The sequence below is a fragment of the Hydractinia symbiolongicarpus genome, chromosome 13 (assembly GCF_029227915.1).
Source record: "Hydractinia symbiolongicarpus strain clone_291-10 chromosome 13, HSymV2.1, whole genome shotgun sequence".
NCBI lineage: Eukaryota > Metazoa > Cnidaria > Hydrozoa > Anthoathecata > Hydractiniidae > Hydractinia > Hydractinia symbiolongicarpus.
This window is the reverse complement of record NC_079887.1, coordinates 23,815,544-23,876,217: the sequence shown is the minus strand read 5'-3', so window position 1 is coordinate 23,876,217 and position 60,674 is coordinate 23,815,544. Positions and strand designations below refer to the sequence as shown.

Here is a 60,674-nt window from a genome sequence, read left to right as displayed (position 1 = left end):
AGAGTTTTTTTTCTATTTGAAATTTCGTTGAACGCCAAATTGCATGTCATACTTTTACGTACACGGTTATTAAAACGCAAACTGTGAATCCCCAATTATTTTTAAAGCAAATATGTCAGGATTGGGTTATTTAAAAATCTTTTTTTCTTAAAACTCCCTCTCATATCAGTCGCAGCTGATGGCTTTTTAAGTGCATGGATGTTAGATCGGCCGCTCTGAAATAAATTTTGATGACTCCATGATTTATCATCAATATTTTGAAGATGGTTTGTTTATAAAATCAGAGTATTTTTGAATCTCAAGGCCAAACTTAAATAGAATAAAAAGGAATACGTTAAAAAAGGATTAAGGATTTTAGATGCAACGTTTTTGCCTTTGCTACTACTGTGAATTGATAAGGTACGAAAATCCTATCATTATTACACTTTTTCTATTTAAAGCCCGAAAACATTCAGAATGACACGAGAATGACTTTCAACTATTCACAGAGAATAATTTAACAAGGAAGTTTTTTACGAAGTGGGCGTGCCGTAGCGTCGCTTAATTGTGACGCATGAACAGATAAAATATGAATATTTATACGAGAGAAGAGTGGAAGCTCGCGTTAGGTAGAACATCTATCAAATTAAAGAGCTAAATCTAGAAAGATCTAGAAAGAGCTAGAAAGTTGTGTAAAATTAACGTTTAAGTAACCAGAAGAATTGTGATTTTAGATTTTTCTCCCTAGGTTTTAATAACTTGAACCTTGTTGTTACTTTGTTTTGTCATTGTTACTCTTCCTGACATTGTTGTTATAGTCATATAGTGGTTCAATGATTGTTTCCTTACGTCATCTATTGTTTTCTCAGCGTGTCTTAAATCTGGTAGACCCGGGTATTTCAATCCCCCTCCATAACCTTTGATACGCTTTTCTAAATGCGATCAAACTTACAACACGCAAGGAACAAAATGGCAGCAATAATTCTGTATGTTAGCACTTTTTCTGTGACGTCATTGGAAGGTTTACATTCTAGTCTAAAATAGATATCTGCTTAAAATCAATTACTTTACCTTTAGAACGATTTTTATCATTTCGTTAAAAGTTTATGATAGACAAATAAGGATAATTTGGCTTTCATTTGACTATGATAGTCAAATAAGGATTACTTGACACATTTTTTCACATAATTGGCATAGAAATTTACCAAAAATTGCTCGAAAAGTCTATTTTTCCTGATTTTCGCCTAAAATCTACAAAAATCATCAAATCGGGTTAATCATATGTCTAAAATTTACATAAAAAGTCTTCTTGATGAATTAAAGCCGTGTTGTGAGTTCTAAGGATATCACTAACGAAAGTTATATATTTTACCAACTATTAGGATGTTATAGAAAATTAAGGAGTAGTTTCGAAGAGTAGCAATGGTCAGTGTCTCAGGCTTTAAGAGGTATGTGACAAAAAATTTGTTACACAGGAGTTATTCATCAAGATTAACTCATGATAAACCATTATGGAAATCAAACTTACATAGGAGGATATTGTATCATTATTTCTGCTATACTGTAATAATTCTGAATAAGGCCCATGTAAACGCCTCAAATTCCAATAAGCAACAATGTTCTCTCATGCACCCTTATTCAATTAGACAACCCCTGCCTACAAGAGCCTAAGTGAAAGGTATATAACTTAAATGGCCGCTAATTTCAACTTAGGTTGTTATTTCTTTTAAAAAAACATTTAGGAACTTTCTATACTCAATCAATTAAGTGTGAAAAAACTTCCTTTTTTCGAATCAATTGTTCATCAAGAATATATGTTGTCTAAGAACGGTTGTTACATTTTGTATGGTCACGTTAAAAAATTAAAAACAGGCATCTTTATATCTTTGTTTTATCTAAATGTTTAAGAAAAGTTATTACCGCCCCTGTTGGTTAACCTTCCATGTCAAGAATCAATTCAAATCTTTCAAGTAGCATGTGTCTACAGTGAGAAAAAAGAACTGAAAAAGAAAAAGGTTAATATGTTATATTAATACTCAAGTTATATTTACATTATTAAAAATTAACAAATTATGTACAAAATCAGGGCCAGCAAACCCACGGTAAAACAATGCCCTTGAATAATATCGTCATCGAAGCTTTAGCTTAGATGGTCTCTCTAATATTTACAAAAACTTCAACGAAGCTTACAAAAGTTTAATGCTCTTCTTTAGCTCTTGTATTAAAGCCCTTTTTTCGGCATTTATTGTTTGTTCTTGCATGTTGAGAGCAGCTTTTAATTATTTCTTCATCGTAACGGTTTTCCTTAAACATGAGAATCTTCGTCGTAATATCTTTCAACACGTCTTGTTGTAATGTTTCGAGATTCTCTATTTTGCAGTTCACGCATCTCTTTAGATAGACTCTCTCGCAAAGCTCTGTTTGAGTGACCACTACTTCGGCTTCTCGAGTTAAACGCAGGACCTCGGCCCAAGGGACTTAAAGATCTTTCTCTTAAGAAAGTTTCATGGCGATCACTTGTACGTTTCGATTTCCCGCTGCTGATTAGGTTTTTTCGATAAAGTTTCGGGGAAAAGAATATCTAAAAAAGAAAACGGAACAATTAAATTGTTTCTCGATGACATAAATACGAAAAAAGCTTTTTAATGAAGTTATTCAAACTATCGATGAAGATCTAGTAAAAGTATTTGGTCACTGCTTCCGCAAGATGCTCAATAAAAAATTGATGTATAAATTTAAGAATCAATTTGGGTTGAATAAGTACTTTCTCGATATTAAACAGAGAGGTCATATGCAATACAATTTAATAAGCCATTTCAACTTTTTGCCTACCGCAGTATGAAATTCTAAATAAACTTTATTAATTTTTAAGGAGTATTGTTGAAAAAAATGTATATCTATATAATAATACGCCAGATCTGTGTGTCTGTAACAGGCAAAGTGGATATGTTCATTTTCCATTGATCTTACCGAAATTTTCTTTGAAGTAACCGAAAAATGCATGTCTAATAAGTTAAATTTTCTGACGTTACGGCGCGACGTTAATAACACTACTTTAACGTCAATATCCTATATTAAATTAACGAAGCCATTACAGTGCACTTAGAACTTTGAGGCCAAATAACTTGGAAACGAGGTGGTGACGTCAATGATTTTTCACTGCGTATGTAATTAGGGACCACCTGGAACCAATTTGGGTAAGTTTCCCAAAACCTAGGTCCCCAATTACGTCATCAAAAAACCTTCAAACCTTAATATCTCTGCAGCAGTTTATCAAAAAGATCCTATACATTTTCTTGATTAGTTTCAAGATCTATACGAGGAAGGCAACAGATATATAAATTTCTACCAAAAAATTTTTTTTAGGTTTTGACGGTCCATTGCTGACTTCAGCAAAATTTTTAAACCCTTATATCTCATTAACCGCTCATCAAAAGCACATGATCATATACATTTTCTTGATCAGCGCTTTAAGGTCTACACAATAGATGCAACGTGAAAACAAGCTTCTGAATTATTTTTTTCTGGATAGGTTGCTGACGTCATCAAAATTCAAATAAGGCTTCTTTTTCATTTTTATACTGCCTCAGTGGATTTTTTCACGGGCCTTATCGACTAGTTTCTAAGAATTAGCGATGAACATTGGCTTCTCTTTCTTTGGTTTGAGTATGGAGGTGAGAAAACAGATAGATAACAGATAACATTACCTCTTCAGAAACACCAGAGTCTGTCGTGCTCTCAGAATAACCAGCATTATTCTTTCCTCTTCCACTCTCTTTTGTCAATACTGTACGAACATCATTGTTACCGCTTAAAAATATACTCGAAGGGTCAAAGTCTTCTTTCGCTAATTTATAACTCGGTTCTCGATGACTTTTTAAATCATAAAAGCCCTTTTCAAAACGATCACGTGATCTTCCTCTTCTGTGTTTGTTCTCTGCCATGTCTTCAACTCTTAATACAACAGGCTTGGAAGCATGTCGCCTTACAGGAGATATTGAGATTCGACGGCGTACTGGCGATACAGAATACAGTCTTTGTTTACGTCGGGGCGATTTCGACTTTTTGCTCAGGGTTGAAATTCTTCTGCCATGCCGCGCGGATCTCCTAACATGAATTGCACCGTCCTCGCTTTTATTCCTGCTATGTTTTCTGGCACGATCGTCCATGTGGAAAACTATTGGCTCATCGATAAGAGCGTCAGTATATCGATAATGTTTCGATCTTTGTTTTATTGGCCTTAATGAAACACGCCTGACTGGTTCAGACCTTTTTCGTTCAATGTTTATTATATGAGATCTTTCCGGCGATCTTACGCGCTTGTAGTCTTCGATAATTTGTACGTTTCGAGGCCTTCTGTCGGCATACCTTTCAACATACATTTTGCGGTCGGTCGATAATCTATACGGTTGAGATGAATAATTTTGGCTTCTCTCGGTAACTTTCATATTAGTTTGCCGCGTATTAACATCTCGGCTGTCACGATAAGATTCAGTTTTTATCTGCTGTGGAATTTGTGGCAAAATCGCAGTGGAACTGTCCATTTCGGAAAAGTTAAAATCTGGTTCCTCTTCGACGACTCTTGTTGCTACAGGTTGGATGGAGGATTCCGCCACGCTGCGACGGGGTTCTTTCAGGAAATCCATTTCAGGTACTGACTCATCCTGTGACATTGGATAAAATAGAGAAAAAGGAATAAAAGGCATGGACTGAAGTTGAGAACAGGTAAACAAAAAAGCGAAAGAAAGATTTGCATGGAAAAGATAACAAATTACATCGTGCAAAAACACATGGTGCCTTACATGTGCCTTTTTGGTGAACATTCTCAGATTGCTAAACTGTTTGGTATCACAATTTATGGCTTTTAGTAAGAGGTGCAGCCAGCTTATAAAGTTTATTTATTTACTGAATATGTCTGCTAATTGCAGCTAGCCGCAAGAGGGCAACATGTTAAGTATAAGTTAATTTTTTGTAAATAAGTTACCTGTGCGACGGGTGCAGCTAACGGAATCTCCTCTTCAACTCCAGAATCTGGCGCAGGGCTTGCCACATCTCGTGGCAGGGCAGCAACGCCTAATGTGTGATGTCAGTTTATTGAAAATCAAGAAATGAAAAACGTTTTTCCCGATAAGGAATTTTGTTTGATTCCTTAGCATTACAACAACCTTAGCACGGAAAATGGGACACCTGCTTTAGTTAGAGTTAGTATTAAAAAGTATAAAATAAGAGAAGAAATAAGAACGAAATAAGAATAGTTAAGCTGAGTATTTGAGACAACTTAATTTCATCTCACAACTTCTGATTTGTTTGAAAGAGGAAACAGTATTTTTATGTCTTTTTAAAACACTATATAATCGTAGCTATTTTTTCTTTTTTATGGAAATTTACCTCCGTCAACTGAGTCGTCATCTCCTGGCACAGGCATCGTTTCTACAATAGAAAAGAAATATTCTAAAAATTGTATCGCATGCTGTTACTTGATGTCTGATAACATATGCATATGCACGTAAATGGGGTCAAAACAACTTAGAATAAATTGAACAAGTCACTCACGTGCTTGTGGATTTGGCGGATCTTCTTTATCTCTTGGCATTGCAGCAACACCTGAATAAAATAAAGATCAAGAAATGATGTCAAATGTTAAATGTTACAATTTTTAATCGATTCTGGATTTATCTTTGTCTTGTTCGACATAAGATTTTTTTATTGAAATTCCTGTAATGTTTTGTTGCTTAAAAATGAATCTGAAGTTGCCTCAGATGAATTTGTTGAAGTTTAAATGAGTATGGAAGCACAGGGACTACAAATAAAATAAGATGAAAAAAAATATTTCTGACCTCCAGTGACAGAATCGTCATCTTTTTCAACCGGCATGGCTTCTACAAAAAATAGGGCATTAAATTAGTGGTGTGCATTAAATGACCTGTGAAGTGACCATGGTGAACGGAATGTTATTTGAGGACTGGACACATAGAAATTGGTAACAAGAGTTCTCTTTTTAATTAATGCATTTTTAATAATAAATTAAGGCATCTTCCTTCGTGTATATCTGATAGCATATATCGAAGAAAAATTTAAAATATCGTGCAGACAAGAGTGTTACTTATTCATGTAATCCCGTATCAAGAAGATGGGCGCTTAACCACACGGGGGTGTATTTAAATACTGAGCGTCTAATGGGTCATTTTTTCCTTTTTTGCTATTACGTATAAATCATGAATGATTGAACTACTATATTACCAATGAAAGATTATAAAGGATAAAAAGATATAAAAACAATACATCCATGTACAATATGATATTGAGAACAAAATAGCGAGATACATGAGAAATTTTCTTACGTGCAGCTGGGCTGGGCGAGTCATCTCTAGGAAGAACTGCAACTCCTGAAAAGTAGGAAAAAGATTTGATAAACTTCTCTTTGTGTCTGTCAATGTTTCTTTATTGGCCGCTATAATTTTTAGGGTTAGATATTTTTATTTGTGCGTTTTCACTTTTCATTTTTCCATTTTTTTGTTTGTTTGTTTTTGTTTGTTCGTCCCATACTTTGAAGGAACCTAATTTTTTTTTCTATATCCTGTATCTCCTTATCTTTCAAAGACATATGAACGTATAGAATTACCAGTTTTTAATCTTTCGTGATATTCTGGTGTAAATGTAATTTTGTGCAAATGCATGTTTTATAGTTATTTTATAATTTTAGTACTATAAGTTTCCCATGAGACTTACTATAAACAAAGGGGTAATTTGTCAATATTATATATTTTTCAGTTAAAAATCGATATTTAGTAAACAAGTAACGGCCAGCAGTAAGTTATGATAGATTTTCATCAAAATCGTGTTTTTGAGTAAATAAACTGCTCCAAAGTGTCTTAACATGCTAGAACTCTTGGTACTCGGTATTATAACGGATTTCTTATCACAAAACAGGCGCAATAGCGAAAACGAGGTCCACTTTTCCCGCCATGTCGAGTCAGCGCATACGTGCATATAAAGTTACAGGTATTTCAAATTAAAAGATAAAATTATATCGAAAACAGAATTATTCGCCATAACGCTAGTAAAATTTAACTTTCATACAAATCTTAGCAAAAGCTACCTCCAGAGACATCGTTTGGATCATCTTCAGCGAAAGATGCGTATTTCCCAGATGGAATGCAACATTTTGTGCAAATGGAACAGCAATCACAAGGACCACAGCAAGTTGGGCAGAATGTTGGACAATATCGGCGACAACACAACCATATCAACCAGGCCAATAAAAACAACAACGCTAATGCCAACAGCAACCAAAGAAACCACCAATCAAAATCATTATCGCTTCCAAGTATAGCAAAAGCCGCTGGCCCTACTACACAAGCGCCACGTTTCTCATCCCGAACGCTAACTACCTCGTACTCCGGTTGCATATAGGAAATAAAATTAGGATTTGTTTGGTTGTTGTCGCGAACAAATCTTTCTTGTAGATTCTTCACAGTGCTGTTCGAGCAATTTCCGCCGCTCACATTGCGGTAACTCCATGCTATTTCTGTAAAGTTTGTAGCAGTGCTATTATAAACAGTGATGTACTCAACCATAATATCGGTTTTATTATATCCACCACTGTAATCGGCTATTTTGTAGATGAGTCGGTCGATGTCAGAACAGTTAGACATTAGATCTCCTTGCCTTTTGTACAGTACCATAAAAAATACGTATTGAAGATCAGCTGGATACGTTTCAATGTCTATTGTTGATACCACCTTTTTAGAAACTTCATTCAGACAGCTATCTCTAGCAAGAATATTATACTCATATGGATAATTTTTCTTCGTTCCAAGTCGAAGGTCTTTAAATGCTTGATTTGTTAATATCCCGCAAACCTTCTGCTTTTGCGAATCCATCTGAATCCAGAAGTTTCTTGCGAATTCTTGATTTTGCATGTTACGTAGATACAAAGTGAGGTTCCTTGTCCATCCATCTTCAGCATCGTAAAACGCGTTTTGTGGAACAACGTTACCATAGCATCGACCTACAGGTATAAGATTGTTTGGTATTGGAGTCATAGCAACGGGATTTCCATTTTCAAGGCAATTGCCTTTCTTTTCGTCTGTCCATGACTTGAAAACATAATTAGGCTGCATAATACTTCTAATGGTATTCGTTTCAAGCATTAATTGTTTATATTCTCGGGTTCTGTTGCAAGGACATGTGGCTTTAGGAAATTGACAAAACGTCCATTTGAATGTAAAATCTCTGGATGATGTTGAATCTCTTGTGAAAGAAACATCATTGATATTTTCCTTATTGAAGTAATTTCTCAATATTGCCATTAGACTAATTTCTTGGTCAATGCTCTTCTGGATACTGGCAACGCTAGTTGCAGATAAAGACAACAGGTAATTTAAAGCTGGAATTTCCCCTATGATTGTAATAACAACATTTGTAAAGGAATACGCGCCGGAACTATCTGTTGCCTTTAGTTTGTAAGTGTAACTGGTTTTTACGCTTTCAATAGATTCTCCTGTTCTTGCGTATCCATAGATCAGTTGATTTTCCTGATCAAATTGCACCCATTCTGAAGCTGGTAACGGATCTAGGCTAGTCATAAGCAACTCAAGTTTTAAATTTCTTGTATTTCCGTCCTTTGTGCTTGAAAAAACATCTATTGGTACCTGGAAGTTCATCTTTTGGCAAAATCTTGTTCTCAGTTGGACTACATAGTTTGCAGTTGGAGAGATAAGAGTAGGTTGGCATGTTGATAAACGATTTTCCACGACGTTTTGAAGCACCAAATTTGGTTGAAAACAAGTTTTTATTTCATCACTAAGAACAAATGAGTAGGAGAAAGTGTTGGAATTAATTTTGTCTATTTTATTGACGTCACAAGGATCAGTACGTATGGCGCAATCACTCCATTTGTATTCCATGTAACCGTTAAACATTAAAAATGATTCTGATCGAATAGTGTTCGAGACCATATCGTAACATTTCTTCAGCGTCTCTTGAATATTCCATATTTCATAAGAATAAGGGAGCGAATTTTGTTTTTGAAGGCGCATTGTTAAGGAATACCTTGAGGTTTCTTGCTGACCAGAAAGGTCAACTGTTAACTCTGTATTTGCGGTCTGACCACACGAGTCTGTCGCTGTTATCAAGTATTTATAAGTGCCGGGCCTTGTGCTCATTTGTGGAAACATGTATATAGAGTTTTGATACATGTAAACCCAGTTACTTAGTGGAGGTACTTGACTGTTACCTTGAGACTTCATAGAATACGTTAATGCTTTCTCATCAGAAAACGTGTTATCTGGAACTTTGTATTTCCTTCCAGAACAATACGTAACATAAGCAGTTGGTATAGGTTCCCTTATTTGTGGTGGTAAATCAACTGAGTAGGTGTAACTAATTGATGCTGAAGTGATAACAACACGTCCACCGGAAGTTGTTTGAACGTATGAAGCAAAATTTGGGCTTACAGAGCCATCTGTTTGTTTAATTTTACCTTCAAGCAATTTTAATTGGGCATCTTGTGATGCGCACATGTATCTGTTGACAGTACAGTTAGAAATTTGCATTACAAAATTTTCTGCTATTCCACTTCTCTTGAAAGAATAACTTTGATACTCCGATATGGAATTGTCACCGATATAAGTAGAAACAAACTGCATGACGCTTTCTTGTATTTTGACATAACTAGTAGTAGCAGGATAGGAACTTCTGAAGGAGACGTCCAACTTCACGAAATTATCCACTCTTCTTTGAAGTTTGACAAAGAGAGTACTGAACGATGTCTTTTGGTTACGGTCACTCACGTATAACATGTACCTCCATCCAGATGCTGGTGTCGTCATTATGATACCATTATTCGGTATTGCTTGAATTTCTTTTTGTAAAGAATTAAACTGTATCCAAGAGGATCGTGATATCGCACTGCCGTCCATATTTCTTAGTTCAACGTTCAGATTGTTCAAATAACCATCGGTAGAGTCATATGCAAACGTATTTGGTAGCTTATGCTTGTAAACCCCACAAGCTGGTATAGTGATGTTATACGTAGCGTTAACAATCGGCGGGTCGTCCGTACACATTGTAGTCAGGGATGATACAGTGTACGTTGGACTGAAGAGGTTAGAATATTGTAAATTGACAGCGTTGTTTTGAAAAAGTTTTGAATTTACATTTTGAACATTGTCATCGCCACATGGGAGTGAGCAGTTGTACCAAGATAGCACAAAGCTGACAGGATTATTGCTGACTCTTGTAAAACTAATATGTTGTAGTGTTTTAGCGCCTCCGATATACCTTTGTGTTAAACCCCAAGCGAAGGATATATAAGAGACATCTGATTGGACTTGGTTGCTGTTACCGGTTAAAGACAACGTGTACTTTTGACCAATGGATGGAATTCTGTTCACCACGGTAAGTTGTAATCGTTGAAGATCTCCCACAACAATGTTATTTCTTTTGATACGAATGAAGAATTCGTAGTAAGGAATATTGATCATATCCATAGTGGGTAATGCAACAATTCTGTACGGCTGCGACAATAGATTTACCCATGAATTCAGTGGAACAATTGTTCCATCAGTTGTTAAAAGTTCGACCGTTAAGGAGTCAACGAGCGGATTATACATATCTCTAAGAAATATTATATTTTCCGAGCACAGTGCAAAGTTTTGTTTGTATGGAGTTACGGGAGGATCGTCTTCATTTACACAAGCATTGTTTACAAATTGGTCTGATTGCATTTCTGTGGTTAGCTCATACACTGAGAACTTGTTTAATAACCAAGCTTGTAGACTTTGAGTTTTTTGCTGGATATACATTGTGTTTACATAATTGAGAGGACTACATTGATAGCAATAAGCAACCTTAGCGTTAATGACGTTTCCAACATTAACAAATGACTGTATGTAAAAACCTTCTTGCATGGACTGAAATAGAGTGTATGATTCTAGCTGGTTAATTAAGGACAGTTTGTAGTCAACGTCATAAGTAGGAGGTGGAACAATCCGGAATGATATCGTTAATGATGAAAATTCAATTGTCCATGGTTGGCTTGGTAAAACCACTGTAAATCTTGCTGTTGCAGACTGTCCATCTTGATTGGTCGCTCGAAGTAAAAATTTGTAGCCACCAACAGGTTGATTCAGAACCACAGATTCCTCAATAAGACCATAAACTATTTGGCTGTCATTCAATTTAATCCAAGTTGATTTTGGCAATTCTTGATTATCTGCGGTTAGCAAATTTAATTTTAAAGCTCTTGTATTGCCGTAACGTGGATCTGTAAATGTGTCAGTTGGGACAATATAAGTGAATTTCCCACACCTTCGCTCGAGTGTGACTAACAGGTCTTTATTGGCAAAAGGCGGCGGAGAAGGTGTACTTGTACATCCGACCGATGATGAAAAACTTCTGAAGACAAAATCAGGAGCAAGGTAAGATCTGAAAGATGGTTTGATTCCAACTATTGTGGTGCCGGTTATAACAAAGTATTGTCCTAAAACTTTCATCACTTCTTGAAGATATACCGAATTCCCATTCCCTGGATTATTAACTAATTGAAACCATGTACAATTTGAAAACGTTAGTGACATAACGTTGTTAGATCTCATAAAGTTCATCACAAGATAGGAATTTATACCAATGTTTGATGTTGAAAACGCGGAAATTTTCTCAAGCAGTTTCCTGATGATGGTAACATCAATCATGCCTTTATCCATTGTGTCGTCGAATTTCAACGTAACTTGGCAGACTTTATTATTACTTTTACTAATGGCAGAGTAACCATCAAACTGAAAATTGATCGATGATAATACTGAATTTCCAGAAGCAGGATGAGTAGCTTTCATTTTGTAATTTTGTGTTGCCAGTACTTGATTCCAAATTGGGATTCCATAAAAGGATTGACTTATGATATCATATTGTATCCAAGACGATCTCGGAATTGTTGCCAAGTCCTGCTGCAGCATGGTAGTCAGGAACGACTTTGTGTTTCTGCCAGTGGAATCCCTGAAGCATTGAGATGATAATGGCTTTGTGAACCAACCACATGTCAACAGCTGGATGCTTGGACAATTTTCAGGTGTTATTGTTTCGTTGTTATTAGTTACACAAGTAGGTGCGCTTACATATGCATAATTGACGTCAAATTGCGGTCTCAGCGCTTGTATTAGTTGAAAATTAGGAATAGTTTGGTATTTAGTAACTTGAAATTTATTGAATATCACATTGAGAGTGTTTTCATTACATGGTAAATTGCACCGCACGAATTGAATAAATGAATCTTTGTTGAAGTTTTTAACAAACACTTGTACTTTTGTATCTGATGGATCAATATACGTTGCTATCTTACTGCTGATTTCAGCAAGCACATAAGCTGCAGGATTAGTATCGGTTATATAACTTCTAAATCCAATTGTAAAGATATTATTAGACAATACTCCTTGCTGGATAACAAAGGCAATTAGCGGTAGTGTTGCGCTTCTTCCTGAGCTGTCAGTGCACCTGATCAAATATCGAAATCCATTCTGCGGAGCAGATAACATTATGCTTTCTGAAACCATTCCGTAAATATACTTTCTTCCACTCGTGTCTGTATTGATTTGAAGCCACTCCAACTGGGATACGATTTGTCCATTGGTGTAAGTAAGTGCAATTTGCATGCTTCTTATATCTCCATCTTTATTATCAATAAAGAGATTATTTGGCAATATATGTTTATTTAGTTCACATGGCTTTAAATATATTTTGTAATCATCCGTATTGGTCGGATAAGGATCTGTTTCAATGCACTGATAACTTACAGTTAGTGTTTTGATAGTAAACATCTCTTGCATAGCGCTGCGGAAATTAGAATTTATTTGTTGTGTGTTTGTGTCAAGCAGCTTGGAGAATATAAGGGTAATCGCTCCCCGATCTTTTTCAGCAAGTCCTTTATTTGCTTCCTCCTGGGTGTTATACACGAACGAACAATTACTCCATTTGATTTGATAATCTCCGTTGATTAATTGGTAAAAATCTAAAACCTTGATCATCACATTTGCATCGCCATAGTACTTCTGGAGAGTTTTTGCAAAAATCCATATTACATCGATATCAGCTGTGTCAGATGTGACATATTTATATTGAAAACTCATTGTGATTGGACAGTCAGCTGTATATGGTGTTTTGTCAAAATCAACTTTTACTGACGTCGTTAAAGATAGTCCTCCACTGTTTGTAGCTCTTAACACAAAAGAGGGGGATGAAACTTGAGAGGATTTAGATGCAATATTTACTGCGTAAATTTCAAGTTTAGCTGTATTGATTTGTATCCAAGAAGCTTTCGGTAGTTTTGAACCATTAGATGCGTATAACTGCACCTTTAAGTTTTTAACATCACCATTCGCATTGTCATAAAATATTGCTCTAGTAACTTGATAGGAAAAGAGAGAACAATATTGCGGTTGGAGAGGTGGGATTGGATTGGAGTTGAGCGGTGGTGAGTTTGGCGGGTTGCAGGTGGACGTGTAATACACTCGATAAATTGTTAAATCGCTGAGAAAAGAATTAACAAATTGAGAAGGCAATACACCAGAATCTGTCAATAAAGCTTTCGTTTTTGACATGACGCTTGATGAGCAAGTTTGGTATTCACAAGTTGTCCAAGTTAATCTTCTAAAATTCGTATAGCCATGGGTTATATCATACATTTTAATTAAAACTGCTGGGTTGGAGGTTATTTGATAATATGATTTAATTCTCTCAGAGGCATACATACTTTCGTAGGTTAATGATCGTGTCGCAGGACCATTGTATTTCATCTCAAACGTGATTTCAAATGGTGACAATTGATTTGGATTTTGTTGAAATTTCTCAAGAATTACTTTTAATGAAGCTGTTTGTGCACTTTTATCCTTAGCCTTCAAAAAAAACGTGTAAGAACCAGGTACTAACGCTCTCACATTGTCGTTGCACACAGCAATGATTGATTGTGACTGGGTGTCAATGTTAACCCAGGTGTTAAGCGGAACTGGGGTTGCACCATCACTTAAATACATAGATAATTGCAAAGACGATGTGCCACCATCTTCGAAATCATAAAAAAGTGTTGGCGCGAGATTGCGTTGATTATAGCCGCAACTGGAAAGAGTAATTTTGATTTGATTGGTATTCGGATCGGCAATGGGAGGTAGGTCCTGACATCTTTTACTAAACTGGGTTGTTACGCTTTCAACCGTATAACCACTCCCAAATGCCGTGTAGAAAGATGACACGATTGTTTTTCGATCATTTAAGAATAACTTCATTAAGATTTTTGTGATCAAGGAAGAGTAATCTACTGCAACATTTGTTGCAGACGTTTGATAGGTTGATGAACAGTAGGTCCAATACAACTGGAATTTAGTACTGCTAAGTTCTATATAATTTGAAATTGCAATCTCTCCCACAGATGTCAATTGAAAGAAAACTTTCAACTTTTCTGCTACATATCGCATCCTCTCCACTTTGTTGGATGTGGCTGTCGTCAATAAATCGAGTTTAATTTGACATTCTTGAGCTATTTCGTACTGGCCAGTAGCTTGTATGTTAACTGTTGTCTCAGCAGGAAGCTGTGAGCTATCCACAGCTTTCAATCTGTAACGAAATCCATTAATATTTGCAAGTGCGTCTGATGCTGTTATCATTGCATATATGGTCTGAGTTTGGCTGTTAAATTGTATCCAGGAATTACGAAGAATTGCCTGACCAGAAGATGATAACAGGTTTAACGTCAGCTTTCTTGTATTTCCATCTTGGGGATCGTAGAATGTATCTTCTGGAATTAAATATTGGTAGTAACCACACATGGGTACAAGTAAAGTGGGAATTGGTTTTACAACTCTTGGAGGAGTTGGTACCACGCCTGAGCATGGAAATAATTTCTCTGTTAGAACAAACCTCATATTGTATTGCGGAAGCATTGCTGCTTGAAAAGCCGTGTTGGGGAAGTTGTTTGAGTTGATAAAGCGGTTTCGAAGTTGTGTTAACGATGCCAGATCACAGGGATTGTATGAAATTGAACAGTTGCCATACTTAAAAGTTCTTGTTGTTGATGTCGTTGAGAAAGAATATGATATTAACCCAACCTGATTTCTTTGTGCAGTTAAATGGTTGGACAACTTCTGTGAAAAAGCCAGTAACTCCAGAATCCTATTGCCAACGTTTAAGACGGTATATTGAAATTGGAATAGATACTTGGGTTCGGCAGGAACTTGTATTATAATAGGTACATCAATAAAAGCTGACAAGCCTGTCTTATCAGTTGCTGTAAGCTTAAGGTTGTATGGCGATGCTTGGTACGCCACTGCTTCTGCTCTAGTAGGAAACGCCCTGACTGTTTGCGACGTGGTGTCATAGTATATCCAGTGAGGGAGTGGTTGGTTGGTTGATTTCGTAAGTTTTGTATCTAAATTCCTTGTGTTACCATCTTCTGGGTCAGTAAACATATTGGATGGAACTAACATATTCATTCCTCCACATTGATTAATAGTTAGTGTCCAAGTTGTTCTTGATGGAATAGGTGGTGAAATAGGACCTCTGCAAGTTGCATGAGTTTCCATTGAAACATCATTTAGAACATAGCGTGGAGATAGCGCATTAACAAACTCGGTGACAAAGTTATTACCAACCTTCATATTCATGAAGAAAATATTTGCAGCGTTTCTATCACAATAGTCAGGCAAGCTGCAGGAACTCCATGCAAAACGGATTCGGTTATTTTGCAATAACTCAATGTTGATAGCATTCGTATAGTTAGCATTTAGAAAGTTGTTGATGTATTTAGTCAAATAGTAACGTTCTATGAAAGCTTGTCGGAGAGACGTTTTTGATGTGACATCAAGAATGATTTTATAAAATGTTTGATGTTTTTTGCCTGCAATGTTTATTTTCCATGTTGCATCAACGAACGCTTGTTGACTGTCAAATGCTCTTATTGTTATCATGTAGCCGTTAGTGCCACTACCCATTACTACATCGTTGTTTACTGTTGCTAAGATATCTTTATTAATGGTATTGTATATCCAGGTAGTGTCCAAGTTGATAGCCAAGCCGTTAACGTAAATTATGACGTAACTTAACGTAAAACCATCCTCGGCATCTTTGAAGGTTTGCGGAGCTAGTTTGTAACTAAAAGCAGAGCAAGAGTTCAAAGTTACAGTTGGTATGGGAAGAAACTGTGTTGGTGGTTCGTTCGGCTTTTTACATGGACCAATCCTTTGTTCAGCAATCGACAACAGTTGTATGTTTGGTAAAAGAGTTTGCGAATAGGCGAGATGAAACGTGCCAGTCGATGAAAATAATTTTTGTTGAAGTGTTTTTATGTTATTGTTATCGCAAGGGTTATATCCAATTAAACAACTGGTTGCTTTTATGGAAAACGTTGTTGAAAATGGCGATGGTCTCATGACATCAATTATGTGAATATTACTACCCGTTTGATATCCAAAATATGAACTGGATTTTAATTGAAATTCTGCTATAATGTCGGTGATAGGCGTCAGATTCTGTTGTTTTAACCAAGTACCAGTGATTTGAAACGAGTAGCTGTAATTCGGCGCACCAGTGGTGATATCAATGTGGACGTTTGTAGTGACATATAGACCACGTTTGTTTGTTGCCTTGAGCAAGTAGGAATACCGCTTTGGAAATAATACACTAGTAAAGGCTGTATCGTAAGGATTAACACGTATGGTCTGCGTCTGCTCATTAAAATAAACAAAAGAATTGAGATTTATGTTTGTGTTGTCCAAATTTAACATAACCAGGGAGAGACTTCTTGTATTGCCATCTAACACATCTGAAAATGTATTTGCAGGTACAAGATATTCAATGTAATTACAAAACGAAGTTGTCAGTGGCGAAATTTGGGTCATAACTACTGGTGGTTTCCGTTCAGAATCACATATACCATCGTAGAAAAACGACAATTTAGAGATTGTAAATGTTGACAATGCTAATACAAATGCTGGATGAACGATATTGTTTGACGAAAACAATTTAGAAAGCATGTAATTGATTTTTTCGTTTTCACAATTGGTGGATGATATTGTTCTATTGCTCCACACGACAGATAATGTTGTTAAAAAGTTATTTGTCGCTGAATGAAACAAAACTGTTCCTATTGCCACGTTGTCTTGAAAGTATGAAGTTATCCTTGTTCGTAATTGATTATAAATCGTAACAAAACTCGAGCCAACTGTCGTAAACTGCATGCTTATGTAGTGACTTGTCGGAATAGTTGAATAGTTGATAACGATGTGTAGCTGCTGGGAAGCGCTTTTACGATTGCTATCATAGGCATACAAATTTAATGTTAGTCTCGATGACGCTAACGATTCAGCAACAGCTTTTGTTGCTACAATAGTGATTGTTTGACTAACAGAGTTAAATGACACCCAAAAGTTTGATGACAAAGCAGTACCACTTATTGTTCGTAGCTCCAACTGAAGTTTCCGCGTGTTTCCTTCTTCCTTGTCGAAAAAAGTGTTTTCCGGAACTTGGATGATGTAAGTCTTATATATCTCAACATATAATGGACCCCAAGTGTTTACAAGTTTTGGTGCTTCATCAACTGCGCATGGACCAGATAGGCTGTCAGTTATAAAGACTTTGGTAAATTCAGGCAATAAGTTGTTTTCAAAGGACTGTCTCCACGAGCCATCAGAATTTTTTAATTTATTTTTATACCTGTTCATTTCGACAACATTGCATGGCGAATATGGTATCGTGCAATTTCCAAATTCGAAAATAGTTGTACCATCTGCTGTTTTTCTTTGACGTATTGCTTCAAATCCCTTGCCATTGTCACCGAAATAATTGCCCATTTTTTCTGCAAACCTGATGAATGAATTCACGTTGGTGTCAACGAATGATAGACGCGCTTGAAACTCAACTTTATAATCCGTCTGTATGGCATTGCCGTTTATATTAAACGTGACTATTTGCGTCGTATTCAATCCAGATCTGTCCGTGGCAGTCAATCGTAACCTTTGCACTCTTTGAAAGTTATTGTTAAACATAGACTGATGCAGAAGTGTAGTTACCTCCTGCTTCGATGCATCAAAAGATATCCACGAAAAGGAAGGCATCGCATTTCCACTGGCATCAGTCAATGTCAGCCTTAAATTTCCTGTATTTCCATCTTCAAGATCAATGAAGGCATTCTGTGGAATTGCGTATTTCATAAGACCACAAAAGGATATCTGAATTGTAGGTATTTGATATGATATTGTTGGAGGGTTTAAACCACAAGCTCCAGATCCAATGTCTGTTACGCTTTTAATAGTAAAATAAGTGAATCTTTTTGTTACTTCTTGTTTTAAACTTGTGGTACCAGTCACGAATAATTTGCTTTTTATTTCATTAATGATATCAAAGTTGCAACTGCGGACTGGCAAATTACACGGTGTCCACACCAAAGTTGCAATACCATTATTACCCGACACACTTGTGACTTGATAACTCCTTATACACATTTGCCGCTGGTACTTTGCACCTAATATAGACCAAAGGTCTGTGAACATTGTGATTAATTGATAAGCATAAGATGAAGCAGCTATATTGTATACTTCCATGACGTATGTTATTCTGTAAAAGTTCGATACAGCTCCTGTTGGTTGCATTATATATTCTGTGCTCACTCCAAGTCCTCCGCTATCTTCCGCTCTGAGCACATATTTCAGTATGGTATTTCCACTGAGCAAGTTAAACGTAGCGTCCATTGGGACTGCGTATACAGTAAAATTTGCCTGATCATAATAAATCCATGAGGACAATGCTAGATTAAAGTTGGACGAGATGGATTTGAAAGTGATGAGTAAATTTTTTGTGCCGCCATCTTCTTCGTCAAAGAACAGGTCATCGGATAAAGTAGCTTGGAAGTAATTTCCCCATGATATTGAATGAGGACCAGCTTCTTCAGGAAGTTTTGCGACGTTAATAGCAGGTGGAACATTCTTTGGGCAACCTGAGACGCTGTTTATATCCAAAACATTAAAGTTCGGTTTCATTGCATTTATTAGTAAAGGACTTGGCTTAACACCGTCAAACAGTAAAGCATTAGCTACTGCAATGCTTTTTGTGTCGCAAGGTGTTACTCTGAAGCTGGTGTTATAATATATCACCTCCATTCTTCTTTCGTTTACAAATGAGATAACCTCCTGTACGAGTAACTGATTTCTGTTCGAGTTACGAAAATAGACATACATTCTGTTTAAAAATCCAAACAACACCGAAGCCATGGATTGATAAAAGCTGCTGTACTCGATCCTTACTTTGTATCTGTAGCTGAACGCGGGAGGGTCGATATTACTTGTAACAGTGAAGCTGTCATCGATGTAATTTCCAATACTGTTTGTAATTCTTAACGTGAAAGTATACGTCCGTCCCTTTACAATGCTTTTTATGATAGGAACACCATAGATTGTTCTTGTTGTGCTGTTGACAGTTATCCAGTTGGAAGACGAAAACGCGCTACCAGTTTGAAACATGCTGAATTTCAAGTTAGTGCCATCTCTTGCGTCCACGTAGGCATTTGCTGCAATCACATACTGAAAGAATGTTCCCCATGCAAAGGATATCTGTCCTATTGCGTTATTAATTACTGGCTTCTGACATGTAGCTCCAACTTTGATGTTAATTTGCGCCAGCGGGAAACCGATGTTGTTGATCAAAACGCTTAGTTCATTGTTTGGTTGCCCATTCGATGCGATCATTTTCGACGTGTAAGATGTGCTTAGGTTTATATCGCAGCCTGTTGTGAAAGTTGTTATCGTCCATTTCAAAACAGTGTTTGCCTGCGTGTTTTCAAAACTGTAAACAATAATTGAGGAAGAAGACACAGATAAATACGCTGAGATTGTGGATATAAAGCTGCGTATGAAGGTCGAATACTGAGCAGTGATTACCGAACTTGACAAAAACGTGACGATGTAGTTCTCTTGCATCGATTGGAATTGCCCAATACTTATGCTTATACTTCTGTAGGTTTCGACAAGGAGAGGAGTCAAAGCAACCAAACGAAATGAAAAACTTGTTTGTTGCGAGGCAACAGCGTATGATGCATACCCCTCCAATCTTACACCTTGTGATAAATCATTGCCATTGAGATTAATCCAACTGGTTTTTGTCAATGCTTCACCGGTTGAGGAACGCAATTGGACTGTTAATGACATTGTACTTGCACTTAATGGGGGAAGAAATGCTGTAGAAGGTATTGTTATGGAAAACTGGACACCATACACGACAGAAAATGGAGATAATGAAGCACCGACGCGAGCTGGATCTGCTGATAGATAGCTGCATACGCTACTAAAAATTTCTCCTTCACTGTTGAACTGGTACAACGGCTGAAAAGCGCTGGTATATTCTTGTAGGTAACTTCCAATTGTTTTTGATCTTAAATTCATTATTGTCTGCAACTGGCATTGGTTATACAAGAATGGGGTGATACTCCATGTCATGTCAATTGTGGTCACGCCGTTTGACTTGGTGACCTTTAGTTCCTCCGTGATGAAACTTCTTAGTGCGCTTATGCCTTGGTTTGTTTTCTGAGCGTATTGAAATAAAATATTTTGTATGTCAAACAGGATTTGAACATAATTTCTAACATAGACAATAGAATTAGTTGATGTTAATTTTAAAAGGCGCTTATAGTTCGGTTCTCTTGGTGGCGAGTCAAGTTTGAAGTTATATATCTTACTGCCACTATTCCCATCTTTATCTGTAGCTTTCAGTACATATTCGTACCCAATGGCTGGCTGATTTTGGTAAGTGCTTTTGCTGATAAACCCTACTAAGCTTTTCGTTGTATCATCAAGTTGCACCCAGTTGCTGGCAGGGACTGCGTTACCGTTCATCAGCAACCATTCAAGTCTTAAGCTCTGAAACGAGTCGATGTTATCTCGAAATGTGTAATTTCCCATTAAAAATTGGAATCGATAAACAGTATTTGTCACTGTAATATTGTGGATTGCAAAATCAGGAACTGGAGCATTCTGACAGGCAATCGATGATAGACTAAAAGTACATAAAAAAAACAATGATAAGTTTGCAAGTTGTGTTCTTTTCCTGGTTTCATTACATAACAGTTTAAATGAAATATATTCGAACGCTCATCAAAAACATACTTTCGCGCCATTTACTTATAAGAAACAATGAAAAGAATTTCTTAAACTTTAGTCCATTTAAATGCTTTTATTATCCCATTTTTTTTTTCAGGTCAAAAAAATTATTGATCTGTCTTTTATACTTGGTTTGAATATCCTTGTCTAGGTAAAAAAAATTTCACTACTGCATAAAAGTCTTTTTCTCGAGAATGATTTAACGCAGAAACTGAACGTCACAGAAACGATTTATACATAGACAAGAATTCAGTTTATTTTTCAATCAACAATGGAAAAGGATCTTTCAAAGTTCTAAACATTTGAAAATTATCATGCCTCAGTGACTAGCTTAAAACATAAATACATAAGTTTTGAAATCTCATATAAGAACATGTGTCATAAAAACACCTTTAGAACATCTAACATTGAACTTTGGGAGGAAAAACTTATGCCAGTTTAAAAAGTACCGTAATGCTTTGAATAAAGGCCCGACATTTTTTCTTTTTTTTTTTGGGGGGGGCGTCTAATCGAGGGAGGCGTTTAAAAGAAGAGGGCGTTTATTAAATTTTTTACACTTCGTCTTTTTTGCAGTTTTTAAGAATACGTATAGTATAAACTTTACAATATATCCAGTTCAAAAGCAAAAACAACTTTAAACCTAAGATTTAGAAAAAAAAGATCCATATTTTACCGATGTATCAAATATGAGGGATTGTGTTTAGTTGTATTTATGAAATTTCTATGTTATAATAGCACCATTAAAATTGGCTTTTAATTTAAAGAGCAAAACAATAACAGTTATTGATTTTTTCATATACTTTTTCTATCCCCTCGAATAAACGCCCCCTTATGAGGAAGGGCGTTTTTTTAAAAAATGACTGAAAAGGGGGGCGTCTATAAGAGGAGGCGTTTAATAGAAGGGGGCGTTTATTCGAAGTATTACGGAATATGCTTAATGTTTTTCTATACCCATTTTATCATATGTTACATATTATTTTGAAACGTTAGTAAGCCGAAAAGCTTAAAATAACAATGAAAATGGTGAAGCACAACGCATCAATAGCGTTTTTAACTAAGCATGGCTATCTGTGAAAGATTCTGAGGAAAAATGTGTTGTTGCGTTGTAATATTTCTTCACTTGTTCTCCATATAAGTTTTGTGATATATACCAGTCAGCGTATGGAATGCAAACCAGACCGTAAAGACTAGAATTCTTACTTCGATGACTACATGTATGAGATTATGATGTGTATTATTATCATTATTATTATAACTAATCCAGGAAAAAAATTTCAGCTCTTACTTCTGTTCTACTTAGAGCTAAGCATGAGAATAGGATTGATATCTTAAGCAGTTGTCTAGTTGAGCGATTGCTTTGCTTGCACCACTTTCGTAGCTCAAATGGGAGCTTTAAATGCACTAGGACCCCCTTCACAAGACCCTCGTTGATAGCAGTACCAATGGAAACTGAAGAGGCTATCCTGGGTAAATATTTCAATATTAATAATAAGCTTAACTTATAATTTTAATTTTTCGTCAAACTTATTTGTATTCATATAAGTCACTACGAAATAAGAAAAGTGTTTGTTGATCAACAGTTTTTAGAATAATTGATTCTAATGATTCACCAAAGATCGACAATGTCTGAATACAAAACCGCAGCTAAATTTAAATAGTTATTGTTTGAAAAAACAGCTTAGTAATGACCTCAGTTTCCGTGAAATTACTTCCTAACAAAATTTACGTTGAAAAATGAAAAGAATCGCAAAAAAGTTTGCAAATGTAGCAGATAACATGCTTTTCGAAATTTTGGGTTCATATTTCTTGACATCAGTCTCAAATGTTCTTATATGTGTTATTTTCCAAAAATACGAAATACATGGTCAGATTTACATATATGGACAAAAATTGTTAGAATTTAAAGAAGAAAAAATATGTTGAAGTTATCTTCTAATAAAAAGAAAATGAAAAATTGTTTAGTAGTTTTTAGACTCAACTTATATGTTTTCTTAGCCTGTGGAGAAATCAAGGCTAAGTCCGTTTTTAGTGTTATGTAAATCATGCATTTTAAAATCCTTAAATTCAGAGCTTTAAATGGCTTATTTACCAAAAGGACAATCATCTAAATTTATGGGCAATATTTTCTATTTTCGGCCTGCAGACAATCCCGCTTGTAGTATTCTAATAATCACTTAAGGAACGGTTTACTGATGGAAATTTTGCAACATGAGTTATCTTTCAAATTTAGTTAAATGTCCGCCCGTCCGTCCGTCCGTCTGTCACGCAAAATGGTAGCTTAGCTGCGCAATAGCGAGAAGCACGCAATGCGGTATAAAAAAGACGGGCGAACACGTGGATTTTCCACAGGCTAACGACTAGTCTTTCTTATATTGCTCTTACTTCACATTCTATTACTTGTAAAGAAACTTTTAAGCTTAGGACAGGACAAAAGATTTTTATATGAATCTCACTCTACATCAATTTTTTTAAGAAACTCGAATTTAAGAAACATGGCATGTCAGAAACTTAGGAAACATTTAAGAAAGAATGCAGGACTGTTGGTAGGAAACAAACAAAGAAAACCTAACTTATTCAAAAAAAGAGAAAAAATTTAACTTTACAGATATAAACACGATAATGAATCAAATTATCATAAAGAAAAAAAAGAAAGAAAGAAAGTATTTTAAATGGTAAAAAAGGAGGAAAGATTACCGTACATGTACCATTAAAAAACACAAGTTTAAGAAACACGAAGCTTAAAATTCTTAAAAAATTAAGAAACATAAGTATCATTTCATGCTGAAAGGGTGATTTTTTAAGAATCGTAAACCCTGCCTTGTAAAACCAGTTTCCAAATAAAATGTGTATCATACGAATAAAACTAAATTTCTTAGAAGAAAAAATGTTTTTCTAAATCATTTTAGAAAAACATTTTCTTTTCTAAGAAATTTTTAAAACGTTTATTTTTATGCGAGTACATTTACACTGGCATCAATTGTCTGCCATAGCTGGATGTTCTTATATTTTCACTAAATTTCAGCCTAAAATGTTCTTAATTTGTTTTTATTTGGTGTTTTATTAAACTTTTTGAAGTTAAGACATAACTTTTACCATACTGCTATGCTCCCTAGGTTGTGTCTTGTTGATGACAAGAGGTGAGAAAAACAGGTGAGCTGAGAACTCTCGTAGAGGACAGACAGGAAAAGCTTTTTGTTTTCCTAGCTATCGGCTGAAGATGTGATTTTTAATGATGTTGGGGCTCAATAATAAAGATACCATAGTAAAAACCTCTAAAACTGACAATGAGCTTCTATTTCTTGACAATAAAATGAAAGTCGAGCCTCAGTAAGAAAGTTATAATTTTTTTCTTTCTGTCTATTTAGATATTTTTAACTGTAGGGGTATATGCAGATATTTTCTTATAGATTTCTATTCTTGTTTTATTCTGTGTTTCAAACCTGAAGCTGATGAAATTATAGATCGAAATTTATTGTCCAATTATAAATATACCATTGTCCGTTTATACTTTTGTTAGCTAATTTTGTCCAACACCACAATAAACTGAATTCTTCCACAAAACATACGACACAATCAATAAATAGCGTTTGACGACGTTACGACCGCCAACAGACATTATCAAAACTAAATAACACGCATAGAAAATAAAAACAAATTCAGTATTTTAAATACCTTTTTTCAACCTTTTAACATATCCTTATACCTTTGCAATTTCCTATCCAGTAACAAGGTTGACCACCTTGAAATCTTTAACTCAGATTGCTTAAAATGCAAATGAAGATTTCGCTGAAGCAATTTGACTTACCTGACTGTAAGTAGAATAGCATAAATAATGCTGAATCCATCCCTTATCAACATCATTGGAAAAATCTTATCGTTCGGTATTAAAATTATTTCTCTAACATTTTTATTCTGGTCTGTTTCATTAGCAAGCAATGTCTTTTAAAACATTTCGCGTCAATGAATCAAGAACTTGCAGAAGTATAACTCTGAATTCATTTTCAAGTATTACTCACTGCAATTTACAGGGGGTGCGGGACGGAAATAATTTGTGCAGAGAAGAATATTTATTTAATGTAGAATTATCGTTTATGTAAAATGGATATTTTTTATTTATTTCTATTTTTTGGCGCAAAAACATTATTTACATCATTGGATAACGATATAAAAATAGACTAAGGTCCTAATTTTTAAGAGTAAAATTCACCCCCGGATTTTTTCAAATAACTTTTTCAGCAAAATTTTAGAGTTGAATGGCTGAATCAAAAATGGTAAATGTAAGCTTGATATATAAAACTTTTCATTAAAACTTCATTTAAAAACCCAATACAAAATCTAGCCTGATTCATGCATTTTACATTAATCATTTGATTATTCTGTGAAACTGTGAATTTTTTTTTGCGTCTTTTTATATTTTATCATAATTAATAACCTTTGAAAAAGAAAAGGAAGAAAAAGAAGCAGAGAATAAATAAAAACAAAAACGAGTAGCCAATAAAATATTTTTTTTTTATTTTGTTCAGCTTCAACTTATTATACCACCAGACGAGGAACTAAAAAAAATAAAAATTTTTTACTAACCACAGAGGAAGAATAAAGGGAATCATACTATACTATCAAGGACGTTTTACACACGATAAATAATGGATGATGAAATTTATTTGCGGCGATAAACGTTATATCTATCAATTTGTTTGTGAAACTGTCGCTAAAACAAAAGTAAATTGTCGTTAAGGAAGAGTTTAAAAAGTGAATAAATGTCACTCAAACAAAAAAAATTACAAGCTAAGAGATCATGTAAATAGCTTAGCACTTCGTGAATCAAAAATTGTGTTTTCAAGAAAGGGTTGTAAATTCAGAAGATGGTACGTTTATGAATAATTCGTTCGGTAGGTAAAACTGTCAGAGTTTCGCACCAACGTGTGTCTCATCAAACATTAAATCTTCTTCTGTTTTGTGTCTTTTACATTAGAAAATGCAAAATAGTTCGTGTAAATTAGAACCTTGGATTTTTATCACTTTTGTTGTTTAACTGTACATTTTTACAAGCCTAGCTATAAACAGCTCCTAACTTCGAAATAATTACATTAGCTTAAAAATTAATTAAGCATGACTTTCTGCTAACATGAAGGAAGAGACAGAGGATAGTATACCAAAAAATCGATCGTTACCAAACAAAGAACAGTTTAATTATTTAGCGATACAAGTGGTTAGAAGGGTTGGTATTACTATGGGTTAAACTAACGTAATTTAGTTTAACCATAAAAAATGTACACCGATTTAATTTGATTCAAAGATGGTGGCTATGGTAAATAACAATAAACTTTTCTTTCAAGATTTGAAATAAAACACGAAAAAACATATTTTATTTTAAACTTAAACTTCTTTTTGTGCTAAAATCGTCCTTCTAAATAAATAGCCAAACTAATCGAAAATTGATAATTAAGCTTAATACTTTATTTAACAGACACAAGCTAAGCCAAAAAGTTGGCAAATGCGATTTTCTTTATAAGCAACTTAAAATTTTAGTTAGCTACATTTCAAGTTGCTTGTTTTTCGGCTAATATCTAGATCTTAAGTTTGTTAATAGTTTCGTAATTTTCGTTGATTAAACTTTCAGTGTTTCTATAAGAAAAGGGAAATTATGAAAAGAAGTCAATATTTTGAAGCCAAGAAAATACAAAATGTTTTTATCTTCACTCTCTTCGTTGCAGTTTGTTTTTCTACGAGTTTTAGTTATTTTTCTTACAAAAATATCGTTGTGTTTACATTTTAAATGGGGGAGATGTTAGTGACCCTGCATTCCCCAAAAAGAAAGGATATTTAACTTTACTTAAACCGTACGCCAACCCGGTAAACGAGTATGCTATTTTGGTGCGAATTGGATTCAACCCGCTTGAACAATTGCTGTAACAAACTAGTGAAAGTATTTTGATAGAATATAATAAGTTATGGAGCAATGTTGTTATTCTACAGATCTACACACTGAAAATTTTTATGTGACTAGAATAGAATGAAGGTCTCAAGTATTATATCCTGTTTGTTTAAAAAAATCATCTCATTAAGAAAATATATACATATATAACAAACGTTCGGTTGTGGTGAACTCATTAGGTCGAAGGTAACCACGTCTTAAAAAAACATTATCACCACTGGAAACCCTTTAGTCGTGAATATCGCTAAATATGTATTAAAACATTTTTCTTTGGAATGACGTTTGCCAGCCAGCTAGCTCTTGTATAATTTCTTTGTTACAAGAAATAAGGAAGAAAAATAATATAACGTGGAAGAAACAAAGTAGAAGAATCTGTATTTATAAACATGAACCTACAATAACTTTAAAACTAGTGCCTATAACATTAATGAGTTCATTCTGATTAATAATGCTTCTAATTCTTGTAGCTTTTGCGTGTGTAGATCAGAAAAGACGATCATTTTCAGCAAAATATTGTCATCCGTCTTCTTGCATCTTTCACGCCTTTGTAAAATATCACATTCCAGAGCATAAACATTTACCCTTCATCATTAGAGGCGATATTTCCCAACTTGTTGTTGTTTTTTTGCATTTCTTCAGCCTCTAGTGGCAAATAAATTTGAAAAAAAAATGAATAAAATTTAGCATTCAAAAAAGAACGTTTAAAAAACGAAAAATAATAAAAATGTTGAACGTAAGGATATGCTTTCTAACCTCGCATTGCTTGTTCATAACGTTCTTTCGTTAACCGTGTACACGTTTGAGAGATTTCACTCAGTGGCACATGAAACACGTCGGACTCTACAAGAAAAAGAAAGATGGAAAAATAAATTAAAGTCTTGACTACATTAAAGTTATGGCAGGATTCTTCAGTCATGCCAGGATCCGGATCTTTTATAACATCAATATAAACTGTTACATATTTTATATAAAATAATGAGATGAAATTGGATGAAATTCACAACTAAAGTTTAAATGAAAGAACTTAAACCTTAGGACTTATTGTTTTTTATTTTTTAGTAGCACGTTTCCAATATTAAATCATATAGATATTTATTCTTCAGCAGGTGGAAATTTTCACTGGCCACTATTTTACGATTGAAAATGCAAAGATATATAAGATTATAACAAAACGTTACTTTGATAGACTAATCTCTTGCTTGTAAGTTAGAAAAAACGATCTTGCTTTATTTTCATGCTTAATCAGTTTTATCAGTATTCTACACTTTTACCTTTAAATTCCAGAATTATACTTGCAAGAAAGGTTATTCTCACAAACCTGTCACTTTCGAAGTTGACGGTTCGGCACATTTACTAAGTTCTTCTTCAACTGCATCATCGACTTCTTTTCTTTTCTTTTCACTTTCTGGAGTAACGTTAATATTGATATCTGTTGAAAAATACATCGGCTCCAATGTTTCTTCTATAGGCTCTTCTTCAAATGTAGTGTCGTTTCTTAACTCCTCGTTGACATCCGAAGCAGGTTCCTTAGTTTCAAACCAGATGTTGTAATTTTGACTGGACAGCTTCGTGGAATCGTCAAGCTCTGCAAGTCTTTCTTTTAGTTTATCTCCTATGGTAGTGTCAACTTGTGTCAAGTGATGCATGTTTGATGGATCAAAACTGATGACAAAATTATCATCTAAGGCATCTATTAACTAAAGTGAATAAGCATTATCAAAATGGGATAGCATCTCTTCAGAGGGATGTAAACATTCTGCGGTACGGAGAAAGAACGCACTTTATGTATTGAAGGAGAAATACTATTTCGAAAAATTTAGTATCACTGCTAAAAAAGGACTTTAAAAAGTCGGTGTGGCCACGGACTGTATATAAACACAGCAGTTTTAATTAAGAACTGATGGCTATTGTCAAGTCAAATAAAGGAGCAATCTGAATGGCTATCAAACTGGGACCATCTCAGAATGCGGTAAGGATTTTTAGGGTAGAAATTGCCATTAAAAACGGCACAAAAAAGTTTTGGTTGTGTCCAGAAAAAATATTTACCATCATGTCATCTTGCGACAACTCGAAGTCAAATACATCTACATTTTCAGCGATTCTATTGATTTTTCGTGACCTTGATATGCACGAGTAACCTTTTTGGAGGCACCACCTTATCATTGTTTGAGCTACCGTTTTCTCGTAGCGCTTTGCGATACGAAGTAACCTAAATCATAAAAGTTTCATATAAAAAAGAAATAGTTATTATATTGTTTGAAAAACTTATTTTTACAATTAATGTTAAGTTGATACAATTCTTGATAATGCATGGGGCGAATTGTTTAGACAACAGAGGCAAGAAAAGAAATGAGATAGCTTTTCATTGAAAAGTGAAAACGCCGTAAAAGGGTAACAAAAGGAAGGAGATAAGAAATTGATGTTCATTATCAAACACTAAGCGATTGGATTCTTTCTTTCAAGAAGTAGTATAAATGCAAGATAAGCAATTTTCAATATACAATGTAAAAATCTGGTGAAAAGACACAATAATCTCCACCTTGGTTCGTACATCTTCTTTGCTGCAGCAAGTGGCGCGAAAGCTTGCACAACAATACCTAACTGCTGTAGTTGTTTCGCCATTTTAGATTGTTGAAAGAACGGATGAATTTCAAGCTCGACAACTAAAAATAACAACAGTATTTAATAAAAATAATAGCGCATGAAAAGCCGACAAAAATATGCTCATGTTTACTGGTGTTCTGCAAAGTAGATACTTTTGTATTTTAACATTAAACGCACCCCGTTCTTTGCTGGAATTTAATGATGAAATAACGCTTAAGTTTGGCCTATGCTTCCCACTCACTGTTTCACTTACTGCTTCTGTACTTTGAGGTTAATCCTACTGCCCTTTTAACATATACAGCTAAGCGTTTACCAAATTTGACAACTTTAAGACCTTTCATTTTACAATATTGTCTCACGCTGCCAAAAAATTGTCCCTTTTTTTATAATAATTTACATATTGTCAATTTAACATTGCAAAGACGGAAGATAGAAACATCAACAATTTCTGGCAAATACCTACAATTTTTAGGATATTTCATTGCATTTTACGCAAGGTTGTAACAACTAATTTAAATTTTGCCTTCTATGGTGCATGTTATATCCGAATAATATCCTTTCAGTTGAATGAAATTTTTTTTTTACAAATAGAGCTTACTCTTGTATTTATAAAACAAGAACTCATGCAAATAATGAATACTTTGTTTTTAAAAAAGGAAACGTAGCTAAGAACCCTAATTTTTTATTTCTACTGTAGAATTATAGTTCATTTCAATTATTTATTTCATTAAACTGATTTAATAAAACAAAACTATAAATTAAAACAGCTAGTCACAGTGTAGTGTCCTCGACTAAAACATTTTAAACTTTTAACATAATATGGTTTGCTTTAAAATACTTGAATTAATCGCATTAAATAATACATATATTTATAAAATCTAATATATACTATCACTTTTCTGATAACGTTTAGACAAATTGTTATTCGTCGTAGCTTATCAAGCGGAATCTAATTAATTATGCAAATTAATGCGAATGATTGCATATTTTAACGTTTATCGCTGTTAACCTATTCAGTTTCTCTACATCTTGTTAATCAATTAATTTGACAAATTGAGTTTACGGCGTATATTCAGTACAGTTTCGTTGTTCAACAAACTTTATATAACTTCTATATGCAATATATTTATTATAAATGAGTTGCGAAATTAAAGCTGTTGGTAAAAAAAACTTTCACATTCAAACGCAGATATTTTTTTACCGTGTTTGGGTATTAAAAACCTTTTGGACAAAAATCTGAAGATCAAAAAAGCAATTTTATCAACACTAACGTTTTTTTTCTAGGCACCGTTAGACTTAAATCTTTACAAAAAGAAATAACTTATGAGACAAGTCAGTTTAAATTGAGTGAAAGAAGAAAACGAATGACAGAATAGTTTTTGAGACTTCTGATTGGCGCACCAGCCTAAGCAAATAAATGCAGAAATTTTGGTCTTCCTAAGTTATTTTAAAAAGGTTGTATGTCAATAAGGACTGGATCAATCTTGGATAACAACAAAGAACTATCTATTGTCACTCTCACTAAAAGGTTATTTGAAAACTACGGGTGTTAAGAAACAAATTTATCAGTATTAGTGTAGTAAAGTGCATAGAATTTTCTAAAATAGTATGTTAGATAAAGTCATAGCGCGAAAAGCCCAAAATGATTGGTCAACCTCGCTCCTAGAACTCTGCCTTCCCTAATCCACAAAGCCAAAAAGAACCCTGAAATGGACCCTTCATGTTTTTCATATAAGACCTTCGTTAATAAAAGCGCTAAGACTGAGGTTTTGTCAAACATTAAGAACATCTTAAGAACGTGCGCTGTGCACGTTCTTAAGATGATTGATTGATTGATTTAATTTATTTACCGTCGGTTATTATATACATTCCTTCATAGATTATTATACAAACAAAATAATGTAAGTCCAGAATTCCTGAGAAAAACCCATCTCGAAGTAGTTTTTCGTTCTTTTTACTAGCATACGTATATGTTTTACCGGCTGAAAAAGTTTAAAAAAATAAATACATCCAGTCCCCTGAAATTTAAACGTTCCTGTAAAAAACTTGCAGTTTATCCATTTTTGTCTTGAATACTTTTCCATGCCAGATGTTATAGTATCAGCATTTTTTTAGAGAAATGCTTTTTGTTTCTTTAAACTGTATCAGCACAAAAATGGTATGCATATTTTTCTTACAGTAAGGTATTCTATTAGTGAAGAACAAAAAAATCGATAGAAATCGATAGAAATCGATAGAAATGAGTAAAAAACACGTTCACTTCAAGAAAATTTTCAAAGGAACGGCACGGTCAGAAACAGAAAGGTTTTTGAGTTTTCGTACATAAGTTGCTGATAGCAGCATGTGCATTAATTGTTGATAACGATTAAGAATTTCTTTTTTACTGGTCCTGGATTGGCTCAGCTAGGCTTGCAAGAGCAGTTTGGCAAACTTTGGACCCAGCCAAACTTTTTTTACTCCTGAAGTAAATCGAGTTCATTTTTTATTGTCTGTTCTTTTAGGAATAAGATTATTTACCCATTCACAAGAATCACATCAGAAATACATGCAAACTTCCCCAGCTGTGGCCTTAACACGTAATCATTTAACATTAAGATATGAAACTAAAGACCTTTAGAAAAAGAATTAAATTTTCCGAGCGTCAGTGTGCATGTTCACAGACTTTTAGATACCAGGTAGCCAGCAATCGAGTTCAGAAACGAATAATTGTCGACGAAAAAAATGGTGAAAAGCGTGAAGTAATTTTTGCTAAGTTACCTTTTTTTTACAGACTAATTTCTTCACCTGACGAATTTTTCACTGATAAGGTATCCTGAAAACGAAAGGGAAGAAACTTACCAGCCGGTAGCACTCCAGTATGGAGATAAATATAATTCAAATGGCCAATGTTGACATTACACAAGCCAATTGCTCTACGAAAACAAGAAAACATAGTAGTAACAAAATACAGCTACAAACATTGAACGCATCGCAATGACCTTTTTGACATAATGCAAGTGGAATAGATTTGAGTAGTTGTAAGGAGCGGCGGGTGGTGGATTTTTCCCCGGCGAATGACTAGCTTCTTTTTAAAACGCGTACTCTTGTTCCGTTTTAAATGTTTTTTCACTTTTATAAAAGTTAGAAGCTAGGGAAATGGAAACTTCAAGCTATGATGGTGTTATCCACATCTGATGATGTCATTTGCATTCACGTTGAAGGATAGTGGTTAACAGTTAGATTTCTTAAATTAACAAACTCGACCTGTTAAGCCTAATTTTTTATTAACTAGAGGTTTCATTCCTCTACAAAAATTGTTTGACAATTTGTAGAAATCGTAATCAATCAATTAAGTAAACTTTGTGATATCTCAATATTTCAAGGGCACTATGGGCCATCGAAAAACGATATAGGTGAAAACAAAAGTAATGATGTTATTCGGCTTGTGCCTGCGATGTAGCGCGGGCGCTTGGATACCTTAAAAACCTTATTTTTTATATTTACGCGTCACTTCCCATTTTAATACATAGCTGCTGCGTTCATGATCAAAAACCAAGGATTGGAATTTTGCAGTTAATTTGATTGTGCATTAAGAAAAAGTGCAAAACAAGTGCGTCTCTGAATGGCTAGAAAATTAGTCTAACAACAAAGAATCAAGAACTGATATCCACAAAGTCGCAAAACACACATTTTTTCTTATTTGAAATAAAGAGACTTACTTTATTTTTCCTTGATGCATTGCATCGATCATAACTTTCCATGTCTCTAAGTAAAATCCTTTGGTATCCAAATAATGTATCATATACAAATCAATATAATCAAGACCAGATCTAAAATAACAAACGTTATTATTCAAATTGAAGCCCCTTAGACATTTGTGTAGATTGTTTTTTGTTAGATTTTAGAAACGAGTGCTTAAAATTACAGAATCTGTCTTGTTTTAAAAATATTACCACTTATCTGTTCAGTCATTGTCTTTGAATCATATAGATATTATCATGTCATAAACTCGCTTGTTCATAACATGATAATATCTATATTACTTAAAGAAGAAGAAGTGTTTATGGAGTTTTACTACTACAACTACAGAAAAATGATTGGAAATTCTATCTTGTTTTCGCCACATACATTTTCCACAGATTTTCTATTTCTTCTTTGGTATCGTCTATGCCAAACATACCTGTATCTTGCTAAAAATAGAAAAGAAAAACATGTTAACTTCGAGTTCGTCGCGCTTAAACGAAATTAACCTTATTAATTTTCCCGTAGACAGACCTGATAGTATAACAGACAAGTTGTTTTGAGGTTGGGAGTGGTCTTAGAGAAGAGGAGTCGTCTTAGTTTTTAAGAGGAGTTGTCTAAAAGAATAAAGGTCGTCTTAGCTTTTTAAGAGGATTCATAAGAAAAGAGGGGTCGTTTTAATTTCTTAAGAGGAGTCGTCTTAGCTTCTTAAGAGGAGTCGTCTAAGAGAAGAGGATTCGTCTTAGATTATTAAAAGGGGTCGTCATAAAGAAAAGTCGTCTTAGCTTCTTAAGAGAGTCGTCTTCGTGAAGAGAAGTCGTTTCAGCTTTTAAAGAGGCGTCGTTCTAGAGAAGAGAAGTCGTTTCAGGGAAGAAGGTCGTTTTAGCTTTTTAAGAGGAGTCGTCTTTGTGAAAAGAAGTCGTCTTAGGGAAGAGAAGTCGTTTTAGCTTCTTAAGAGGAGTCGTCTTAGTGAAGAGGAATCGTCTTGGAAAGGAAGAGTCTTCTTATCTTCTTAAGAGGAGTAGTGCTTTGTATAAAAGACCGTGATTTGATAACCTTAGAACGCTTTACAATATACTCTACAATGCTCTACAAAACAATTATTTCTCTCACAATAAAATTGTTACACATCACTACGAAAAAAATTACACTCGTAAAGTAACATTAACATAATTGCAATGCAAATACAGTGACATTATAAACTTTCTTCTTCATTTTAGAGTGAATGGGAGGGACCTTGAATACTCGAAGGCTAATTGACGTGTAATTGAATTTCTAAAATCTTCGCTATTTTGCTTGAAAATCACGTGACAATGTGATACTGCTCTAAATTCTAATATACCGGATTAAGCGCCCTGGGTGATAATCAATTTTTATACTTTTAAGGTGGGCACTTATACTGACGGGCCCGTCCTGGACGGTAATAAAAAAATCACTAATACATTTTACCTTTTTACTGAAAGTTTTTTTTTTTTTGTTTTAATGCAAAAAAACACTAATCGCAAAGTTGTCTTGGGTGTAACCCTGCGCGTTATATGGCTGTTACAGCTGACAAAAGAACTGCTTGTGTCCTACTCGATCAACTTCGAAAAACGCTCGATAAATACTCTCACTATGGGATGAAAATACTATATAACCGCGTTATTAAGTTTCCTTCATCATGCTGAAATTTACTAAAACACATGTTTTTCTCAATATTTTATGTTGAACCTTGGCGCTTAATTGAGTTCTGGGAACTTAATCAGTCATTTACGGTAATTTTATTTTTATATTTATGAACTACCGCATTTCAACTCAGGCTGGTTGGGTGTTATTTTTCCCACCTTTTCAGCCTCGAATGTTCTTATTTGTGTTCTTCTACAAACCAAGGAAATATATGATCAGATTTACGAATTAGGAAGAATATTTTTAAAATTGGAAGAAACAGATCATTTTGATTTTGTTATTGTAAAAACATATATGTATATTAGTACTGAGAAATAAGTATATGGTAAAAATAATTGTTTCTTTGTAGTTTTGTTTTTATGTTCTATCAATGAAATTAGTCTGAGTGCATTCTTAATATATTCTTAACTTTTGGCAAAATCTCAGCCTTGATGTTCTTATAAACTAGGTTCTTTTAAACAGGGCGCAGGTCATGTCGCCTCTATTGTAGATTGCTCCTTGCGTACCAGTTACACTGCCCATAATCCTATTGATGTTACTTAGATTTGTAGAAAAGAAAAACATATAACACACTTCAATTAAGAATACGAAAAACACCTTTATTCCTTGTTAAGGGTAAGGCTATTATCTCATAACCCGGGTAATAAATATATAAAAAAATAAATATAAATAAATATATAAAAAAGTAAAGATTTTCTGAAAACTGGGTATATGGAATAGTGTCATTTTGTCATAAAAAATAAACTGAGAAAACATAAAAAAATTTTCGAACAAATTTTTCTAGGTTGTGACTTTGAACTCTATAAGGTGTAGGTTTTTAAATCTTATGGCATAAAAATTACACCATTAAAATCTACTCCACTTGAAGACTTAAACGGTGCCTTAGTTTCGGGTTTAAAGGTCTAATTCCGAATTTATATCGAAAAGTTGCTTTCCGTGCTTCTCTGAGGTACTTTTTTTGCACTGTGATAATATCTAACAATTCATTTTTGAAAAAAAAAACAGATACAGTTTGTCTAGAACAAGACAACTTTTGTTTTACAACGACATCCATAAATCCTCCTACTTTTTATCCCCAAACACAAAAAATAAGGCAAAATAATGTTGGGTGTTACATGAATACTGATACTCAGGAAATTTGTTTATTTTCGCTTCGTCGCCCTGCGCGGCAAAGCTTCGCATTTGGGTAAGGCGGACCTTAAACCGCTCAAAATCAATCCAGAATGTTCAAATGTCACTGAATTTGGAGATATGGCCTTTCCGAAATGATAGCCAAGATCACCCTTGCTGTGGGTGGCTGGGAATAAAAATGTTAATGAAAGGCGATGAGGGAGAATTTCTTGCAATAAGAGATAATAGGAACAGATCATTTTTTTACAAGAAATAAGTTTACCTTAAAAGACAAAAATACATCTTCTCTTTTAAGACCAGCTGCTTTTACACCTCTCAATATTGCCTCGATTTTGTGGAATCTAATATGAACAATTGAAATAAGTTAATACACGTAAGAGAGCAACAAGCAAAAAAAGGGAGAATTTTGCAAAAAACTACTTCCATAAAGTAGCTAACACATTTGGTGTTTAACATTTTCAGGCAAGAAAATCCTACACTCTTAGTCTTTTTCCCGATAAAAGCGGTCAAACAAACCAGCAGTGTGACGAGCACGTGGGCGACACTGAGACCTACCGGTGGGAGCGGGCGAATAAAACAACCTATATGACCTTATGTTTACTTTCGTCCACAACACAACCACAATCGTGACAAAACTAACAAAACAAAGGCAGTTTTTTTTGTCATGTTTCAAACTTGGCCAAAATGGACAAATAATACATAAATCCGCGTCTCAGCTCACGAAGGTCCTGAAATTCGGGAAAATGGTCGCAAAAGAAAAACAGTATGAATAGAACTAAAAAGCTAAGATCTTAAGTCCTAAACATACACATTGACAATAAATGTGCAACTCCATTATAGAAACAACCCACGTAATCACTTATGACGGCGAAGCTCGAAATTAGCTGTCTTGTTTCAGTATACTTTGTCCATGGTTGTAGTCTTATTTTTTATCATTTTGAAGCTGAAATATTCTTAAATCTTTCGCGAAAGAATAGCGATACTAGACTTCTATTTTATATAAAAAACAGAATTTAAAAAACAGACAACAGAATATAGGACGCCATGTCTAAAGTATGAAAAAAGAAATTTCGACAATAAAAAACACTAACATGCTAACAAGAGCGCTTTTTGTATAGCATATTGTCACAAAGCAAGCTTCAATTTGTCTATATTATTAATTTTAAACTAAAATGCTGGCTTGTGCGCTATCTGAAAACGCTAAATACCCTGAAAAATGGCAGGTATAAGCACCAGAAAACTTAGTAAGCTCCACCTACGTCGCTTACCTCCAACTACCAGCGAAACAACTGTTACTTGTCGTTAGTCAAATTGAAAATGTACACGGGTTCGCCCGTCGTTTTTATTATGTTCCTCAAATGTTTGCCTGTCGTGCACATTTAAGTCATCACTATCTCGTGCATCGTGAGCACAAAGTAGATATGCGCTACCATTTTGAAAAGATATGAGTATTATTAAAGGAAAGTAGTCGTTAACCCGTGGAAAAATCCAGGAGATCACCCGTTCTTTATGTATCGCAATTGGTGTTTCCGCAACAGGACGCCCCTTTCGCGAACACACTAACAAACGACAGCTATTATTAAAGAGACTAGTCTGCAGTCCGTGGATAAATTCACGTGTTCGTCTGTCTTTTATTATCGCATTTCATGTGTCTCGCTACTGTTGTTACTATTTTGCGCAGAGACGGCCAGACGATGGCTATTATTAAAGAGACTATTCGGCGGCATTGGATAACTCTGTGGGTTCACCTGCCTTTATATAACTTTATATAATGTTTCTGTAACACGACCCAACTTCGCAGACAGACAGACACACACCAAACAGACAGACTTAGGGTATTTTTAAAATAGAGATTATGTGGATGATGCAAGTAATCTATATTTGGAAAAACCTTTCTTGTTATTAATACGAATTAATGCTTCTTAAATAAACAATTCCTTAAATACTAATCACTAGTCTGGTTCTTAAACTTTAATAGCGCAGAAAAACAAACAAGCAAACAAACAAACAAATGACTTACTCTGTTGGCAGCTCAATCATTTTAATATCAATAGTCCCAACAGCAAAGTTCGTCATTTTTTCGATAAATATATCAGTATCATCGTTCTTAAATCGTATTCCAACCCGCGGAATTTCTACCTTGCTAGATTTTATTCTGTTATTTATTATATCAACATTTATAGCAACTTCATGGCGGCTCAATTTTGATGTAAGATCTAACACTTGCTGTGAATATGTCAAACACACGCACAGTGATATGAGTAGCAGTTTCATTCCTGTTGTTAACAAAAATTAATCACTTCGGCATAATATATATTTATTTTATTTATTTGTATATGTTATAAATTCTTCCAATGATGCACATGATATGATTAAAGTTTTTTTCTCTAATCTTCAACGAACGCATGCAATAATTCTTTTTACAAAAAAAAGAAAATTGTTATGAAACCACATGGAGTTTAAAAATCATTGTTTCTTTAAACATCCGGACGGTAATTAAGACTTGTATTTACATGAAGCTTTAATTGCTTCTTAATTACAAAAAAAATTTAAAAAACATAAAAGTTCGCTAATATTTAAATCAATTAACTTTATTATAACAGTCAAATTAGTAATTCAATTGAAAATTTTGAAACTTTGAAGATGACTATTTTGAAAGGAGAGGCGACCTGTGCTGCGGCATGGCTGCTGAATAGAAGTTCATGATACCTGTGTTGATTTTTACGACCAGACCGGCTGACTTGGTTTACTCCATTAGAAGTCCTTATTGTTATTTGATTGTACATGAAACAGCTATCATGATAAGAAAAATGTCCTGAATGAAGACTAAGAATGTTTTGATCTTAAAAGTAGAGAGCTTGATGTTTTTACATTTAAAACGGTGAATTTTCAACTACAACACTTTGCAGAATGACAAAACTAGACCCAAAACATAAACCGTCTATTAGAAATCAAATCAGTCTGTTAGAAATATCAGTTTTGTTTACATCTTTGCGAGTGCTGAATTATTTATAATTGATAAGTTTGTACATTTGCCAAACGGGTGGTGGCTAAATAAACTTACCGAACTTACTAAACAAATTTGTGAGTAATGATAAAAAAGTAACGATTCGTAATTAAAAATGAAGCCACCATATTCCGTGTTCGACTTGTTGTTGAACGTTTCTGGTCTGTATATTTATTAAATTTGACCTCATCTGATCACAACAAACTTTATCGTTCATAGCTCGTAGTATGTTGTGGAAAAGGGACTCAAGACATGAAAATTTACACAAAAGTTGTAAAATGCTGTTACTACTATAGTACGTGAAATATGGTTATCTCGAATCAAAATGTTTTTTTAGATCTTTGCTGCTAAAAACATGGAAAACCTAATAATTTTCACACCTTGTGAATTCTGTAAAAATGGTACTAGAAGATATATACATACTTAGTTGTAAAATATAGTTATTTATTGGTTATTATAACAGTTAGATTTTAGGATTTAGAAATTTACATATTTTTCTAAAATTTTTTCTGGCTGCAAGAAAATAATTTTTTTCGCCACCCCTTTTAACGAGTTTGGACAATGGAACAGTTCGGGCAACATCAGGTGGTTAAAGCATTCGAAAAATACTATTTCGATAGCTTGCACATTTCGTTAAAAACTGATTTCTTTTTATAGGGTCTAGTTACAAACCCTAGTTTTAGCCTTAAGTTACAGGATCTGATTAGTGTTTATTTCGTATAAATAGTAACTAGAGCCGTGGACAAAATGAATGAAATAAAACAAGTGTTTTTCGTCAATTTTTAAACATGGCTAAAATTGTAAAATGGTCAATACTTTGCAGCCCGCATGTTGAAAAGTTTTGACCAAGTAAAAAGCATTTAAAATTTACTTAATGGCATTCTATAGCGCTCGAACACAACGGGGTAATCTACATCAGGGCACATGTGGGTCCCAAAATTTGGAAAAAATGATCGTGTTGCCGTCACGATAGATAGCGTGTTTAAGGATAGGGATTGAACTATTTAATGTAGGATAAGTCCTAATGCCGCTGTAAGTTCAAAAAAGAAGAATCTAGTTTCTTAAGACGTTTAAACGGTTTATCTGCTATAATTAACATTTGGTACTCGTTTGCAACTGGTATCTATTACAGGATGAGGAACCTAGAAAAATAACGGAAAGCTTACCGAGTTCAGCATTGCATCCTAATAACTAGCTCTCCCGGACATTATAACCTTATTCCTATCAATTGTCAGAAATACAAAACGAAATTGCACGTAGCATCTGTATACTGTACACTGTATAGATGTATAATTAAAATGCATCAGTGCTGGAATCCCGCCATTCTTAAAATCCCCTTCAGATTATAAAGTCACTTCAACATACAATGAAAAGATTTTTTTTCAATGTTGATTAATTGAATTTCAGCCTAATGTACTTGCTGCATAATGCATCAGTTTCTCTAACAAATACGGAAGTCTTGATTTAGCAAAAATTATGGTAGTGAATTCTACTAACAACGGGCTTTTTTGGTCTAGTGAAGCACGGCGGGGGTGGGGCTTAACGTGCCCACGGTATATAAATCCGGTACTACTTACGCTTAGGTCCCAAAACTTGCCAAATTTTTAAAAATTCAAAATACAAACAGATTCAAAGTGAAACAATACTTTGATGACGTCATCGGCATCAGAGATGTCATATATGCCTAAAATTGGTGATTTCCAATTTTGCAATTAATTTAAATTTCTCAAGTTTTACTGACCATACGCCCTTTATTATTGGTACACATATTCACTCGATAGAATGAAAAAATAATTTCATGTTAAAAATAATTACATCAGGATCGAAAATAGCGTCATATTTGTAAGAATGTGTTTTATGTTAACGATAAAGGTAAAAACATATGTTTCTCCTGGAACATTGATGTTCATGTCACTAAACTTTGCACAAGGTTAGAATGTGACATTTATGGAAGATTAGGGTAAGGAAAAGAACAATATAACGTCATTGAAATCTAAAATGATGTAATTTCGTTGGATCTGTAATTTCCTTAAAATCTAGTCTGTATTTTAGCGCCATGAAACATATATCTCCTTAGCAACGTCTTAGTAACCAATTAGTAACAGACATCAACGTAATCAATAATTATGTAACTAATACATACATCTTACAACATACATGCAGGATAGCACGTTTTTAAATTTACGAACTATTCTCCCGTCCGAAAAATTCCAATTCTTTTATTTTTTTATTTCAGGCCCCGATCAAAGTTAGGAAATATCACAGCACTAAATTACATGCTAAACCAAGTATATACCCAATCAAAGAGGACTTATAAAAGCCATTTGGAAAGGTCAAATGGATAACAAGGTAGTGAAATTCAGAGAACACTAGCCCATCATTATACACGCTTTAAACGGTCTTTCTAAATATTGTTTGCAGCTTTCGTTCTTCCTATAATAATAATGTTTCCTTCAGATATTCCCATAACATGTCTAATACGTTTTTAACCTGATCATTTCAAACAAAAGAATGAATAAACATTGGAATAATATTGGCATAACAAATGATATATAAAGCGCACGAGTGGGAGATTACAGTGCTGACAACAACACTTTACAAACGTAAACACTTGAAATTCAGCTCACTTATGAAGCCTCAAAAAGAAAAATATTGACACAAAGCTTAAACTATATAAATACTAAAAATCTCCATACACAGGGAACTTATGAAATTCTCTTAACTGATAACTAACATGCAGTTTTATAAGCGTAGAATAATCATAATGAAAGCCAACATTACATCAAGTCTGAGAATAGTTGCTAAAACAACTTTCTAAAACATAGCGCTTTCAGCAAAAAAGAAAGCAGTTGTTATCAATACTTTTCCATCCAATTAAATTCCAAATAATAAGTCTTTTCCCTACCGGTAAGATTCATTAATACTTCCAGGTAATAAAATTAGATATGACTCCATGATAATATTAGCAAGTTGTTTTACGGAACCTAGATTATCGAACGTGAACAAAAAATTGTCATTCAAAATACACAGCAAAAACACTAACAATAACAAACAATTTTTCAAATTCAAAGGCTTCACTGATGAAGGTGTCTCGTTTAGAGTCCCAAAAGAACCCACTTGCCATTCTTAAGTCCTGTTTTAAATTTTCTCCAGCTGTTACGTTAACGATAAATCTTAGTCTGGAATACTGTAACATTTTCAATTGGGTTTTGACATTACTTGTCAGCTCTAGGCAAATTTTCGATTGGTTGGTATACATACTCTTTAAATTGGCAACCTCTTGTTGAATCACTTGCCGTATCTTTTTTTCATTAATGCGTTTTTTAGGCTCCAGTTCATATGAATTCTGTTGTGATGTTTTTCCGATACCAAAATTTTTGCCTCTGTAAGCCAAAGACAAGTTACTCCCACAATGGGAGGAAATAAATGATAATCGAGGTCTCCTTATGTTGTTATTTTCATCGTGATTATAACCGGGCTGTGTATTCACAGCTTCTTTTGGACGTGGTTGATCATAATGAGTCAGTGTAAACTGGCCTTTATTTTCCAGCTGTTGTTCCTCTTTTAAACTCTCATAATCCTTCAGACTAAACAGACTTGAGGTTCTATGTCCTCTTCTTTCAAAACTGTCTACTTTCGTTGACACAACACTGAACAAGCATTCGTCAGCCATCTTCAAAGGCTTAAGATAGGATGAGTCATAAGATATAGTTGCCACTTGCTCGTCTATAAACTCCATATTTCTTATTTTTAAAAACATCCCATTTTTAACAGCAAGCTACCACTCGCGTGAGTTTTCTTAGTTGAGTGAGCAACTTCAAAACTTCTCAACAATAAACACATGACAATGTGTAGATAATTATGATGTCTATTTTGAAATATAAGTAGCAAAAGTCAATATGTTCATACACGTGTTTGCCTAATTGTTTTTTTTTCCTTCGTCTTTAAGTGGTCTAAGAGCAAAACAGAAGAATCTAAAGACATTCTTTTGTATTCCAACAACAATTTTAAAATAACTAAAGTTTTGGATTTTTCTAAAAAAGGGAACACAATATGAATCATTAGTTTCAGAATTAATTTTGAAATTTACCATAATTAAAATTATTCAGGATGTGAATTTTTATGCAGTTCTCTCTCGAGCAACTGATAAATGTGGAATGTATGAGTATTTTTAGACTGGCGCGATTGTACATGAATATTATTATAAAGTGGCATCACAAACAAAAACAACAACAAATTCTCTTACATAGCTTAATCTTTATCATGGCACATACGAATTTTTTATTCTCAACAGATCGGTTTCCCGATCATGACGGGCAAGTATATTCCGTGTTAGTCATATTAAAGAACTACTTTGCTCATCACTAATATGCAGAATTACATCCGCGGTACCTAGAACTGGAAGTCGCAGACAAACCCACTGCACTACTACGGCAATATGTTAGTGATGAACTCAGATAGTTTGCCCGTATGGTGTGTAAACATAGTTGAATCTTTGTTATGCCACATTCCTATTTTTCATTCTCAACAGAGAATGTTTTACACCGATCAAACCTTTGATCATGACATGCAAGCATAATCCGTGTAAGTATTGAAGAAGAACTATTTTTCTTATCACGTTTTTTCTCATATAAATACAAAGGAAAAAAATAAGGCTTAGTTTTAATTTGTGCAGTTGCTATAAAGAACAAAATAAGAAAATGTCAAACTAAAAAAGGCATCAAAAGTAAAAACACTCAGTCTCAGATCAAATTTCATTGGTTTTTTACAAAAAAAGCAGGTATGTGTACTAATAAGTCTTGTTTGTAAATCATTTCGTTATAGTGTCAATTAGCGCAAAATTATAAAATATGCTGTGGTATATTGCTTGCTTGCTTGTTGTACAAATCTAAAAATTTCACATCTTAATAAACTTAAAGGTTGTTTTACATATCAAGTTTATATTTGGCGAAGGAAAGGAAAACATGTGAGCATGCGTACTCAAATAGTTTTTTCCACGTGAATGGTTTTTTTTTTCCGTTCTGTGCCGGTAAAGTTAAATCCAGTTACTAATCCAGTTATTAACAGGTAAAACGTTAGTTAACCCATTAGATTATATTGTTTCGTGAAAATTAAAACGCAATAGTATGAAGTGAAAATTCTGGACCACAAACACAAACTTTTAAACCCTGATATCTCTGCATCCATTTGTGAAAAGTACATGATCCTATAAATTTTCTTGATCAGCGTTTCAAGATCTATACGATGAAGGCAAAAATTCTTTTTTGTGTTTTCACAGGTCTCTGCTGATGTCAGCAATATTTAAATGACGGTTGTTTTTTTCTGTAATCCTGCCTAAGTGGATTTTTCCACGGACCTTATCGACTAGTCTCTATAATAATACGTCAGTTCCGTGTCATTTTCCTTTGATGTTGCCGAAATTATCTTTGAAGTCGCCGAAAAAATTATGTCTATTTTGCTAGCGGGTTTACTTTGTTACATCACGTGATGAAAACGACTCAACTTGGCTGAAATAAATTTAACGGCTAACTTTCGAAAAATGGTGTCCTCTCGCCACTAAAAAAAAACACAAAAAAAGATCTTGAAAAAAGTAAAATAAGTCGTTCAAAATAGCAAATGAAAAATGAAAAAAGTCCAAGTGAAGAAGTAGAAAAGTTGGAAGTGAAAGTTGAGCTACGTGTGAAGCTAGAATTAAAGTAAATTTAGAAGTAGAAAATAAAGGCCACCAAAAAAAGCACAGAAGAACGATCCCTTTACCTTGAAAAAACGGGCACAAGTGGTTTAAAAAAGCATAGCTATATATTTAAAAAGAAAAGAGACTAAGTGAAGAAGTAGAAAAGTGAGGTGAGAAGTGAAGCTAGATGTAAAGTAAAGTTAGAAGTAGAAAACAAAGGCTAGAGTTCAAAGTCGATTTGAAATCACAAGTAGTAAGAACGTTGATATTTTTAGACGTTTGGTTTTTATGTCGGTGGAGCAAGCAGACTTGCATTTCCCATGGAAAGTCACAGTTTTATATTTTACCGTGTATGTAGCCATATTTGTTTACGTTTTGTTGCATAATTCATGTGCCCTGGCGCGTAACTAATGTATTGTCCTAAAATTTAAAATGGTACATAAAGCTGTTGGCTGACTAAAAAAACGGAAAACTTTGGTTTGTTGAACTGTAATGTTATTAATTTTACATTACTAGATGAATTCTGTTGTTTATATTTTAGTGGTAGGCTCTTTCGGCTTTGGCATTTGTGTGGCAGGGAAAAAGATTGGGGTGCTAGGTGAAACAAAGTAATTATCAGTTTCTTTCTTCAAATGAAGGCATTCTTAATGAATTCAAATAAATCAGAAGGCATCAACCTACACTCGATAATAGTTTATAACCCCAACGATGTCCCCGTTAGAAGAAATCCACAGTAAAAGACCTTTCTTCACCAAATCTTAGCATCTTAAAAAGTACACAAATGACGTCACACTGGAATTCATCTATAATTTTTTAATTTTTCACTTTACAAGGGGGGGGGGGGGGGGGCACATGCAATATGAGAAGTGGAACGAATTTTATAGAATTTAAAGTATGTGTGTTAAGTTATTTATTATTTTGTTTCTGTTTTGTTTCTGATTTTGCAATCTAATGCGCGATGACTATGGACTGAAATGACTGATTTTTCTAAATTTTGATGTGTTTCATAACCTTTTTGTGGAAGATTGATGGGTAATGGCAATATACGACATACTGAATGAAATTATTTTTTTTGATTTAGATGTGTTTCTCAAAAACCAATCTGTTTTACATTTTGTGTAAGCTTTTGTTTACAAACCGTATACAATGTTTCCAAAATAATTATCGTTTTTAATTCAAGTATATTCTTTCCTTATTGATTTTTTTGACATTTAGGTTCAGAATCGTTGGTTAAGTGCAATACGGATTATCATACTAAAAAAGAAAATTTTTTGTGTTCTTAACTGGTTGATTTTTACATTTTGTGTACATTTTTGTGGGAGAGAATGGTATGCAACTGAAATGAATGATTTTTGTAGATTTACATTTAATGTTTTCTAAACTACGGCTTTTTCATATTTTTGTATAAGATTTTAAGGGAAAGACAATACTTAAAATGTGAAGAACTTATTTTTGTTGATTTGTGCTAACTCTTGCAGGCCAACTTTGTGACATTTCAGAATAAAATACTAAGGGTTTTCGACATAATCACTTATAAGATGTAAATATTGAGATGCGCTTTTTCTAACATTGTTATTATCCGTGTTGTGACTGTCGGTGTTCTTACTGTCGGTTTTGTGAGTATTGGTGTTGTGTGTGTCAATGTTGTGAGTGTCATTGTTGTAACTTTTTATCAACTATATTTTGCACCTTGCAAGCTGTTCTTTTTTTATTTTGTGTAAGATTTGACATTTGACATTTTGTGTAAGATTATAAGAACATTTTTTTGTATACGTATTGCTTACGTCAGCAAAACATCTACAGAAACTTATTTTTTTATGGCCTTTTGCCTAAGTGGATTTTTCCATGGGCCTTATCGACTAGTCTATATAAAAATACGCCAGTTGTGTGTGTCTGTGACTTTTGCAAAGTGAATTATATTCTTTGCAACTTTTTTTCATAAAATCTCTAAAGCATCGCCCATAAAATCGTTCTTTAATTTACCAAACTTTAACGTTAAAAAAATATTAACATCAAAGGAATGTACAATATAATGAAGCCATTAAAGTGCACCTAAAACTTTGAGGCCAAATAACTTGGAAACGAGTTGGTGACGTCAATGAATTTTCACCGCGTGGGTAACTAGGGACCACCTGGGACCAATTTAGGTAATTTTCCCAAACTTGGGTCCCCGAAATCCGTTTCGGAATAGGCAGGGTTGGTAACGTCATGGAAAAACCTTCAAACCCTAACATCTCTGCAACCGTTTATCAAAAGTACATGATACTATGCATTTTCTTCATCAGCGTTTTAAAATCTATGCGATGAAGGCAACAGGTATACAAATTTCTAAAAAAAAATTTTCGGTTTTGACGGGCCATTGCTGACGTCAGCAAAATTTTTAAACCCTTATATCTGATTAACCGCTCATCAAAAGCGCATGATCATATACATTTTCTTGATCAGCATTTTAAGCTCTACACAGGCAACGTGAAAACAAAGTTCTAAACTATTTTTTTATGGATGGGTTGCTGACGTCATCAAAATTTAAATGTCGCTTCTTTTTTTCCACGGGCTTTATCGACTAGACTAATATATAATACAATAATACAATTCTAAAATTTTCATAAAACTTAAAATCACGAGGTAAAGTTGTGTCGCATAATGCACAGCGAAAAGGAAAGATAGGCACATCAGAAAAAAAAGGTATTAAAATTATGTCTCAAGAATCTTAGCTAAGGCTTTATCTAAATAAAACGTTTTAGAATCTTTAGAGAAATGTTTGTAGCTTTGTGTTTTTCGAAGGTTTTCAGGAAGTGCATCAAATGTTTTTGCTTGATCTTGAAACCTTTTGCTTTTTCCAATGCCAACAGTTGGTTCTCGAGAAGATGATCGCAATTTTCTTCTAGGCTTGTGAAATTCAACCTTTAAGTAGGATGGACATTATGGGTCGAATTTCGATTTATTTCACCGTATTCCAGTCAACCAATTCGTTTACAGGGAGCCATTTCAGTTTGGGTATGTCCACAAGAGTAGCATATCTGGACAGCACGTACCCAGCAGTTATATTCTGCATCTTTTGTAATCTTTGCTGCAGACAAGGTGGTATCTGAGCGTTTACTACATTGCCATAGTTCAATTTCGATAAAATTAGAGCTTCTACCAAGGACTTTCTCACGTGAAAAAGAAAAAACCACCGAATTTTCATAATATGCGAAGGGTTTCATAGGTGGCTTGATGATATTGCTAACTTGTTTATTCCATGTTAGATTGTTATTGAATGTAAATCCAAGAAGTTTCAACTTCTCTGTTTCCTCTATAGAGTTTCCAAAACAACAAAGCAAGTAACTCCGATCATTTCCAAGCAGTTGTGATAGATGTTGAGAAGCAAAGATTATAAATTGAAGTTTCTCACTGTTAAAAAGAAGATTGTTAATTTGAAACCAGGAGAGAAATTCGTCAAGATTATTTTCCATTTCTTGGATGCACTGCTTAATGTCTTGATTGATTTTGCAATGTCGATAGATAGTGGTATCATCTGCGTATTGTATGGACTTTGCGGAGATATGATCGAATATGAGTTCAATAACATAGAGATTGAACAACACAGGGCCTAAAATGCTTCCCTGTGACACACCAAAGTTCATTTGTTGACAAGACGATTTCTGGTCATCAATCTACACATATTAATACCGATTGCTGAGATAATTACTTAATATTTCAAGTAAATCCGGAGAAAAGTTCAGAATGTGAAATTTTTTAAGCAGAATCCCATGATCTATAGTATCGAATGCTTTGAAATAGTCTATCAAGATGGCCAAAGTAATTTCAGTTTTTGACATTGCTGTCCTGATATCATCACGAAGTTTGAGGAGGAGTGTTGATGTTGAGTGTCCTTTGCAAAATCCTGATTGTGTTGTTTTGTACAAGTGTCGTTGTGCAATGTAGGTGCACAATTGATTTAGAATTACCCTCTCGTATATTTTTGACATTACAGGTAGCACAGAGATTTCTTTCTCCTCGGTTTTTTATGAGTTGAAATAAGTTATATGATGACAAAATATATTTATATGGTTTAGAGGATTCTTTCTCATTACCAAGAAGATCAATGTTCATATCACCCGTCACAAATATGACACCGGTCCACTTTGTCATTATGTCGGCAAGGAGTTTTTCGAATTCAAGGAGCCATTCAAGCTTTTCATCTTCTTTGGAACTTGGTTGATATACAGTTAGAATGAGAAAGGGTGTATTTTTAATACGTCCGCGGAACTCAACGCATAATCCTTCCAGTGAATAATTATTTGTGAGAACGAACCTAGCTTTGAAGCTGAAAGAAACCGGCACCACCTTCTCGCTGTCCTCTCCTGTTTACGAATACTGACTCGTAGCCCTTTATTGAAACGTAGTGGAGTTGATGTTTATTATCACTTAATGTCACGATGTCAAAATTGTAAGAACTCATATGACACAAAACTCATCAAAAGATGAGAGTAGAGATTGTGTATTGATATGCGCTATTGAGGTTGAGCCTCGTTGGCTTCGTAACAGATCAATATAATTATCATTTCTTGGCTGATTTAAAGTTGTATTTATTTAATCAAAGTTAATATCTCTTCAATGAAAAAATATCGCAATCGCAAACACGAATTACATTTAAAACGTTCGATTTGTCCCAACTCCTTTTTAACAAGCACTACATTTAGGATTGTTGTGTATACCAGGTCCTGGATTATCTCCACTCAATACGATGTTAAAAAAAGCTGTAGAATTATGATTAGGTTGTTGTTGTTGTTTTTTGCAGGCTTTATCCTTTTGTAGTAAAAACAGACGTCCCTAGTTTGTGTATTCCCATTGCACCGATGGTGTGATAATGCGGTAATTAACACCAACGACAGAAACAGTATTTTCAAGAACATATCTGAAGGTGGTTTCTACTTGCACGATTATAAGAGACACGTGTGATAATTTAATTTAAAATAAAATTAAAATTAGTTATAAAATCAAATTTTCTCAATCCAAGTAAAAATATCAGATTCAATCACCAAAAAATGAAAAATTTGTAGCAGTAAATCAATAAATCCAAAGTAAGGTTTGACAAATAAAACCTCAGTCCATAACACAAGAACTTAATTTAATTGCGCATGCTCAATGCATATTTTAATGTGCGCATTGATATTTTTCAATACGGTCTGTGTATACGATGAATTATACATACACGATGAAATACATGCTGTGTCACACCTCGAATATCGTAAATATGGCACAAAGTCGTCATTTTTTTCAACTTGCATGTTAATACATCAAATTTGAGTCCCTTTTTGTCGTATGCATCAACTCAGGCACAGAAATGAAAGGTCCGCTAAGCTTAACGATCGCAGTGCCGATGGGCAATGGTACCCTTATTTCTTTACCGTCCTTAGTAATATTTATGTCAGTCGCGTGACGGCCTTGACAAGCACTGAATACAACCTTGTAAATCAATTCTTTCCGGTTAATACGAAGTCAACAACGCCACGTTCGATTTATTAATGGTTGATTTATTTTAGGAAGACAAAAATAGAATAGTTAACGTAATTCGTTGAAAACAAAAATGATTTGCATTTTCAGTTTTTTAGCTATTTTTGTTTCTGTTAAGTGTTATTCTTGTATTCATATGTCCTGTTGATGCAAATGGTAATAAGAGATTGGACCAACTAGCAGAGGAAAAGTTTGTGAAACATAAAACGATCAGATTTCGGATATGAAGTTATTGATGACAAATTGTACTATGGTGGCAAAGAAGTAAGTATTCAGATCTCGCACAATACTCTCTTTCTTTTAAGAACCAGTAAAACCTTGTCAAATTTGAGCCTAAAATTTTTATATATTTGTACATGCCTAACATAGCCTATACTAGGTATTCTGTGAACAGTCTTTCCATTTTTTCTACTTTAAAAGAGAGGGAGAAAACAATACTTTAACGATATTTTGTTTCACGTGACATTTTCGAAATCGCTCATCCCATTTAAATCAAGACAGTTTATGACTGGTTTCCTAATAATTTTCACGTAAACTTTCACGTAAAAAAAATTAATTCCCTTAAGGTTTAAAATATTTGGCTAAAATTTGTTCAAACAATAACGCCAAATCTTTGGCACAAACCCATGACTTAGTGTCCGCTTGGTTATTTTAAAAATAAGGTTTACGGAGTTTTGTTTCATAGATTCATTATAACTCATAAATCCTAAAAAAAAAGACATTAAACGTGCAGCTTTGATGATGTAAGGGAATTTCAGAATCCTATGTTGGTTTGCGTGAAAAAAATCCTCGTAATAACAAACAACGTCCTGTTATACGGGATATTCATCGCAACGTTTACAAATAAAGCAGACCTGATTTCTGTTAAGGTAAATTATGTTACAAAAGAAGTCCAACTCGGTCACAAGCTGTTATCTGAGAAGAAAGAACCCACCGTTACGATATGTCATTGATGAACATCTTCAGTAGATTTCATTTCTTTGAACCTTTACAACTACAGTAGCCGTTTCATGTGGTTAAAGCCCCAGTTAGACTCTTTTAGAGCATGGGTAAGCATGTTCAAAGCAACGAAAAGAGTTCAAAAAGAACGTTATTAAGATTTTACCACATGGCGTTTAAAATTGCAACATTATTTTACGTGAAATTATAATCCTCCTTTTCCGATAGTAATGGGTTTTAAGCTATTTGTAAAAGGCTAACCGTGTATCAGAAAGCTCTAATAAGAAGTAGTATTGATTTTAACGCTCTTTCTGACAAAACCATTAAGAAAAAATTGAATCAAACAAAAAACCTTCAGTTAACACTTAAAAAAGTGTGGATAACGTATAAATAAACGTATGACAGTAAGTCATCGATGAAGAACAAAGAACGATGTTTTTAAAAAGGGGACGAGGTATTAGTACGTGTGGATAATTATAAAGAACGATATGCTATACAGTGAACTTAATTTTTAACAGAGTTTCAGGTGTGAAGGTTAAATAATCTCTTACCCTTTCTGTTGAATAAGCTAAAAAAAGTGTGAAACATTTAACTGAAAAAAAACAGATGGGAAAAAAGTCATATTACATTATTTGATCTTGATCTATTGTTGAATTATTCCCAAGAAACTTCTAAAGAGACTTCAACGTGTTTCAAAAAAGATGTGTAAAAGAGTTATTTTTGTTTGAATTTACGAATTAGAACCAATTAGAACCAATATTAATGCAAAAAAAAAAAAAACAAGTAAAAAAAAGAAGAAGAAGAACTATGAATAAAACAAACATCAGATAAGGCCAGGTCTTGCGTGCAGAAATGAGCAGAAAAAAGTCGGAAACCGGAAGATTTTCTTCACAAAACACGGCTATTAATACATAAAGCCCTTTTTAAATATTGCAGTGCATTTAATCATTGCAGTGACTTGCATTAATCAATCGTTTATTGCAGTATTTTCTTTTAAATACACCCTTTTGGTATTTTTCGCTGCCACCTTTAAGTTTTAATTTCTGTCTCACCTTAGCGATTTAATTCACTTCAGATCCGTGGATATATTTATTTTTTAAACAGTGACCTCTTGAAAGCTCTCAGAAAATCCCTTCTTGTGCCTAATATTACAAAAGGACTTAACAAATACACAAGAAAGGTTGGTGCAACTGTGTACATGAATACTTTGTAATTCATATCGTCCTCATATCCTAAGTTGCTTATAATTCGTGGCACGACGAAGATGATCCATGGTATAGTAAACAGAATTATCAAAGATAAAGTAGAGATGGTCATCTGGTATTGTCTGATTGAGATTCTTCTTCCTTGGTTTATATTTTCATTGCTTGCTCTTTCAGTACCATTTAAAGGATTGATTCCTCGCCTTCGATTGGATATGCTACTTGAAGCCTCTCTGCCTGTTGTATCTTCTTTCCATACCGTCGACGTAAAGCTATGAGAAACTTCCCGAGGGTGTATACTTACTTGTATTTCTGTACACACTGAAGAGTGCGAGGCATTAAGTGTTCTCACATCATCTGCTCTCTTAGCTGTGGCTATCTTGAAAACCCAAATATTGCAAACAATAATAATAAGACCAGGTAAAACACCGTGCATCAACATCAAGTAAGATGCATGTACAGGATCAAAATTTTTAACATCTAAGCCACAAAACATTCCTGGTGTATCAGTGTAGTGTTGTGTACTGGTAGGTATGGATACCAACGGAATCATAGACACTGCACACTGCACGATTACACATACATGAATCCATATGATTAGCCTTTTTGTTACGTGCCTTTGGTACACAAATGGTCTTAGCACTGCAATAAATCGTTCTAAGCTTACATTGGCCATTATAGCCAGAGTTACAAATTGTATAAAATATGAAAGCAAGAGAAATACACGGCAACTTTCGATGGCGTGTGGAGAGCAGCTGTCTGTAGATATGTGGAACATAAATATCTGGAATGGAGCATTAAATATACATCCGCATGTATTTATGAATGACAGCGATACAAGAAAATAGTTGGCTTTCACTTTCCGAAATTTCTTGTTCACCAGAATGATCTTTATTATTATTACATTTGCTAATGTTCCAAACACACATATCATTCCGTAAAATATACCTGCAGTTATCCTCTCTTCCAGTGGTAAAAATCTTAAGCTGCTAGTCTTGTTATGAACTTCCATGATGGTTATTCTTTACCACCACAACATATAACTTAAATTAAAAATATATTTCCGATCTATAAAAACAACCAGGTTTAAAGTAGCTTTATTTACATTTCATAATGAAGTCTGAAATACTCTTAATTTGTTTTTTCAAGTGTTTTTGTTTAAATTTTAATTAGAGTAATGAAACCTACGACAAGCGTGATGTGATGTTAGCATTTGTGTTATTATTAATATAAATTTTTTAGATCTTTACGTCATATAAATCATTTAGCCTAGCAAAGCATAATCAATCAAGAAGATATCTCGTGCGACATCATTACTTGAAGATTCTAACACATATGAATAAACATTGAACATTAAAAATTCCAGAAAAGGCTTCTTCACTTAACAAAATTTCTTCTCTCACCATTTTACCTTGTCAAATTAAAGAAAGTTCCGTTTTATTAATCTAAAGTTACAAAATGTATGAAGAATGTTTTTGGCACAAAACATCTTGCGAATGGAAAGGAGCTTCCTCGGCTACCTCTTTTAAACAAATTTACTCTTAACTACTTTAAGTGCAGAATCTTTTGCAAATTTTGCTAGGACAGTCGATTCACGAAAGTTTATGAAGGCATAAAATTTAATTCTTCAATTCGCGAAAGTTAATGCTCGCGAATTAAACAAAAATTTTAATTAGCTATGAATTTTTCAGTTCGTGATAATAAAAGAATACGTTTTGGGGGTTTAATCCCTAAAGTTTTTAAGGTTAACGTTTGGTGTTCGCTAATGGCAATGCTAGCAAAACCTTCCAGCAGAACTCATGTGCAAAAGTTTTTAATATCGGTCACTGGAGAAAATTATATTAGTGAAATGCAAAATTTAGCGAATTTGCCCATTCGCTAAAGTTTTTTCCGCGAAAGTTTTAACTCTTAAAGTAAAAAAGTTGAAAGTACGTAACAATATGGATAAATAAGGTAACCAAATTATTTCATTAAGGCTCTAAAGCAGCCCCCTCTATACAAGAATAGAGTCATTTTTCCTTCAATGTTAATGGAACCATTAAAAACATCTAAAATTTAAGGCATAAACTGTGACGAATGAAAAAAAGAGAAATAACCTGTGGTTAGTAAGCGCTGTTTCCGACGTTCTGCGATAAGTCGGGAACGAAGTTTCTTTTCGGATTCTGCACTACAATGTAACCCGATTTTTCGGGTTATGCGCATGCGCATGAGAATAGTATAAATGCACGTGTTGTATCCTCGGCCAAGTCTCGGTCTTTGGTCGCGTGGAAAGCATCGCAAACTTTAACTGTCATTAATATTAATTGATGCAATTTTCGTTTTATGTACCGCACCGGCGCAAATAATCAAGAAAATGTCGGCGTGAAGAAGAACAGACGGACATCGACAACTGTAAAGTGACCAGCTTCACGGTTTTCTTTCTTGGAAAATACGCACAAAAGATGCAATCCACATTTGGCCGTGGATACCGAGAAAGTTTTTAATCCAGTTGCTGGTCACAAGTCGGTCGATGTCAAGTGCAAAGATCTGTGATGAATATGAAATATGTTTTATAAAATATGTCATGCGATGTACCACTCTACCAACCAATACCAATACCATACCAATATCTACCAATATAACAAGTTACTCCAATACTGTTGTTTTTTCTGTTCTAATTTATTGTTAGGAAGATGTGAAAAGAACTTTGTTTTCAGCTAGATGACCCGAAATTTGCGTAAATTAAAATATTCCTTTTATTCCTAGAGTCGTTCCGCAAAGTTGAAAATATTTTTAAATTCATAACGTAGTACCTCCCCCCACCCCCACTAGCTTGGAAATACTGTACCAAAGTCGAAAGTATTAAAATATAAAAGCCTGATGAAGCACGAGCAGGGTTTAGACCCGGTTGGATTATTTGTTCACACCGTGAATTTTTAGCAAAATTTAAACGAAAAAAGCGTCAAAACGCACGCACAGATAACGGGTACAAACCCGTGGAGAAATCTACTGGTATTCTTCTATTAAACAAAGTCGATAAAATCATATCGCATTTGCAATTTCATGTGTCCAAGCACGACTTCTTTCTCGCACATAGACAGTCGCCTATTATTATAAAAAATTAACGTTAACTAAAACACGCTCTCTGTAAAAAAACCCGCAGCTATTAGTTTCACTGTTATTTTCACTTTACATTTTAATCAAGTTTCGCTTTGTTGGTAAGTATCCAGCGTCAACGTTGCCCAGATTCAAAATATTTGACGGATAAATGAGATTGTCCGTACAGTTAACAATCAAATATATATAAGTGATTATTTATGGTAGTATTATACTATTTATCAACATCAGAGGAGATAAAACTTTACTTTCTTTGTTCAATCTTGCCTAAACTAATTAATCCAATAATATCTTCTTTTAGGACACTTACAATGGAGAGCGTAAATTACGAAGGAGGGTGACAGATGACCATCAAGCAATTTTAATCGTATCAATTTTTAATCGATTCCAGTGGATAATATCGTTAGAGTTAATTTTCTTTGGGGTAGACAAAGTATACTCTCACAAAAACAAGCTATTTTGTAATTAGTGTTTTCATAGCAATAAATAAGGCTAATGATGACATTTAAAAGACCGTACGGGCAAATCATTCTATATCTCACGAGCGATATTGGAAAGCAGACAACAACAAGAGACGCAAAGCAGTAAGACAAAATATTTCACAACATGGAAAGATATATAAGGATTTGTTTGCTGGTTGGGTTCTTGTATACGCTGGAAGCTATATCACTAAATAGGAAAGAGATTTGTAAGTCATTTTTCTTGTAGCAGAATTAAATGGGAAACATGTGTGCATTTTAAATGAGCACGAAACTGATGACAATATTAGAATAGAGTGCGCCACACGACACTATTGTGACAAAAATAGATCTAAACACAATAGATCTATATTTTAAATATATAGCGAAGACAGTTAAGGATATTGTTTGTTTTTTAAAAAATCTAAAATATAAAGAATTAGTTTGATTTTTTTCACTATTTCATTATGATTTTCTAGGATATTTATTTTATCATGACTTAATCATTCGACTTTTCAATTTTTACCTAAGACTTGTTTAATATAATAAGCAACTTATTTGGTCATCAAGTATCTATTTTTTTAAGCGCTACAACTGGTCAGAATTTATAGATTATTCTTCCTGCTTTTTTGTAAATAAAGACAACTTGCATTGTAGCCAATTGATTTTACTGACATAATAGAACTTAAACACCATGGAAAATAAATATGTTTAATATTTATTTTTTAAGTGGATGATATCGACGATTTGTTGGATGATAGTACCTTAGCAAAGATCTCAAATATTCTCAAGGCTAAAGACGTAGGTAAGCAAGTCAGTATTATTGCCTCGGTTAATAAATAATAAGAGACGTGATATCATACATGTGACTTTGCCCAACTTAGAGGACTGAATGGGAGATCATAGATAGTGGTTGTTGCTTGTTTTAAAGCGTTTTGTAGGATTAATCACCTTAAAATTGCCTGAAAATCGTTCCAATCTAAGAACTCAAGTAAAGATTCTTAATCTTTTGTTAACGCCTGGATACTTAAAAATTTTCTCCTTATCCTCATCTTGATAACCTTCATAATTCAAGAAAATATCTACAAAGCAACTAGCTTTGATAAAAAATTTTAAGTGTTGCAATTATAAAATAATATGGCGTCTTTTGACAAGATAAGCTATTATCAAGATGAACTATATATCGAGGCGGTCTCAGTTTTTTTCTATTAGCGTCCAAAGTGCTGTCAAAATGATATTTAATTGTTAGGCGACGTTAAAGTTAAAAGAAATAAATTATCTTTTGCACCATGCGATTGCGGCCTAATAGAAAGTGATTTAAAAGATATGTCTTGAAAAAACAGAAATGAAAATTTCGTGATGTAACCTTTTTAGGAAACACAATCCCTAAACCAAAAAATAAGACTTGACGTTTCTTTAATTTTATAATTACATCAAAAATAATTAATATATAATATTAAAAAATATTATTATACTGCAACTAAACTTATATCTCGAAAACCATTAAAGATTTTTAAAAGATACCTTTTAAGCTCTTTCACATGAAATCAATTTGTTGTTTTCGCAGGAGATAAGATCCACGAAAAATTAAAGGAGTTAAAGCAGATATAAAGAAATTTTAACCTCTGATCTTTTAAGGCCCCATTTAAGTAATTATATTGATAAAATAAGTAGGGGCTGTAACAAATAATTTCTTAGGTTGATAAAAATTTCGCGATATTGAATAACGTATAAAAAATAAAACATGTATTTAGTATCGGCGATAATGTGCGAGGATGATCCTAAGGTAAGCAGTGCATGCAAGCACTGGAAGCAAGGTGGCGCTTGCGAAAACAACAGAGACGTGATGAGACAATACTGTCGAAAGACATGTAATGATTGTAGTAAGTTGATATCTTTCTTTCTAATATTAGAACAATATATTTATATGAAAACTATATTTTTATCCAAATTAATTAACTCTTTCATTAACAGTTTCGATCTTAGAGCTTTTTCTTTTGACTCAAACACGCTAACAGCATTGATTTGATTAGGAAACAAAAAGGAATTAGGAACGAAACGGGAATTACTTTGCCGCTGTTGCGTATGTATGAGGCATTTTGAGTCAGGAAAATAACATTCTTCCAAATTGGGCAAGTCTGCCTAAACTCCGCAGCAAGCGCGCCTGTTGTGGTAGCGCTTACTTCAAAAAGTATAACGAATTAGTTATTCTTTACTGTGGTACCAATCCACGGCTTAATACGCGCTAAAGAAGTAAACACAGTTTTAAAAACTACTGATTTGTAGCTATGGTAAAGGCACTTGTTAAACATGTGAGCACTGTTAAATAAATTACTAACCACTTGTTTTGTTTTGCAAACGAGCAAATTCTTAAGGTACTGTTTTTTCTTTGGTTAATCAGATAACAATTGAAAGGTCTCACCTGTAACAATGTAACCATTTAATAATTTAAAACCGCTAACTTAGAAGCCCTTCCTAATTAACTTTTACTTTCCAATTTATTTTTAGTGGTCTGCTTTCAGACCAATGAAGTCTAAATTTAGTGTAACCAAACAAGAAGTCTTTATGTATTAATTTTGCTTCCACTTTCATTTTTAACCCCAATTAAGTGTCACTATTTTTATAGAGGCGCCGGCGCCGCCTGTTCCCGAGGTTCCTGAATGTGCTTCTAACCATTACGGTTGTTGTTGGGATAATGTCACTGTCGCTAGAGGACCAACAAATGATATTGTAAAGTCTCAGTGCCCTCGTAAGCTTTACTTTTTATTTTCATACAAATTCATGTCTACTTTGTATTTCCTCATCTTTGACTTTTTATTACCCCTTCTTTACTATTCAAACATTATAGCTTGTTTGGATAAGCAAAGCAAAACATTTTGTGAACACTGGAAGTCTGATTGCACCAGTCCCATCATTGGTCAAGGTGACGTTATGAAGAAAATCTGTCCCGGTACATGTGGAGTTCCCTGTGGTAAGTCATACCTAAAGTTAAGACCAATGTAACAAGGATAAAAGTATTGTATTTTGCAGTACAAATAGACTTTACAGACATAAACATGTGTATAATGATTATTTATGTCATTATATATGTCCGTGGCAACATGCAGAAAATATACCACGTGTATACCTTTTTTGTATAATATTAGGTTACAATATGAATATCAACATATGTCGCGACGATCCTGCAAATGTTCAGAACTGCATCAAATGGTACGATGAAGGCAAATGTACCACAGAACAGTCCAAGTTAAGAGTATTGTGTCCTTCCATGTGTGGTTTCTGTAAGTATTAAATTCCAGTAAAATGTTGTTAATATGTATGAGACCGTTTGAAAATTCCACTTGTATTCTCTACATAAATTCATGGTTATTTCACCAAACAGTAGATACAGTAATATTTTCTTTTCAGGTCACTTATCTGGAAAGAAGTAAAACAAGTTGGGTGAAACATCGATAGCAAAAGCGTTAGCAGTTTTCTATATTTACATTTATATATTTCCCGTGTATTGTAACTTTTACCTGCACGATTTTGTGCGAGTTGTTGCAAGGAAACCTTTATATGGTTGAAACAGATAATAAACTATGGTGTTCAGTGATACTACATAAAAAATTATGCATTACTACTTAGAAGTAATCGACGGTGTATCGCATGCTCCAAACATTTGTGCAGATTAGCAATGACTATGTTTACTATTTTTTACGCGGGGTTGGAAAAACAATGTAGGCATTCCTCCTTTCTCAAGTCCAGCGTTGCGAACCCAGATAAGCCCAAGAGGTTTTCACTACAACGGGATTTACAGAATCTACGGTTAATATCAACTTTCCATGCAACCGTTCTGTTATTTACCTTATGGTATCAGCGAGTTTAATTTTTGCAAATTTTAGCACAATAGCTGCATAAATTTATCTGCACGATAATACCTTTTAAGGTTTATTCGCAAAAATAAATCTTCGCGCAATTACTAGAGAAATGACTTCGTTACATAACTTAGCGAAACATATGGATTAAAAAAGAGGATTTTTTCATTTTCTTTATTGTATTTGATAAAAAGAATCGGCAGCCTCTGTGATATGAGCAAGTTTAATTAAAGGCTACCTTATGTCAATAAAAAGGCTTGAAATGCATCAAATTAATTGGGATATTTTAAGCAATATATGCCAGGCTGACATTTGTCTGAAAATTTAGAACACCAAAAGAACACGCTGAATAGTGCAACGCCGCATTCTAATAATACAGTAATTATCACGTTTTTATCCTTCAGGTCTTGGTAAGAAAAGAACTTCAAATAGCTTTAAAAAACGTAAGTTTAAAAGCTTGAACGTTGAAAAATTCAGTGAAGATGTAGTAATAGCCTCAGCGTCAAATCTTTTGGTTTGCCCCCGCCTTTATGTTATAAGAACACTAAACTAAATTCCTTTTTTATTTTTATCTAACTTAGACGGTTAACAAATACAATAAAAACCGATTACCCCGTGCTGTATCGCAAATATCGCCCTCAGTCATTGGACCGAAATCGCAAGCTCGGTCGGCACTTAGACCTCGAGCGATATTTTGCGGTACGGCCCGGGGTAATTCGTTATTTTTGTATTAGGGTGAATTCTCCTGTCATGCTCGGTTACCTGGAAGAACGAGGG

General features: G+C 34.1%; 4 protein-coding genes across 5 annotated transcripts; 1 reads left to right on the top strand and 3 right to left on the bottom strand.

The window, feature by feature from the left end:
• Positions 1–1,984: 1,984 nt before the first annotated feature.
• LOC130623009 (uncharacterized) lies at positions 1,985–25,187 on the bottom strand. Its single transcript, XM_057438512.1, has 9 exons — positions 24,916–25,187; positions 7,079–21,006; positions 6,321–6,365; positions 5,817–5,858; positions 5,533–5,583; positions 5,368–5,409; positions 4,964–5,052; positions 3,687–4,643; positions 1,985–2,560 (listed from the first exon to the last, which is right to left on the bottom strand). The coding sequence occupies exons 1-9, from the start codon at positions 24,969–24,971 to the stop codon at positions 2,285–2,287; spliced, it is 15,486 nt and encodes a 5,161-aa protein (XP_057294495.1). The 5' UTR covers positions 24,972–25,187; the 3' UTR covers positions 1,985–2,284.
• Positions 25,188–27,394: 2,207 nt separating this feature from the next.
• Positions 27,395–38,608, bottom strand: LOC130624090 (9,11-endoperoxide prostaglandin H2 reductase-like). Its single transcript, XM_057439657.1, has 10 exons — positions 38,186–38,608; positions 36,428–36,506; positions 33,757–33,818; positions 33,348–33,458; positions 32,488–32,561; positions 29,585–29,708; positions 29,092–29,254; positions 28,364–28,742; positions 27,799–27,885; positions 27,395–27,687 (listed from the first exon to the last, which is right to left on the bottom strand). Exons 1-10 carry the CDS (start codon positions 38,437–38,439, stop codon positions 27,623–27,625), a joined length of 1,398 nt encoding a protein of 465 aa, XP_057295640.1. The 5' UTR covers positions 38,440–38,608; the 3' UTR covers positions 27,395–27,622.
• A 3,181-nt stretch (positions 38,609–41,789) lies between these two features.
• On the bottom strand, positions 41,790–42,966 carry LOC130623901 (uncharacterized). Its single transcript, XM_057439446.1, has one exon. It carries the CDS (start codon positions 42,930–42,932, stop codon positions 42,186–42,188), a length of 747 nt encoding a protein of 248 aa, XP_057295429.1. The 5' UTR covers positions 42,933–42,966; the 3' UTR covers positions 41,790–42,185.
• A 13,100-nt stretch (positions 42,967–56,066) lies between these two features.
• Positions 56,067–59,652, top strand: LOC130624118 (uncharacterized). 2 transcript variants are annotated; one of them, XM_057439687.1, is made up of 7 exons: positions 56,073–56,270; positions 56,771–56,845; positions 57,795–57,923; positions 58,667–58,789; positions 58,889–59,011; positions 59,187–59,321; positions 59,449–59,652. In XM_057439687.1, exons 1-7 carry the CDS (start codon positions 56,189–56,191, stop codon positions 59,469–59,471), a joined length of 690 nt encoding a protein of 229 aa, XP_057295670.1. In that variant the 5' UTR covers positions 56,073–56,188; the 3' UTR covers positions 59,472–59,652. The 2 variants fall into 2 exon arrangements, with proteins under 2 accessions (XP_057295671.1, XP_057295670.1); XM_057439688.1 differs by lacking the exon at positions 57,795–57,923 and having other exon boundaries at positions 56,067–56,270.
• Positions 59,653–60,674: the final 1,022 nt, after the last annotated feature.

Bases quoted from the DNA above. Each gene is read 5' to 3' on its own strand.
- LOC130623009 (XM_057438512.1), bottom strand. From the start codon at position 24,971: ATGATGTTGATAAGGGATGGATTCAGCATTATTTATGCTATTCTACTT. The intron at 5,410-5,532 runs GTGAGTGACTTG...TTTCTATTGTAG, and splicing joins TCCGCCAAATCCACAAGCAC to AAACGATGCCTGTGCCAGGA. The intron at 4,644-4,963 runs GTAACTTATTTA...CCAATGTCACAG, and splicing joins TAGCTGCACCCGTCGCACAG to GATGAGTCAGTACCTGAAAT.
- LOC130624118 (XM_057439687.1), top strand. From the start codon at position 56,189: ATGGAAAGATATATAAGGATTTGTTTGCTGGTTGGGTTCTTGTATACG. The intron at 57,924-58,666 runs GTAAGTTGATAT...CTATTTTTATAG, and splicing joins AAAGACATGTAATGATTGTA to AGGCGCCGGCGCCGCCTGTT. The intron at 58,790-58,888 runs GTAAGCTTTACT...CAAACATTATAG, and splicing joins TGTAAAGTCTCAGTGCCCTC to CTTGTTTGGATAAGCAAAGC.
- LOC130623901 (XM_057439446.1), bottom strand. From the start codon at position 42,932: ATGTTTTTAAAAATAAGAAATATGGAGTTTATAGACGAGCAAGTGGCA.
- LOC130624090 (XM_057439657.1), bottom strand. From the start codon at position 38,439: ATGAAACTGCTACTCATATCACTGTGCGTGTGTTTGACATATTCACAG. The intron at 27,886-28,363 runs GTTTGTGAGAAT...TTTTTCTTGTAG, and splicing joins GTCAACTTCGAAAGTGACAG to AGTCCGACGTGTTTCATGTG. The intron at 27,688-27,798 runs GTTAGAAAGCAT...ATTTGCCACTAG, and splicing joins TTATGAACAAGCAATGCGAG to AGGCTGAAGAAATGCAAAAA.